Here is a 64224-nt window from a genome sequence, read left to right as displayed (position 1 = left end):
CCCAGAAACAGTTTTTACTTGCCCAGTATAATGTTTAATAAATATAGTTCCTAATATACCAATGAAACATGTTTGTTTTTTTAAATGTTTTTTGTAATTCAGTATTTTTTAAGTTAACAGGTTCCTGGTGTGTATATGCATGCATCAGATAATGAACTGAAGCCTACATTACTGTGTTAACATGCTTTTCATTCCTTCCTGCAGATTCTTTTCAAACTAAACTTTGCTTTAAACTGTTGTGTGCTTGGGAAAAATATAAATTGTAATGTTAAGAATCTAAAAAAAACTTGACAGGTTAAAAACTTAAAATAAATCACAAGACAGAAGTCAATGTCACAAATGAATAACTTTTATTTTAGAGTCACGGTATGGTTATACAAGATAATACTATTAATATAATGTGACTTTTCTAGAGAATCATTATACATAGTTATTTTATACAGGGTTTCCACAGTCTTACATAATTTCAGAATTCCTTGACTTTTAACTGACTGAGGATTAGTTTCCCTGACAAAATAAATGCAGCAACAAGACAATAATAATAAGGTCACCAATTTAACATGTTTAGCTCTATAACATTTAAATGCACCTCTCCAATGTCTAAGAGAAAAAAATTAATGAACATTTTTTAATGTATGACCTCACTGGCATCACTGTATAGAAGACTGCTATATGACTTTCTAGCTTTTTTGTCGTTTTGGTAACTACATCAAAATTACCGCTAGGTGGACAAAATCACGCCATCTGGCGGAAAATCATCCAGCTTTTTCAAATCACGCGCCTGTTTCAAATCACTCGAGAATGTGTACAAAACAGCAAAAATGGCGCCTGCAACGCTTCTGGGTCGTTCTCATCGAATGTCAGTGATTTTAAAGTAATTTTGAGTGATAAATAATTTTTTTTTTTTTTTTGCGATCATTGCACTTGCCCGGTGGGCAAATGCAATGAAATTTGTTCTCTCCCAACAATAAAAACTACTTGCCCCGGGAAATCGGCAGATGGTTAACATCGAGCCCTGTATGGTATGGTATGGTATAGTATAGTATAGTATAGTATAGTATAGTATAGTATAGTATAGTATAGTATAGTATAGTATAGTATAGTATAGTATAGTATAGTATAGTATAGTATAGTATAGTATAGTATTTTTATGATAAACACATGAAAGTAAAAATATATAATTAACAAAGGTAGGAAAAACATTCAAAACGGATTATCCTTTTTATTTGTATAGCATTGCTTGAAGGTTTGAAAATGGGTTCCTGACAAGAAGTCAATTCTGTTTTGGGGATGGAATGAAAAAATTCTGGAATGGCTGGAATAGATGACCATTGTGACCTCTGCCGTCTTTCAGCATGGATTCCTGCATCTCCAAATCAGGTCTTATGGCCCTGAAGTTTTCTCCTCCCTCATTGCTTTCATTCATTGTATGACATGTTTAAAAGTCCAGCGTTAGACCTCCAGAGGCTAGGCAGCTTCTGGACACAGACATACATTTTAAACCTGGCTGATTTCTCATGTGACGTGATCTTAAAAAGATTCTATCTCCAGCTGTGGTGTGGATTCCCTGTGCAATATGTTATATATGACTACCATGCACTCACACACACCACCACCTACATAGTGATTAGTGTATCTTATTACTGTGTCAATATCTGCCAACAACTGGCTCACAACTCAAGTCAAACTGTTCTAAAAGATATATGTTTTTAATATCCACAACCCTTGAGTTGTTGCTTATTTTGTTACATTTTGAACAACAAACTTTCTGCACTTAAAATGAAGGATACGTTTTTTTTTTAAGGGGTCATAGAATAATCATATAGGGTTCTTTGTGCTGGTCCTTAAAGGAATATTACACCCAAAACATGATTAGCCTTCATTTTCTACTCACCCCCATGCTGAACAACACTCTGGAGTACTTTTTTGATATCTCAAATGCATCTGGAGATCTGGGAGGCTTCTTGCTGTCTGCTGACATTCAAATAATGGAGGTCTATGGTGCCCGAGACAGAAAGGTCCATAAAAGTCCACAAAAAACGTGTCAATATTCCTCCATACTGCTTGTCCAATGTATTCCAAGTGTCCTGAGTGGGTAGCGTCCATAATTTACTCGAAACGAAGTCATTTAGAATGTTTTTAGAGCATAAACAGTAGTGTATAGGATTTCCTAAAAGCGCGTTCACGAGTCTACGGAAACCGCGGCAGACCAAACCAAACGGAAGTGCGCATTCAGCGTCTGCTCTGCCGATAATGCAAGCGTAGAAGAAGAAATGTGCTGTTTACCTGTGCAAAGAAAGAAACAACGAAAGAAAAATGTCTGATGACTTCAGTGTTGAGGAAGAGCATGAGTTCTTTGCCGAGCTGAATGCGCACTTTCTTTCCTTGGAAAGACTGAAAAATGTCCCCTTTCTCCATGCAGACTGGAACACTACATTTACGCCAGTGGTTCTGGCTCATTTTCAATAGAGGAACATCCTGCTTTGTAATTCTTGTAGAAATAAACCCAACTGTAGGATAAACAGCTAAACTGGTGTCTTACATCGGCCTCTATTCATGTTCTTGGGCCAGTGAACCAGTGGGCTGGTCTGTATGTCAATTTCGGGGAGGGACAAAAGAACAGGCCAGAACCAAATAAGGCAACATCCCTCAAGTCCGTCATTGGGGGCCCCTGTCCTGCAGGTTTTAGAGGTTTCTCTGCTTCAGCACAACTGATTCTGATGATTCAGTTCAGCAAAGGCCTTTTAATCAGCTGTCAATAAAAATCAGCTGTGCTGGAGAAGGGAAATCTCTAAAACCTGCAGGACAGCAGCCATCGAGGACTGACTTTGGGCGTGCCTGTTCTAAAGAATAGTAGGCACTAATGCTGCTTACCTTTAAGCGAATTTTAAGCACTCAGTTTCTAAATCAGCTTATTTGTAATCACCCTCACTGTAAGGTACTGTATTGATCTCAGTATAAACCCAGCTGTTTTGCCAAAAAAGCTCGGAGACCAAACAGCAAGACAGAAGAACAAAGCAGATAAGGCATGGAGGATGTCTAAAGGTTTAAAGCAGAGTTGGCAATAAAAAGATGCACCAAGCTCATCAGAAAACAAAAAAATCTCTTCACAAAAACAAACCCACCGATGTCCTACAAACTGATTTGTGTTAAACCAAGATTTAGTTGAGTGATGCGAATTGAAGCCCATATTTTACATCACAATCGCTGCTAATTTATTAGACAAAAAAAAAAATAATAATCCTCCAAAGCTTTAAGAATTGACAGACCACAGGTCTAAAAAACATCCCATATAGACTGCTTCCTGGTGAACCAGTCACCAACACAAGCCAAGAGGCGGACGTATGGCACGGCGGCCATGTTAGCTGACCATCTGTGGCTTCTGGCTCTTCAATCATCAGGTAATGAGGGGGTTTAAGGCCTGGAGCAGGTCAGGTTATGCACTTTATGGGTGAATGACGAAGCTTAACGGCTGCTCTGATGTTTTTACTGTTTCCAAGATGGAAGCCGTCCCTTTTGATCACTACAAGCTTCTGATTTCTAACCAGGTTTAAAATATTAATGTGTGTTTTGTTTGATGCTGAGTAATGAAGTGCCTTGAAAGGTTGTCTTCTCAGCTTCTTTTGGCTTTTGGTTGATTTTTGCAGCACATCAAACATATCGTCTCTCCTTCTACTGGAAAAGGGTTTAAATAACAGTTGTGTATATATTAATGTTTTGAATGGACAGACATACAATGTTTTTTTGTAATATTAAATCTCAGTTTATATATATACACCAGTAGGCTCACTTTAAAATTTCTGATTAAACACATAAATAACATTTGGTCACAACAGTGCAAGATTTGAAAAGAATGCTGTAGACACTGTTACACGTGTTGCTTATGAGGTAAAAAAATAAATAAATAAATATATATATATATATATATATATATATATATACACACACATTATTAAAGAAGAATTAATGTATTGAAGATCGCAAAATGTGGTTGCAGCTTTGTGAAAGAAAATCTTGGATTTACTGGAAAGACTTTTTTAAGGGGAAAATGTATATTTTTAAATGTGATTATTGTGGATAAATATGATCTCATTATTCATAATTATTTTTTCTGTTCTAATTTTCTAGAATAAAGCTTTATTCTGTGTGCTGTTATTAGTTTTTAGTAGTGAATTGCTCCTGTGGGTTCTAACCACAAATTTCCATGTGGTGTATGAGGTTTAAAATGAAAGGCCAAAACAGGAAGTGGGAAATAAAGTGGGAAAATTCCCAGGAAGTGGGAATTTGGGTTTTCATGAGCTGTATGCTAAAATCATCCGTAATAAGAAAATGAACGGCCTGAAATATTTCAGTTAGTGTTAAATTAATCAAAAATATATTAACGTTCAAGTTTTATTATTACAGTACATTATGTAAAATATTAAACTTTATCACAATATGGTAATATTTTGAGAAGGACATTTATTGTATATTCTCATCTTTTTTAAACTTTTTGTGTCAAACTGCTAGCTTCCATTTAATGGAAACCTGCACCTTTAATTATATTTCTCTTTTACTCCAATTTTATTGCTGCAGAGTAACCCAGTTACCTTGTTATATATATGTTCCTTTTTTATACAGTTAAGATTAATCTTTATTTATTAAACCATCCTCTTAAGGAGGAACTACTTTTTTGTAATTAATATATTTATTGCGCATTTATAACGTAAAAAGAAAAATGTTTTCAAGAAAATTTTGTTTTTGTTGCATGTCACTAAAAAAATTGTAATATCAGTAAAGTAGTAATTTTATGCCTCATTACACATAAAGTAAAATATCTCAAGCTGTAATTTCTTTCTGTTTTCGTGATTGTGGCCTGCAGACAGATAAAGCCAATGTTTAGTGTCAGGGAAAATGAAAATACTGTGAAAGTTGAGTATAGGCTGGTGTCTTGCGAATAAGCTGTTAAAGATTACTGTCGATGTCATATTTTTCTTTGTTCCGCAGCATCTGCATCCTGATTATTCTTAACAATTTTTTCTCAAATTTTGGATGAAAAACTCTCTGAATAGTTTTTCTAAAGAATTTCTGATTCTTTCCAGGAATAAACGAGCAATCAGTTTTTTTCCCTGTTTATTTTTCCATAATATTACTTTTTGGGAGAGATGGAAGTCATAGCATTAGCTGAACTACGATATGATTAGGGACGCTATATCTATTCTCAATTTTTTAAAACCATAATCATCCTCATGCTCCTTTTAATACTTTCCTTAGGATCATCAATTACAAAACCTAATGGGGCAAATTAGATAATTTGCCTATTAGAGCAGTTATCTATAGACGTCCATTGATTTCCTCTGGCTTGCTAAAGTATTCATACCTCTAGAGTTTTTCATCCAGCTTCACAGGGACCAAATGCCCCAACTTATTTTGCAATGTTACATTACACAGGAATAAGTACATTTTGCTAAATTAAGCTAAAATGCATTTTCAACCTGGAAGACCCTGATCACCTGGATGTGCTATGCTCAAAGTGCCAGCCAATCATCATCAGGTTGCACGCCCTCTGAAATTAATCCTCATCCAGAATCTCTGCTGCACCAGGTGAACTCTTACCCACCTCTGCCCCATCTCCTCACTCTCAGGCTATTCTAGGTCTGGGGGCCTGGGGGAAAAACTAATCATTTTCCTATACTATTAATAAGAGCTTATGTCAATTCACAGCATAAAGTCTTTGTTTGTTCATTTGTTTAGGATTGCTTTCGACTATTCTAGTTAAACAGTTCAACTGAAACATCATTAGATCAACTTTTTTATTTTCTTTAGTCCAACTGTTTTTAATGTTCTTTTTTGTTTCCACATTTTTATTTTATTTATTTTTTCCTACTTGCTTTGATTCTGTTTTATTTTCTTATAGTTTAATCATGTAAAGCACTTTGCATTGTCTTTGTACTGAATTGTGCTATGCAAATAAATTTGCCTTGCCTTGCCTTCTACCAGGGTCCAAAATAACTTTTGTTCTTCAGTCTTCAGTATTATTATGTATGTTGCCCAGTCTCCTGTCAAGACAGGCTTCAGTGGTGTAAGTTTTATAACTCAAAGAAATAAAATCAACAGATAAAGCTTTTACAGAGTTTGCAATGACCCAATATATCTTATTTTAATGCTGCAATCACAAATATTGTCATTTAAGTTTTATTAAATAGCATGTGGAAAATTATCTGCATACTTGAAAATTGCTAACAATTTTTCTTGTATATTTGATTACAAGAAAATTTCATTTAGATCTTTTTTTTAAGATTCTCTTCTAGATTCAAATCAGGGCTCAAACTGTTTTCAATACTTTAAATTACTTTCAGTCAGAGGAAACAACTAGAAATTACAAACACACTTGAAACTTCTTTATCAGGTAATAAGTGTTTTACATTCTTCATAATAAAAAAAGACTGAACACAATTACTTCCTAATTTTTGAATGCACTCCAGGCTCACTCCATTCTCCAGATCACAGTTTCACTGGTTATTTGTATTTTAATCACTTTCACTGCTTATTTATAACAATATCTGAGTCAGGTTATTATCAGGTAACTGTTATATTGTTATAATGTTTTGCAGAATCTTTTTAGGAGCTTTGAGTGTGAAAATTTATGGAGTGATTAGTTGTGTGTGCCAACATTTGCATTTTCTAGTGTTGTTTATGATGATGATCTGTCTTGTTTATCTTTCTATTTTGTTATTAGTTTTTTTTGTCTTTTTTTCCTTTTTATTTCTATATTTTTAGAACCCCCTTAAAAACAAGATAGTTTTGTCTCAAGGGCTTATCCTGTTAATTCAAATAGATAAATAAATGTGTAGGTTATATAAATACATTAAACACTAAACCACTTTTTCTTTTGGAGATTCATCAAAATCAGTGTTTGAACAACCTTCCTAGCTTAAGAGATAATTAGTTGCTAGCTTAGCTACTTAATTATTATATTGAAATGCTACCTCACATATATATTAAAATTGAATATACGAGTCTACGCACTCTACTCTTGGACATCCTGAACACATAAAAGCAGAATACATAGGGCGGGTTTTGGTAGATCTCCTAAAACAAGCAAAGAGCAGAGGTTATTGGTGGGGAGGATTCCTTTAAGACTCCTTGCAAAGCTAATGACATCATGAGACACTGAATGCATTTAACTAACTCAACACCAGACTTCAAAAGAGACGAGCCTGGAGCCAAGTTTTTTTTTTTTTCAAAGCCTACAATAGAGTTTCTGTTCTGATAAATGTCAAGTTCTTCTCTTACTACATAAGATGTTGATTTTTATCAGAAGTTGTAACCAAGCCATTATTAAAGACATACTTCACCATGCTTCTCCAGATGGACTTGACATGTGTTGCCGTGCTATATTTATCTGCTATATGTCCAGTTCTGGCTGCAGTCACCTGGCAGCAGTTAATTAAATCAGGATATGTCAAAGAAATATCAGAGAATGCTATGCTTGGTTATACAATCGCATTAGGTTGTGTTACATGGCCCAATTTAAACTCATGATTTCAATTAAAAAAGCCACCAGATGCAGCCAGCCTTTAGGATCTATACACAATATGCTCAGAGTTAATAGCATTTATTAATCATTAAAAAGATAATTTCGAAATCTTTAACCTACACCCCATATTCAGGTCAAATCTAAAGGTTTTGACTATGAATCTACTTTCTTGTAGAGCATGCAGCGTATGACGAGCTTTGGTGGAATCTGACAGTAGTGTTACAGCATCCTCCAGCGAGTGATCAGTTTAATCCTACACTGTTTCTAGTTGGTTTCTGGATGCTAAGACCAATTACATTTCCTTTAAAATCAATAACTTGGTTCTGGTTAATAACTTAGCTAAAGAAGAGTTAAGATTAGAGTGATTGTTGACCAGTCCAAAGAAAATGGGAAAAAAAAAAATATATATATATTTACTATATCAGAGGCTTCAAGTGTCAGGACTCCTGTCTGTGTGTTTGTGTTTCTGTGTTTGTCTCCCTTCCTCCACCAAGAGGCGCCTGGTTCTGGTCCCCCCCTTCTCACACACCTGCTGATGGTTTCCTCATTAACAGAGTGTTCTTAAAGGAATAGTACACCCAAAACATGATTAGCCTTCATTTTCTACTCACCCTCATGCTGAACAACACTCTGGAGTACTTTTTTGATATCTCAAATGCATCTGGAGATCTGGGAGGCTTCTTGCTGTCTGCTGACATTCAAATAATGGAGGTCTATGGTGACCGAGACAGAAAGGTCCATAAAAGTCCACAAAAAACGTGTCAATATTCCTCCATACTGCTCGTCCAATGTATTCCAAGTGTCCTGAGTGGGTAGCATCCAGAATTTACTCGAAACAAAGTCATTTAGAATGTTTTTAGAGCATAAACAGTAGTGTATAGGATTTCCTGAAAGCGCGCACACGCGCGCTCACGACGCTATGGAAGCCGGCAGACCAAACCAGCGCATTCAGCTCGGCAAAGAACTCATGCTCTTCCTCAACACTGAAGTCCTCAGACATTTTTCTTTCGTTGTTTCTTTCTTTGCACAGGTAAACAGCACATTTCTTCTTCTACGCTTGCATTATTGGAAGAGCAGACGCTGAATGCGCACTTTTGATCTGCCGGCTTCCGTAGCGTCGTGAGCGCGCGTGTGCGCGCTTTCAGGAAATGCTATACACTACTGTTTATGCTCTAAAAACATTCTAAATGACTTTGTTTCGAGTAAATTCTGGATGCTACCCACTCAGGACACTTGGAATACATTGGACGAGCAGTATGGAGGAATATTGACACGTTTTTTGTGGACTTTTATGGACCTTTCTGTCTCGGTCACCATAGACCTCCATTATTTGAATGTCAGCAGACAGCAAGAAGGCTCCCAGATCTCCAGATGCATTTGAGATATCAAAAAAGTACTCCAGAGTGTTGTTCAGCATGGGGGTGAGTAGAAAATGAAGGCTAATCATGTTTTGGGTGTACTATTCCTTTAAGCTGCTGACTGCCTCTACCTCGACACCAGAGTGTTTGCCAGTTTTGGGTACTCTAGCCAAGCTGAGATTTGCTGAGTCAAACTGAGTTCTTGTCAACCTGAGCTTTAACATTGTTTTTGTCTTTGCCTCTCGGCAGGAAGTCATCCTGCTAACTGGATTTTTCGGACCTTCTCTACCTGGAAGGATCAACTGAGCTTCAAACTGGGCTGGGGTTCAAACAGGAGGTTTGGATCCACTTTCCCCAAGAGATCGTTTGAGCTTCACACTGAGAAAGGGATTCATCTCCACTACGACCCGTTCATGTACCGCAGGAAATCTGAGTAGCAGTCAGTTTCTCTGTTCACCTACAAACAACCGCATTCTGGGTAAACCCTGTTCCTCCCTCCACTGAATCAGACAAACACGGGAACAACAGCATACAGACTGGAGTCAAAGATTCAACAACTTCTCTGGAAATGTGAGTCAGCAACCAGATCGACTTCTCCAAGTTCACGAATCAAATGTGTCTTCCCCTCACTTTTCAGTTCCGGTTCAGCAGTGATCAGAGCAACACTTCTCTCTGCATTATCTCTTCAATAAAACCTGTTAAACCTTTTCTCCTGGTGTCCCTGTTTGGTCTTCAGCATTTGGGTCTGAACTTTAGTAAAATCATGACATCAAGTGACTTTGCTATCATCAAGTTAATGAAACATTAGATTTCATTGTTTTATCTACAAAGAGCACACTGTTCTGGTATTACAGTTTTACTCTGGCTCACAATTTAATCAACTTTATACACCTAAAAAACAAAAAACATGTTTCTATTTTATGGCATAATTTGGTTTAATTGGTTCTTAGGTAGAGTTAGGAATGTCACTAATGAAAAATCACTTGTTAGTTATTAAATCCAAATAAATCCAGTTTATTCATATAGCGCCAATTCACAACACATCATCTCATCTCAAGGTATTTTACAATTCAAACAGATCATACAGTCATATTGATTCAAAGTTTTCTACCTAAGGAAAACCAGCTGATTGCATTGACTCATCGACTCAAAGGCAAACCCCTTACAGAAAGCATGCTTGTAGCGACAGTGGAGAGGAAAAACTCCCTTTTAACACAGTTACTGCACCATCAAAGAGACTAGTTCCTGTACTAGGCAAGATAATAATGCGCTTATTTTTTAATATATAATGTCAATGACCTTGGGTGACTCTCCCCCTATCTTAAGGCACTTTACAGTTTAACTCTATGATACCTGCATTTTGTTCATTAATACCCAACACAGTGCAGAACTCTGTCACCAGCATCTTCTGAACACAGAACAATGAATCAATGGGGTGAGTTTGAAATTTTATTTTATACTGTGGCTCTTCTTCTTTAATCACACTTGTATCTATAGAGATTTAAAATCCCAATATCACAATATAAATCTGAAATGAAAAGAAACAATAAAAATATGTTTTTTGTGTAAAAAGTTAAGGCGATTGCTGAGCCCTCCAGTTTATAGGTCAGCATTGGTAGCCCTCTCTATGAAGTAGCCCTTAAAGTTTTTAAAAAGTTGGTGACCCCTGCTTTAACTTAAACCATCTGTTTTACCATTTCCTTTTTTGAATACTAAATAGTTGAAATTTTTACCATATAAACGTGCATATTCACCCAACATAAACATGAAAATGTAGTTTTAGAAGAAAACAATCTATAAAAAATATGTATGTTCATAAAAACCTACCTTATGGCTCCTTTTTGTGACGTGCTCAACGGTCAGAGTTTTTGTCGCCGAAAACCTCCACACAGTAACTGTAATATGTCAGAAATAGGGAACAAATTGTAGCTTCCTTTCAGTAGTTTTAAGGAGTGGATTAACAAACAGTTGCACTATATTTTATAGTGAGGTAAATGTGTATAAAAAACTGGTTTGAGCATATTCACACTATTTTCATGAACGCATCTTTTGTGTCCCTTCATGTAGGATAAAATATGGCTTTAGGCAGCTCTTGTGATAGAGCACTCTCTGTTTCTGCAGATGGATAAACCTAGTTTATGTAGGACTTAGAAAGAAGTCCTCTAAGGCTCTATGGTAGACCTTGTGTCATCACAAGGCACTTCCTGTTTCATTTAAGGTCAAATCAGGAAAAAAAAAAATATAAAAACAGAGCTTCGTATTTTTGTATTACGCAATCATATATACGAATCGAATCTAGATAATAAAACTCTATCTTGAGAAAAAGCCATAAACAGAACAGTTACTCGGCCTCAATTTAAATAAAAAAAGTTATTCATTGAAAACAATAATTATGTCAAAGTGGAGTATGAAAAAGTTGCTGGTACAAGTTATTATGTGTTGAGAGTTAACTGAAAACACACATGTCACTGGGGTTTATCTGCTGACAGGCTTCCAAACAGGGAGGGGTGTGCACTGCAAAGTTGAGCCTGCCTTTGGAATAAGAAGCTGAGACCACTGGGAGGCAGAGACAGGGAATAGGGCTGGAAAAACACAACTCAACCCGGGGTCTTTCCTCTTCAGTCTCCTTTAAAGCATCAGAGAAGACCTGCTCTGCCATAATCATTATGAAGCCGGCAGTCAAGTTTTTGTGCTTCTTGCATTTGGCCTTTTTTAGTCTTGGACTGGACGCCCTCACATCAGCCAGCAGAAGCAAAGCCACTCACTCTGATGGTAAGTGACTTGGAGACATGTTTTTTCTTTTTATATTTATCTAGCATGTAATGAAATACAACTTATACTGTTGTTAAAAAAATCAATAAAACTGCATCTAAAATCACCATATCTGGTTTTGAACATGTCAACTGCTCTCAAACCAAAGGAAAATGTTAATTCTGATGCATAAAGATTAATGCAACTGATCTACATGAAACATCTCACACATTTCTAAAGTTGCAGATAAGAGCCCAAATCATACGTGTAAGTGTAATTCAATACATATGTTATTGTTACATATAAGGGAAAATAAATGTTGAAGCATTTCTAATGGACCCTGGTCACTATCTTGATCAGAGAATATAAAATAGCTGCATTTTAGTCTCCAAGGGAAATCTCTTAAAAAACTGTTTTCAAACTGGGCCGATATCTTCTTAAACAGACATAACAATAATGAATATACTGTTAAACCTCAATTTTTACTAAAAATCTGTCTTATGACTGGAAGTAATGTTATTTATTGGACTGGCAGAGCCAGAGTCCTGCTAGGAATCTGAAGGAGAGTCAGTGGAGGGAGCTAAAGGTTAGGGTGATGCCAAGGAGGCATTCCAGCCTCAAAGACCTGGAAAATTGTTCAAATCCAAAGAAGCATGTAGACATTTTAAAAAAAAAAGAGATGATTGTTGTGATGAAAATAGAAAATGTTTCTCCAGATTAAGGCAGGCATGAATGGCTTTCTTTTAATAAAACATAAATAAAACCAGGTGGTTGTTTTGTGTTGTTTTTTTCCCTAAATGTAATGATAATTATGTTATGATTTTTTTTTTGGGATACCAACACCATTTTATTTCAGACACAAACTTCTTAATTTAATCTAAATGTATTAGATGTAATCTAATTTGCCTGAGTGGAATGTACATATGGTACACTCAGCCATGGAGTCCATACGGATGGATGGATGGATGGATGGATGGATGGATGGATGGATGGATGGATGGATGGATGGATGGATGGATGGATGGATGGATGGATGGATGGATGGATGGATGGATGGATGGATGGATGGATGGATGGATGGATGGATAACCCAGTAACTGTGACATCTTGTCTATGGATGGATGTGGGACCTCCAAATCTTTAGTACAGCCAAAATAAGGCTACATTCCCCCATTACAGCTGTTTTATATAGCAGGTTAGACCCTCAATTAATGCTTTTTTAGTTTTTTAGAAATAACCAAAATCACCAAAAAACACTGTTTTTGGTGATTTTGGTTTTGCAAGTTAACATTACTGTTTCTAAGCTAAACCTTGCTTTATTATTTTTTCCCAACCATAAGTTTGACTCAAGTTCTTAGTTATGATTAAATATAAACTGTGAATTTATTCATGATGCAAACTTTATAAACATAGAATTTCTATTCTCTACTGGAACCCAACATTAATTTAGCTAAAAGTTGACAAAGCAAGCAGGATTTGTTTACCATATCTGCTAAAATAGCTAAAATCCAACAATTATTACATTGCATGCACAGGTGAATATGCTTGATTAATAATTGGCAAAGGTTCAGATGTGGGTAGATTAAAACTGTACTAGATTAAGGGTAGTAGTATTTATTGTATTTTTACTTTAGATAAAGTAAAAAGCATCCATCCAAGAAAGGACTAGACTAAGACTAAAAATGTATTTGGTAAAGGAAAAATCCTATTCATAAAATGTGAACATATTTTAAACATGATGAAAAGTTACATATCTTGTTTGCTATTTCTAGCATTTCATTAGACAAAAAAGAAGATAAACATAAAAACTCTAAACCAAAACTACTTCAGGTGGAAGAAATGCTTTTAAAGCTATTTTTGTTATACATGCAATATATGTAATCAATACTTACAGCGTGTTTTGCATATACTATAGGTTAGGATAAATTAAGTTACTTTCAGTACAAGATGCAGTTAACTGTTTACTGTATTTTCACTTGAGCTAAAAATGAAACATTAGGATCAGCAGGTAAACATATAAAGATTGAGTATAAAAAATAAGCCTCACATAAACATAAACTGTAGGTGTTTGTCTTTTGTATTCTTGTTTGAAACATGCTTGCTCTTCACTGAATGAAGTTACTCATTATAGGTAGAGTTGCTCAAAACGTTACTTAAGATTAGTGATGCTTTATTATACTTTTTACTCAGGTTAAAGGGGAAGGTGCAATGCTCTGAAACTACTCATAGAACATTTTTTTTAAGTTACACCGAAAAATATGACTTTTTGGTTCTGTAAATATTACCTTAGTTTTTATGTAAGATTTTGCAAATTGCCATGGAGTGCCCTTAATACAAAATGACAAATTTTGTTATAACCCCAGTCGGCTTCGGTTGATGGCCGCTCACACTGAGCCTGGTTCTGCTGGAGGTTTCTTCCTGTTAAAAGGGAGTTTTACCTCTCCACTGTTGCTACAAGCATGCTTAGTGTGAGGCATTGCTTTCGAGTCAGTGAGTCGATGCAATTTTGAATCGATGTGCAAACTTTGAATCAATTTGACTTAATGATTTGGTGAACTGTAAAGTGCCTTGAGATGACATGTGTTGTGAATTGGCGCTATATAAATAAACTGAATTGTATTGAATTATTGCATGTGTTAGAATGAATTTGTAAATATACACTATATTGCCAAAAGTATTTGCTCACCCATCCAAATTATTGGAATCAGGTGTTCCAATCACTTCCATGGCCACAGGTGTATAAATTCAAGCACCTAGGCATGCAGACTGTTTTTACAAACATTTGTGAAAGAATGGGTCGCTCTCAGGAGCTCAGTGAATTCCAGCGTGGAACTGTGATAGGATGCCACCTGTGCAACAAATCCAGTCGTGAAATTTCCTCGCTCCTAAATATTCCACAGTCAACTGTCAGCTGTATTATAAGAAAATGGAAGTGTTTGGGAACGACAGCAACTCAGCCACGAAGTGGTAGGCCACGTAAACTGACGGAGCGGGGTCAGCGGATGCTGACGCGCATAGTGCGAAGAGGTCGCCAACTTTCTGCAGAGTCAATCACTACAGACCTCCAAACTTCATGTGGCCTTCAGATTAGCTCAAGAACAGTGCGCAGAGAGCTTCATGGAATGGGTTTCCATGGTCGAGCAGCTGCATCCAAGCCATACATCACCAAGTGCAATGCAAAGCGTCGGATGCGGTGGTGTAAAGCACGCCGCCACTGGACTCTAGAGCAGTGGAGACGCGTTCTCTGGAGTGACGAATCGCGCTTCTCCATCTGGCAATCTGATGGACGGGTCTGGGTTTGGCGGTTGCCAGGAGAACGGTACTTGTCTGACTGCATTGTGCCAAGTGTAAAGTTTGGTGGAGGGGGGATTATGGTGTGGGGTTGTTTTTCAGGAGCTGGGCTTGGCCCCTTAGTTCCAGTGAAAGGAACTCTGAATGCTTCAGCATACCAAGACATTTTGGACAATTCCATGCTCCCAACTTTGTGGGAACAGTTTGGAGCTGGCCCCTTCCTCTTCCAACATGACTGTGCACCAGTGCACAAAGCAAGGTCCATAAAGACATGGATGACAGAGTCTGGTGTGGATGAACTTGACTGGCCTGCACAGAGTCCTGACCTCAACCCGATAGAACACCTTTGGGATGAATTAGAGCGGAGACTGAGAGCCAGGCCTTCTCGTCCAACATCAGTGTGCGACCTCACAAATGCGCTTCTGGAAGAATGGTCAAAAATTCCCATAAACACACTCCTAAACCTTGTGGACAGCCTTCCCAGAAGAGTTGAAGCTGTTCTAGCTGCAAAGGGTGGACCGACGTCATATTGAACCCTATGGATTAGGAACGGGATGTCACTTAAGCTCATATGTGAGTCAAGGCAGGTGAGCAAATACTTTTGGCAATATAGTGTATATCCATCAAAAGACAAGTCTATTTAATTCATCTTACCAAACAGTATTAAAAAAACAATTTAGATAAGTTCCCAACTTAACCAATACAAGTAAACTGTATTTAGATATAAGAAGTAAAGTTGGTCCCTCTTTATTTCCTTGCTTGACAATGTTAAGGTCGAAAATAGAAAATATTTAGTTTACAGCGCTAATGTCACATAGCAAGAAGGTTTTGGGCTCAATCCCCATCCCAGGGTCTTTCTGCATTTCATTTCATTTATTGTTTATTTGAAAGGGGACAGTGTACATTAATAAACATTAAAACAATGTAAATATACCCGAGTTAGCTAAGGAATGCTAATTTTCATCGGTAGTCCCCCAGCCAGATATTAAAAAGGCAACCTTAAAAATAAACACATGGAGTTTGAATGTGTGGGTTTTCTCTGGGTACTTCCTCCCATAGTCCAGAAACATTACTTTTTTTGGTTTATTGGCTTCTCCAGATTCTCCTCGTGTGTGCATAGTTGTGCTTGTAAAATTTACTTGCAAAGCAAAAGTACATAATTTGTTTGATAAGAGACATTTGGTTGAGAATTTACTTGAGTTTGTTTGTTAGATCAACTCTCTTTAGTAAGTCACATCAACTTGGATTATATTGAGTGAAAGTTACAAAGAATTTCTATATGGAAAAACTTATATAGAGTTTTCTAAATAAATGGTACTCCATATTATTTCAGTGTAGTTGCTACCCACCTCTGCAAATTTTAATCCTCCATTATTCTTTTTACAGTTTATATAAACAACAGGGCATGACGCAGACTAATTTTAAGGGAGGCATTATTCTTCAGTGGGAGCTAGTTGCTATTTTTTAAGACATGCATTTAACTAGCAGGTTAGACAGGAGCTCTGAGGTATACTCGCTGATTTTTATGGTTGCAGAAGTTTAGGGAAGAATGTGGTTTATGTTATGAATGAGACAGTTTTATGCACACCTTGATTTACGGACGTACGACACCATGGATTATTTTTATCTCAATCAAAGTAGTATGTGCAGATACTTTCTGTATTTATTCAACCAAAAAGAAAAGAGAAAAGGGGAGCCTCTGCTATCCGGCTTATATCAGCAAATCAGAATCAGAAAAGAATAAGGATCCTTGCGCTCCATATTGCCTCAGCATGGCTGGCACCCCCTCTGAAAAGCAGCAATAAAAGAACTTAAGGCCATACATGTTAAAAAGAGAGCAGCTTTCTTATATGTTTATAAAAACACTTTACAACCTTAAATGAAACCCTGGCGTTTTCAATGCAGCTCTTAACATACATAAATCAATATGACTGCACTATGAATGAGTCAGGCAAGCCCAGTTCCAGCCACCTGTCTGGAGCTGACCTTTTAAACACAAGCAAAGCATTTACCTTCTCTGTCTACACCCCTCAAGCAGATTGTGTGGTGAGAGTGATGCTTCAGTTTCAATCTCAACCATTCCTAAAGTGTTTGAGGTATTTTCTACTGAAGACGTAAAAGGTTAACTCTGTCTGAGGTGCTTTGATTTATTTCAGTGGCAAAATACAAGGTTTGCCTATTTTCACTTTGGAAAATTATGGTTTTAAAAGTTCTGACTTATTTCATCTCGGTCAGAAAATAAATGTTGAAGTTGTGATTAAATTTTGAAAATATTAAAAAGTCACAAATATTCACTGTGGAATCCGTATTTCACATGGCTAAGTGGAGATAATAATAATGAGGATGGCTTAAACATTGTAAATATTGACTTTAGGTAGATGTTAGGTTGTACAGTATACTGCTAGTGGTACTCTCTGAACCAGCATTTTTGAATCTAAATGTATTTTTTTGGATTTAATTTGGAAGAAAAACAATGAATAATTATTGAAATTTCTGCATCCACCACATTTAATCAGGTTCCCCTATAAATTGCAGTGCAAACTTGTCAGGGTCCACAATCCTCACTGGTCGTCACAATAAGCCCCCCATTTTGTTGTTTTAGAACAGAAATGTTAATTTCGTTTATTTCTATAGAAAAGTAAGAAAGCGATTAACAATGTTATATTTCATTCTAAAGATTGTACTAAAAGCTGATAAAGTACCATCCTCAATTATTGCGGTTAAAGTTTACTGAGATTTCTTTTGTTTTGCTTCTAAGTTGTTCTAATTCAATGCGGTTTAAGTTTTTTCTCTCTAGGACAGACTGGAATTTCATTTTATTCTTATGGAAGGATCTTTTAGTTTTCTCAAGTAGATGGCAGAGTTAAGATGCATGTCATTCTACATGATGGCTTTTATGTTATTCTTAATTTTTTGGAAAAGTACTGTGTGAATAGCATGTCTTTTTCTGACTAAAGTGGATTTTCAATAAATTCTACCTCCTCCAACCCCCCAAGTAAAGTAAAGTGACAAACAAAGACACTATTCATCTTGATTCTTTTTATGTAAAAAAGCAGTTGTCACTTTTCCTTTCCCATTAAATATGAAAAAGTATCAGACGTTTATCTAAGTACTTTTCTTATTAGTGAATTTTACCCATAATTAGTAATTAATTTGAGTTCTTCATACACTTCTGTTCTTATCTGAATTTATGTTTGGATTTTTTGATGGTAACATTTGAACATATAGTTATATAACACTTAGATGTTAACATGTTGGTTGGTTAGTTTACACATTTTTTCCTTAATTGAATTATTATGATGGTGTCTCATCAGGGTATCAAAGCCAGGGCAGAATGCCACCATTGTTTGCAAGGAGGAGACTCTATGAACAGCAGAAGATTGCTGTGCTGGTAAGTTGGAGTGTCATAGATTTTTAAAAAAGTGATTATTGGGCATATGAAACTTCTTTAATAATTCACAAATTCCCTTAAAATTCTAGGAAAAACCCAGGATTGTTTCACCTCAAATCGTCGTTCCTCGTCCCAGAGAGGTCCCAAACCCCATCCTCTCCAAGTGCTCCCAGCTCGGACAGAGCTGCGTGCCTCTGTGGGGCTGCTGCGGTCGTTGTGAAACCTGCCACTGCCGCTTCTTCAACGCAATCTGCTTCTGTCGGAAAGCCAAGTCCCAGTGTGGCAGAAAATTACCGAACAGCAGAAAGTCAAAAAAGAGACCCAACCCTAAAAAAACACTTGGCCTTTGAAAGAAATTCAACTGGAGGCATCAGCCTATGTGAACAGTCTAAATCAATTTATCCCTCTTGTAGAAGGAACCTGCTTAATTATAACCACTTTATGAACAAGTTTACATTTCTTAAAATATTTATAGGGCATCACCAGTAAAACAGCAGTTACATGTTATCCTTAATATTTGTAATACATTGTTATATTAGTTTAATGTCTGTGTTGGAAATGGTTCATTTATCGTAACGAGCGCTGTTAGTTAATTAGATGAATAAAAGACACTGCAAATTAATGTATTATAAAATAAATAAATGTGATTAATTCAGAGTGCTCATTCAATGCAGAAGAATTTTTTTATTTGGGCCTCTGAATGACCCGGGTATTGGGTGGCTGTTATGCATCTAAAGCTGTTTGCCAAAGGCCAACCCCAAAAGGAGAAGAAATGAATGGCACAATTAAAAAAGAATCAAGATGAGACTGTCAACCACAAAAAGGTGATATGTAATTATTGAAAAAAAAAAATTATTCTATCACCAAAACTGCTCCAGCTTGACGTATCATTTAAATGCAAAACATGTTGGGGGAAGTTATGCAGCTACAGCTGCTGGTATTACCGTAAGCACACTTAACCCAACCCATGCATTGCCGAATGTGGTAAACGACGGAGCAAAGCCACAACAGGAAGACTGATTAGCCATTCGCTAAAATTTTGTCTTTATTTGGGTACCATTAGCACAATAATGGGGAACCTGGACCTTCATCCTGTAAGGTACCTAATTTATCTTTGCTGCATATCTAATTGTAATCAACAAGTCACTGTACAGAACTTCATAGGCTATGTGGGAGCAGAGCTGCAAGGATTGCAGCCCTTGAGGAAAATTACCATAAATCCTCTAATATAGGCCTTTGTTTCACTCAGGTACATCTTGGTCCAGGCCATTATTGGAAGGAGGCCAAAATTAGAAGCAGGCCTCTATTTCTATTTGATCAGAAAAGACTACTAGTGGAATGAATAAAAACAACATTTTGTGTCTCTTTGAACCTATAAAATACTAGGTTCATTTATTGAAAACATACAGTTACCATAACGGTACAGTATACAGAACACTATTCAGACATCTTCTAGCAGATGCAATTTTTCTGCACGGCAATACAAAAAAAAGGCCAAACTGACTTGCGAAACAAAGTTTAAAAAAAAAAATGAATGGAAACTGTTCTGCCATCACAGCGAAATTTTATTTGAGGCAGGCTAAGTGGAAGTAGGCTAACACTATCTTATATTTCAAGGGAAATTCAGAACAACGAAGGCCAAAAAAATTCTGTCATTTTAACTCTGCCTGGTTACCACCAGACCTACCGATAAACAGGTTTGTCTTTCAGATCGGAACTATCACAAGTTGTTGAGGACTGCCCAGGAACATCGTTGGTTTTAATTATAGCCCCGGCCTGTATAAGAGTCTGCCCATTATTTACCTCCGCCGACAGCAAGACCGGCCGTATATAGAGACCCGGCCGCTAATGGAATATAGGCCAATATTAGAGGATTTACGGTATTCCCCATGACTGCTTAAGATTAAAATGTGATTAATTAGATTAATTGATTACAAAAACTGTAATCAATTACATTTTTTTACCACCTGACAGCCCTAATTGTAACCATTCTAAGTTGTTTCGAACACCATCAGTTCTTTATTGTTGTTTAAAGGGTTTTGACATATGCTTTTATTTGTATATGTACATTATTGCTAGAGATATGTTGTAATGTTCTAAAAAGGAGCTATATGGCTCAGGGTTCAATCTGAATTGGTTTTCTCACAAAATAAAAGAGAAAAATGTCCAAAAGATGCAAAAAGATGGTACTGAAACATGAACAAAACCAATATCTGAGTTTTTATATCCACCTCTTAACCCTTTTGTTGCCCAATAACAGCGTTATCGATACTTTACCTCGATCAAAGAGTGGGAACACTTTTTTGCATCCTTTAAATTGTTCTGCTGAGCTTTTACCTTCACATAAATGGTCCCATTGTCATGCAGCTGATCACCCAAGCGAAACAGACTGCATAGCTGGAAGGCTGCCCACCATAATAATTATCCCGCTATAATGTGGCTGTCACTTTTAAAAAGTACTGGTGATCTCATTCATCTGCTATTAAATGACTGACGCTCATCAGCCTTGAGAAAACAGCTCCTCATTTATGAGTAATAGAGGTAGCCTTATTTTACACCCCGCAGAAAACTTCCTCTACCATCCTGCAGAAAAACTACAAATAGCCAGGAAGAAATAATTAATCATTTCTATATTTTCAAATAGAAAGGAAAGAAGATAAGGTAAAACATTTCGGTTACATGCTGTCATCAGAAACCTTATCCAACATTATCAAAATGTAAACAAGGAGGCAAGCTTCGCTCACATCCTTTACGCTGTTGTCATAAAAAGGGATCATTTGGAAGACCTCAATCTGTTGTTGGAGTTTTCATTTTTCCTGTTCTTTCGTGTTTTAACCCCACAATAAATCAACTATAAAACCCTATTTCATTGAAGAAATTCCTGCATTGTGATCAGGGTGCTGTTCCCTCAAGGAGATTTACACATGGAGTTTGTTTTTGACGTTTGAAGATTATGTCCCATTAAAATTATGTAGAAAAATATTTTGTCTTTTATGTGCACATAGCAGTTTCTGTAGATTTCTGGCTCATTTTTTATCTCAATTTTCTGTAAAGCTTTTATATCTGGGAGTTTCTATCCCATTTCAGTTTCTCTATGATGATTAACAGCCTTTGGGATGTATTGTTTGGTAGAGAACAGATACAAAGTTTTATCTTAATCTTTTTTTCGTCCTATGACCTAACTAGTTTTTACACTGCAGAAATGTAAATCTAAATAAGAAATTTTTTCTTTGAATAAGTGCATTTTTTCTTAAATTTAGGAGACAATGGAAACAAGACAATTGACATACGTCTTATTCCAAATGGATATTATCTAATTATCTTATTTTAAGAGTAAAAATGCTCATTCCATTGGCAAAAAATCTTATTTACCTGCTCAATTAAGGCGAAATACACTTAATTTAAGATTTATTTTACTTATTTCCAGATCATTTTTGCAGTATACCATCAGTCTCGAACCCCTCACTTGAAGACTATTTAAAAAAACTTGTTTTGTTCTATGACTAACGAAGGTGGAAAACATAAAACTGAACAACTTTAATGTACCATGTTAGCTTTCCTGTTGTTTGATGACTCTTAATAAACTTACTGCTTGCTAATTTGCAATAATTTCTCAAAGGCAGGTACGAATTTACTCGTTTTTATACTAAGATGAAAGGCTGCAAATGTAGAGATGGCAAAAGAGCAAAGTGACTTGCTCCTGGCAAAATCTAGGTGTCTTGGCGGTAGCCCCATGGATAAATATCTGGTATGCCTCTGTCCAGTTTTCTCATAAGCAGCTCAATTTTTTTCTCCTAACTTTATTTACAAAAGGCTAATATTCGCCTTACAGAAACACATCCTGCTTGTTTTGGATAAGAGATTTCATTTCTTAGTTATGAGAGATAAAAACAGGAGAAAAACGGTGAATTTGACATTTTCTTCAATCACACATACTAATGATTTAGGAACTAATTTTATTGTAGTATCGCTTCTTGGATCATTCCAAAAAAAAGAAAATTAAAAACAATCCACTGGACTTTTTTTCAAGTGAAGAAGTTTCGCTTCCCATCCAAGAAGCTTTTTCAATTCAAAATGAAAAATCATTCACCTTAACTTTTGGTGCAAAATCAATATGATGCAGTAAGATGCAGGATGATGCAGGAGCTTAATATAAAAATATATATTTCACTTTCTCATATTCCTTTTTTTGTATGCTGTTTTTGAAGTAGAGTTCATATATAGAGGTAAATCTTAACACTAGAACAATGCAAGGTTGTCAACTCTAAACACAGAATGCAGATATTTTAACTATATAACACAAGGCAAGAACGAGGTATCGTCATGGAAATTATAAAAAAATATATATATATATGTATATATACCGTACACATGTATGTATATATATATATAAATATATATATATATATATATATATATATATATATATATATATATATATATATATATATATATATATATATATATATATATATATATATATATATATATACACACATGTATATATATATATGTATATATGTATATAGTATATACATATATATACATATATATATATATATATATATATATACACATGTATATATATATGTATATAGTATATACATATATATATATATATATATATATATATATATATATATATATATATATATATATATATATATATATATATATATATATATATATATATATATATATATATATATATATATATATACGATATATATATATATATATATATATATATATATATATATATATATATATATATATATATATATATATATATATATATACCGTATATATATATATATATTTATTTATTTTTTTTATTAAAAAACAGGTGTTAAAAATCATTAACTGTGTTTTAATGTATCTGTAGATACTGTATAATATAGACTTTTCAGCTGAGGTTTCATCAGTACTAACATTTAAGCAAAAAGTCCAGTGGATTGTTTTTAACTTTCTTTTTTGCATGCCCTCTAAAGTGTTTGGGATGCTCTAAATGTGCCCTTTTTTTTTCTTTTTGCCCCTGCCTATCAAAAAGTCTGTGCACATCAATGGAGCTGTCTAAGATAAGTTAGGATGCATAAACATGAATTCTAAAATGGATGTTATCAAAAACATGTTCTTAAACCCTTTGAGTGAGTATTGTCCGCTATCCTGGTGAAAAGTCTTTATTCAGGATTTCTTTCAATAAAAACCAGATCAAATCTTCCTTTTTTTTAATCTAAGATAAGAATCACATAGATACAGAAAAAGTTAAGCTTTAACACACCTTTTTTTTATCTGTGAACTCCTTATTTATTGACTTATTTCACCTGATCAAACCTAGATCTGACACTAACTGAACAGAATTTACTTTGGAAATGAATATTTCCATGTTCTAAAGTCAAAATATCTCATGTCATGATTGTTTTTACATCTATATTAGTAGATTAGATTACTTTTATTGCATTTAATACACTAGTATGTTTTAGATATTATTTACCACATAGCAATCTATGAAAGACATGAGTGCAGAGGGCTCCATGACTTAACATCCTGCAGCTCTGTTTTGTCCCTGAAGAACATGTGCAGAGAATTTTAATAGGTAGAAAATATGACAATGCCTGCCCAATACTAATACGAACCAGATGAAAAGCTGTTCCAAGAGTTATTACTTGCCTAAAGAAAGATAGAGGTGAATAATGACACAGCTGTAGATCCCACACTGATGAAGCCATATCATTTTCTACAGTCTTTTTTGGTACCTTGCCTTTTGTTCACAGTCCAGATGCTGCTGAGGATATAGTTTGTCTAGCTTTCCTGACATTGAATTATATACCCTCTAAAGTTTACACCACAAACAAACTGTAACTCAGTAAACCTCCAGCAGTAATATATCAATGTTTTTAATTCTTGTATATGAGGGCTTAACTGTTTTGTCTATGTTTTTTTGCTCTTTGAGGACATTTAATTCAAGCATACTTAATTAAAGTTTGAGTTATGTTCATTTTAATGTCTTTATTTCTACTGAATGGGGCTGTATTAATAGAATATTTAATATTTGGTCCCAAAGCCTCTCTTAAATCTGAAATACCAGATCATTGACAAAGGGAACCTGAAATCTTCTTTCAAGTTCATATTTAGTTGATCATTTTAGTATTTTGCCTTTTGTGGCAGGGCTAGGGTCTTATCTGTGTTATTACTTAGTTAAATCGGAAACAACCATTGTGAAAGGGAGTTTTTCCTCTCCACAGTCGCTACAGGCATGTTTAGTGTAATCAACTGTTTTTCCTTAGATAGAAAACTTTGAATCAATTTGACTGTATGATCTGGTGAATTGTAAAGGGCCTTGAGATGACATGTGTTGTGAACTGGTGCTATAGAAATAAGCCGATTAAATTGAATAGATATAAAGTCTTTTACAAAGGTGACCTGAACAAAAGCACTACTAAAAATGGCACATTTAACATTTACAATTTATGAAACATTGTGGTCATCTTTACATTAAATTAGAAGAAGTTAAGTAACATGTTCACTATGTAGTCAAATAAATACTCAGTCAAAACAATTTTCTTCTTGTTCAGGTTAAGAATTGCTTTAAAATTACTAAAACAAAGGAGTTTCCTTCAAATATTTCTCATTCTAGGCAGATGATCACAAGAAGACATTGGTGTCATACAGTAAACCTATACTAAAGGTTGTGTCAGTCTTGAACGAGCACTTTAAGAATCAAAGGAAGGAATAACTTTGTATTTCAAGGTAATAAGGGAATGAGAGAAGGTTGATCCCAGATTGGAAGCTGTATCACGTGTGGGAAATACATCGAACTACAACACGTTCACAAAAGTGCCGACAATATGCCTGGAAGAAAAAAAAAATCTGATATTTTATCACATCACAAATGATGCTAGAGACTATATATAAAAATTAATTCCAACTAAACACATATAAGGAGCTGTGTCAGAAAATACAACCATTCATCATCATATTGATCCATAATAGAAAAGAAAATAACATAAGAGGAAGACACCTTGTTCTTGTCTTGTCTTATATCTAAAATACCTGAATTCTGGAGCCAAGAGCCGGATTCAAATCCATTAATTGAGAAATACTGAAATGTCTTTTCCCTTAAATCAGCTTCATGAATGAAGAAATGTTGATTTTGCTTGAAAGTTGTTTGTTGTAAGTAAAATCTTAATAGAAATAAGATTTTAAAAAAATATATAATGATAGTATTCGAGGTTTGTGAAACATTTTAATACTGCTGTTGATTGTCTGAAGAGAATTTGAGCACTAAAAAAAGAACTAAAAAAAAAAGCTTAGCACTTCATGTTTTCATCCCCAAAGCATTCATATAAATTACATGTCAAGTGAAGAAAAAATATTAGAAACATAAAGATTTCCTAACACTGAAAAACCAAACATGGCTAAATCTAAAAGAAAAATCAGCGTCTCATTTTCAGTTTGTTTAGTATGAGAGCTAAAGAGGACTCATCAATCAAGAATAAAGTATTAAATTCAGACACTAAATCAATCTTCAAACCATGAAGGTTGGTAATAGTCGGAAAAATTCAGTCAATTTAGTCAAGATCTGATAAAACAACACAATTTATTTTTAGCCTTGAGATCTAATTTAGAATTGCTCAAATGTTGCAAAGTAATATGAAAGAATTGTTGGATCTTATTGAGGTGCCTGCTGGGGCAGGGATCCAATGGCATAAATCACACTGGATTCATCTTAGAAATTTAAACTGGTGTTTGATTTGTTGTCCCTGAACTAATCCTATAGTATCTCATTTTACAACAGAAGGAAGAGAGAAAATGCAGGAAATTAATTTCTATCGGGAAAAAAAACATCTGTCCTTTCAGACCGACACAAATGTATGGCTTACCGTAGATAACATGGGATCTACATATACAAACTCTTAAAGCTTAATGAAAAAGGGACGCACAGAGGTCCTTACTTTCTAGAACCACTGGAGATTTATTTTTTTTGCAATATGCAATATTTAGGTAAATCAGCTTGTAACTAAGCTTCAATAGGATACGCTCATTAAAAACCTCATGAGTGCCGACTGAATTTCAAAAACGTTTTTCAAGCATGTTTTTTCAAACAGGAAATTTTTCATTCGACCATACAATTGTAATCGGGAGGTTGTCTTGAGAGGCTCCTGTATACCATAGATCCTCAAAGCAGGACACATGAAGAGGCTGAAACTCGGCCCGATCCAAAAAAACCACTCACATGACTGGAAAATTGGCACAAAAAGGCAAAATCCTCTCCCAATCGATTTCTCCCCAAAGGCCTGTAGTTTTTCCCTATGGTATATTGTAAAGTCTCTTACAATATTGGTCTGTCGAAAGACCAGGCATTATTGGAGCGAAAGCTCCATGTTTAGTCTTATCTTAATATTGATTTTTGTTTGCAAGATCGTATCTTTAAGTTTAAGGCAACCTTTGAATCAAACGCAGATTAACTTTCCTGAGGTATAAATGGCTGAAGATTCTTTAAGGTTTGAATGATGGTTTCTGAACACTTTATGAAGTTTAGAAATCTAGCCTTTTCCTAGGGTTGGAACCCCAATGCTTTAATGAGTTTTTTTTTTTTTCCATTCTGTAAATAAGAAAATCTAGGACAAAATCTAACTGCTCAACATACCTACACTGCAAAAAATTGAAATCTAAATGAGTCATTTTTTCTTGCAATAAGTGCATTTTTTCTTAAATTGAGGAGGTAATTGAGACACTTTGCCAATGGAACAAGACAACTTACATTTAAAATAAGAAAACACAATTGCATTGTCTTATTTCGAGTGCATATTATCTAATTATCTTATTTTAAGACTAACAATACTCATTCCATTGGCAAATTATCTTATTTACCTACTCAAATTCATGGTAAATACACTTAATTTAAGAAATTTTTTCTCATTTTTAGATGTTTTTTGCAGTGTAAGACTCTCAATGCGTTAACTAATTTCCACACACACTGTATGAAACGATCTAGAAATAAAAAAAAATTTCATAAATTAAGTGTATTTACCCTTGATTTTAGTAGGTAAATGAAAGTGAAAAGTGAAAAGCCCTCTGGGAAACTCCTCCAACTCCCATTGTCATTGTGACACAGCACACACAAGTGTGGCACTGCACACCATGAAATTGCAAATGAGATAGTTTGCCAATGGAATCAGTATTTTTACTCTTAAAATAAGATAATTAGATAATAGTCACTTCAAATAAGACAATGCAATCGTGTTTTCTTATTTTAAATGTAAATTGTCTATTTCCATTGGCAAGATGTCTCTTTTATCTCCTCAATTCAAGAACAAATGCACTTATTTTAGGAAAAATTACTTATCAAGATTTTGATTTTTTGCAGTGTGGCCGCTCAATTGACATCCTTCCTAGAGATTCTTTTTTCCTTTTGGCTGCCTTTTTTAATATCTATGAACCTGAAATCAAAGCCATGAAAGATCAAATTCACTATCTGCTCAAATCATTCATCCCTCTTCATCTGTTCTTGGTGCTGTTTATTTTTCTTTTTTTCCTTAAAGACTGCATTGATTATGGAGTTTGAATCAAACAACAACTTTTCTCTGATCTCCAGTTTTAAATCTGTCTAGGAAGCCACCATCTTTACCATACCTGACTTTCACAATACCTACCATTAGGTATTTATGAATGTGTCAGGGGGTTAATGGAACACTGCTTTTTGTACTTAAACGGGACACTGAATATTTAGTCAAGCCTTTTGGGCAAACCAATGTACGTTGTATGTTGCTATGTTGACAACTGTTGCTGTGATTTGTTTTTCCGGGGACCTTTCTTTAACAAAAATTCATGGTTTACTAGATGATCCTTAGAGATCGGAAGTTTTGGACTCCAACATCTTTCTTCCAGGTTCACATCACATGAGTGACATATTTTGTCTTAGTCGTAGTTGGACGTATTTAGAGATCATCTGCTGCAAACACCACATAATATGAATAATACACATATTATACATAATATGATAATATGAATATTAGCATACCACTTTGCTTTATTTTGGACCAATTATCAAGTCATTAGAGAATAATAAAAATATTTAAATTGTTTGCTGACTTTATATGATGATGGTGCGGATGGCAATATGCAGCCTTTGATCTTATGTTTCTGAAATTGAGAGGTTATATGAAAATAAACTATTTAAAATATAAACAATGCTTTTCGATATCTGTGGCTCATTTGTTATAATTACATCATTTTATCTCTGCAAAGTAAATGCCGGTAAATATCCACCTAAATGAAAATAACCAATATCCAAAAGATTATTTCAAAAGAAATCTGCTCTGACAGTTTTATAGTACGATGTTATACTTCTGATTATATATACTAGTTAAAAGCTGGTTATATTTATACTAGTTAAAAGCTGTCAAGACTACATTTCTTATAAATAAATTCATATTGGCTAAATATTATCAATTCTGATGTTTTAGTTTAAAACTCAATTGTTTTAGTTTAAAGGTGCTATCTTCTTTTTTTTTTATTTACTACCTTATAAAACTGTCTTCACCCAGTAACAGTTATAACTATGTATACAGGCAATTATGTGAGAACAATTTCTATAGTTCTTAGAATTGCTACCTTTAGAGAAGAATCAAACTCATATCTGAAGAACAGCTGAAATGTTCAGTTTTGATTAGTCAGCAACCGAAACAAGACCATGTGGAAAATTCCAACTGTATCCTCTCCTCGCGAGAGGGATGGTTATACATGTGTTCGCAATCAGAACTGCAACAGGCTATTTCAGTTCTTTTCTAGGAAATTCTCAGAATCAACATTTGCTTAGGCAGCCAAAAGGGAGAGCAGTCGAGGCAGAAACGTCTCAGCTGATTCTCCCCGAGCTTCAATCAACTTTACTGTTTTTCTTACAGTTAGTAAGAAAAACAGATGGACAGAATGGCCTTACTTGTTTTTGTTCTGCATTCTCTGTAAAAGTTGTAGATCTTGGCCTAATTATGTCCCCTGTGGAGATATAACCAACTCTCAATGATCTTGTTTTTCTTTGCCCTTTCTTTTTTTTTTCCTGCATTGCTCAGGAAGGAACCTGAAGGTTTCATTCAACTTCTCCAAATGATAAAAATCACTGCCTCTAACTTATCCTTTTCACCGTTTGCAGACACATATTGGATTCCAGCCATTAATACATTTGACTGTTTAACTGTTACAGAGTAAATTTAAGCAGATACAGGCATATGTTAAAATGTACTATTTTGCTTAACAACGTCCACTCTAACCCCTATATAGAGCTCCATATTGAGTTACAGCATTTTATATGAGGGTCCGAATGTCTAGTGCAGAGGTCACACATTGGCGGACCCATCTGCTGGCTAATCAGGTCCCAACCTGATTTAAAACATTTATAAATTACCTCATGTTGTCCAACGACAGTGTCTAACTTCACTTCCGCTGCTTCTCTGGATAACGTGGTGAATGGTAAAGCCCTCTGGAACACCGGCACCAGGATACAAATTAGCTAATGAGCTGCTGTCAGTCTGGGTTGCTGCTGCTAGCCAATTTAGACACAGCAGGCGAACCTGTGGCAAGCCGGGCAATGGGAAAGAAGGAGCATATAGCCCACTTCTCTCATCAAGCCATAAAAAAGAAAGAACAAACGGTCAGTTCAGGTGTTTTATAAAATATGTGAATGAGTGAATTGTCTATACACTGCAAAAAAAAAAAAAAAGAAATCTAAATAAGTCTTTTTTTCTTAAATTAAGAGCATGTTTTCTTGAATTAAGGATTTAATTTAAATTTAATTTGCCAATGGAACAAGACAATTTACACTTAAAATAAGAAAAAACGAATGCATTGTCTTATTTGAAGTGCATAATATCTGGATACCTTATTTTAAGAGTGAAAGTATTAATTCCATTGGCAAATTATCTTATTCATCTGCTCAAATTAAGGGTAAATACCCTTAATTTAAGACATTTTTACTCATTTTGAGATCATTTTTCCAGTGTATGCCAAACTGAAAAATTCACAAAAACACCTTAGATCAGGGGTCTTCAACGTTTTCAAAGCCAAGGACCCCCAAACTGATTGCGAGATGGAGCGGGGACCCCCTAATTATATATATTGTATGAAATTGTGTTCTATCAAACTGGTCCTATAGTCACTCTATTACATATGGAGTCATGTAACAAAAGTAATTTCTCCCAGGGATTATTAAAGTATTTCTGAATCTGATTCCTGGTTGATGGGACAGGTGTTGTGAATGAAACGGTGCCCAGGTTTGAAGAGCTCCTGTGTGTCGCTGTATGTGTGCATTGATGACTGAAAGACATCTTCTGCTTTCATGTATCTGTTTACTACAGTGTGTTGAATTCATGTTAATGTGTATTTAAATACATTTTAATTAGTGCAAAAAATTGCAGGAGGGAATATAAAAAAAAGGAATCAACCAAGACTTTCGCGACCCCCATGCAGTACCTCTGCGGACCCCCTAGGGGTCGCGGATCCCCTGTTGAAGACCTCTGCCTTAGATTTTAAAATGGAAAAATTTTACTTTTTTTAAATTCAACGTATAACATGGATGCATAAACACCTAATTTAAATTCAGTGTTAAATGCTGTTTAAAGTAATTGATTATAATTAAAGATGTCTCTCGACCTTTACCTGTTGTTGATTTATACGGACCACGCTGATTTTTTTATTGGTTACCCCTGTTCTATGACTTTACTTCCAGATAGAGGAATCCAACCTGCACCATTCCTCTATAGGGATGAGTCCAAAATATGGTTAATGGTTGTAAAGTATGAGCTTATACATTGGGTCATTGGTTCGCTCATTTTAAGAAATGTTATCATGAGCTGTGCTTTTAAACCCTGCTGTTTTGTTGTACAGTTGGAGGTGTAGCTGAGAACAATGATGGAAAATATAATTCAGTGTTTGCCCACCTTAAGGAAAGGAACTGGGCTTAGAGTGTGTAAGATAGAAGGAGGAGACACGTCTGGTGATAAGAATACAAAGGAAACAGGGACATATGGCAGAATATAGCAGTTATCTGATCCAGGACTTGATTAGTCATGTGTTGTTATTTGCAGAAGTCAGGAAGGACTGGTTCATTTTTCATAATTTTCGTCTCTTCTGAGAGAGATTTGAGTTCATCAGCTGGGTCAGGTTTTACTAAGTTATCAGACACTATGTTAAATTGTTTGACTCGTTAGAAAAATACTCCCAGATGACAGTGTCAGGATCGTGGCACTGATAACTGGCTTAATTGCTCATTTCATTCACCTGTCTAATTCTTCCTGGTTTCTCATTACTGCCCAACTGATCCACCTGCTCCTGCCTCTATTTAAGCTGCTTTGACACAGCCATCAGTGCCTGATTATTATCGAGCCTTTGGTGTGAGAGTATTCTAGTGTAACTGATTTTGTTGTGATTGCCTGATCCTGACCCATTTTGCTTTTGGAGCTTTGAGCCCGCCTGTCCCTGTTCTGATCTGTTTGCCTGACCTACACTATATTGCCAAAAGTATTTGCTCACCCATCCAAATTATTGGAATCAGGTGTTCCAATCACTTCCATGGCCACAGGTGTATAAATTCAAGCACCTAGGCATGCAGACTGTTTTTACAAACATTTGTGAAAGAATGGGTCGCTCTCAGGAGCTCAGTGAATTCCAGCGTGGAACTGTGATAGGATGCCACCTGTGCAACAAATCCAGTCGTGAAATTTCCTCGCTCCTAAATATTCCACAGTCAACTGTCAGCTGTATTATAAGAAAATGGAAGTGTTTGGGAACGACAGCAACTCAGCCACGAAGAGGTAGGCCACGTAAACTGACGGAGCGGGGTCAGCGGATGCTGACGCGCATAGTGCGAAGAGGTCGCCAACTTTCTGCAGAGTCAATCACTACAGACCTCCAAACTTCATGTGGCCTTCAGATTAGCTCAAGAACAGTGCGCAGAGAGCTTCATGGAATGGGTTTCCATGGTCGAGCAGCTGCATCCAAGCCATACATCACCAAGTGCAATGCAAAGCGTCGGATGCGGAGGTGTAAAGCACGCCGCCACTGGACTCTAGAGCAGTGGAGACGCGTTCTCTGGAGTGACGAATCGCGCTTCTCCATCTGGCAATCTGATGGACGGGTCTGGGTTTGGCGGTTGCCAGGAGAACGGTACTTGTCTGACTGCATTGTGCCAAGTGTAAAGTTTGGTGGAGGGGGGATTATGGTGTGAGGTTGTTTTTCAGGAGCTGGGCTTGGCCCCTTAGTTCCAGTGAAAGGAACTCTGAATGCTTCAGCATACCAAGACATTTTGGACAATTCCATGCTCCCAACTTTGTGGGAACAGTTTGGAGCTGGCCCCTTCCTCTTCCAACATGACTGTGCACCAGTGCACAAAGCAAGGTCCATAAAGACATGGATGACAGAGTCTGGTGTGGATGAACTTGACTGGCCTGCACAGAGTCCTGACCTCAACCCGATAGAACACCTTTGGGATGAATTAGAGCGGAGACTGAGAGCCAGGCCTTCTCGTCCAACATCAGTGTGCGACCTCACAAATGCGCTTCTGGAAGAATGGTCAAAAATTCCCATAAACACACTCCTAAACCTTGTGGACAGCCTTCCCAGAAGAGTTGAAGCTGTTCTAGCTGCAAAGGGTGGACCGACGTCATATTGAACCCTATGGATTAGGAACGGGATGTCACTTAAGCTCATATGTGAGTCAAGGCAGGTGAGCAAATACTTTTGGCAATATAGTGTATCTTCTGACATCTGCTGGATTCTTCTTGTGGGCTAAATCTAGGTCTGCCTTCTGACTTCAACCTGGATTATCCTGCCTTCCTTCGTCTGCTCGGGTCTGATCTCCTGTCAGTTCTGCAGCCTTCTAGGCTTCAGTTTCTGGAACTCTCTGGCAGCGTCTGCAGTGTCTTGTCGACCAACAGGCTGGAATCATCCTTGTTCTCTGGGCATGGACTGCACTGCCAAACCTGGTTAGTGACTCACAGGTTCGTAATCGTCCTCCGTCAGATTATCGTGGTCACTAACCTGTGTTTCTCTCCTGTAGAGGTTCTTGCCTTAGATGCCCTAGTCGCTGATACACCAAATCTGCAGCCCGTCGTTTCAACACTTTTAAGTTATCCCACTGTCTGTCTTGCCCGAATACTGGGTCCCTCTGTTCTGAGTCACAGACAGGAGAAGTTTGAAAATGTGTATTAACAGTTATGAGTGATGATGAAGCAGGACCAGCTTTAAAATTATGATTCAGAAGACACAGTTTCCAAAGTAATGAAGGACACTGGTGAGCAAGGAAATGAGTAATGAAAATGTGAAAAGAGAAGGCTTTCTGATGAACATGATGATTTTTCTATAGAGAATTCAACCAGAGCTCTAGTGATTGTTCAGTGGATCCAAAGAACCCTGGTAAATGAAGGTAAGCAAGCAGGTGGAATGTAGTGATAGCCCTAGAAATGACCTCATTGTCTAGTCCAAATGTGGGTTTTTGTTGGAGAGTTATCAGTTCTGGTTTTGAGTTAAGTTTTGATATCGTGGATAGTAAAGTTTGTATAGAGTTTTGATAGTTTTAAGAAAGGTAGATAGGGAAGGGAAGAAAAGTTTGGAGATTGAGGAAAGTGAGGAGAGGATAGAGAATGTAGCCAGATAGGAAGAGAAGCAGAAATAGATTATCAAAAACTAATGAAAAACTTGTATTTCTAAATAAAAATAAATAAAATATCATATTTACAACCTCATTGCCCAAGTAGAAAAGAATATCCAGCGCTCTCTTCCAAATCCCACAAACATTTTCGTTGTCTGTCTCCAAAGGCCATGCCATTTTGTTAAAGTGACAGGGAAAGACACAGCCTACCATATATAAATGTACTTTTGTCAGAGCATTTATACACAGCTCATGTTTAAAAATATTTTATGATATGGTGAATAATGACCATCTCCGTGTGCCCTAAATTATAAGAATACATGCATATTATTGACTGTAATTATAAATTTGGCCACTAGGTGGATTGATGTGCAAATGTAAAACCCTTAATGAATGAAGCATAAAAAGGATTTTTAATGCCAACTGAACTTTTCCTTGAAATCATCTCTTGTTCCTTTAGGTAATCTTTGACAGACCTTATTTTATGTGGTTTGACTGCAAAATAAGACTTGATAATGATTTTATATCTTGTTTTTATTTTATCTTTGCATAGATGGATTTGTTTTATATATTGTTTATATTATTTTTCTATGTTCTCTTGTCTCTCTTCCGGAAAAGTTCTATCAAACCCAAAAACTGATTAGATAGATGAACTTCAACTTTGCTCAAGCTGTCAAATAAACCCTGACTTACTGATAAGGGAATGCAGGAAAAGAAAAAAAAAATCACAAACATTTTCTAGTTGTAAGAACCCTCATATTTGTTCTATCTTTCCTGCTCCTTGGATCCTAAGAGAGGTTGTGTTTGAAAAATATCAACCTAGTGTAAAAATGAATTCTATATATCGTGTTATGTGTGTTAAAATTCTCTTGTTTTCCTCCTTCAGATATAAGTTAATCTCCAAACCTTAGGGAATAGTATTTTTGTATGGCTTGATAAATGAGTTTAGAGTTATAGTAACTGGATCCCTTACTCCCAACCAATGCCAAGGCCTGCCTTTCAAAATAATAAGACCTTCTTTTCCATAAAGATCCTATGGAAGTGTGTTTGTATTTATTCAGATGCATTTGAAGAGTCTTAGCACTTATTTCATGGCTTTTCTCTCATTGCAACTACCAGTACAAAAGCACTTCCTGACCCCAGCTGACAGTATTTCCAGTTGCAAACTTTAAAACAACCCTGAGGGTCTGAGGAAGAGCTTCAAAAAGAGTTTTCTAAAAATTTGCTAATTTGGTTCATATTTTTTCCCATTGACAATACTACAGTAAATCAGAAAAAAATACCATCATATGTGGGGTTTCATAAAGTTATATTTTGGAAGCTGTTTTAACAATATACAGAACTTTTTTGTTTAGGATTTATTTATAGCATCACAAAAAACAGATCTTACTAAATGTGTGATAACTTTGATAACAGATAAATGAAAGTATTTTGAATTATGTATTCAGTTTGCTGTTAATAAATGCAGAAAAACAATATTAAACATTAAACAATATTAGTTGAGGTTATGTTGCACTAAGGTGTCACAACATGAACTGTTTGTAAAAGCAAGCATGGGTGTGAAATGGTGGAAAATTATGTATTTCAGTACAGATAAACACTGCTTTTTTTTCTGTTTTAAAAAGTATAAAAGTAGGGATCAGCATGTTGAGTCAGACTCAGTTAGGCCTAAAAAGTACCTCAATAACAATCTGAAAAAATACATGCCACATTTTTTTTATATATGTTTTACCTTGTGCTATTCTCCTTCCACAATATCAATACCTAGGAAAATATTCCATACTATATAAAGTAAGATACCATTTTCAATACCACTGGAACCAAAGAAATTAAAATGATTAAAGGGAAATTGGAAAAAGTCACCTTTTTCAATCTCACCATGTCAAATTATTGCACAACACGACCACAGATGCTAGTCAAATACATGTGAAAGTATGAAATTAACAAAAGTAATAATATGCAAACAACACCTGTTTTTGGTACTAATATCATTCCAGTATCGATATTTTTCTACAGCAACAAAATACATTGTATTTAGCTTTATTATAAAAGTACTATAATTTAACAGCTCAGCTTTTTTCTATAATGATAAGGCTAAATATAAATAGTAAAATCTCTTGGTGGTGCATCACCTTGGTTCATTGTCATCTGAAATGCCCCCCTAAAATTAAAGCAGCATTTTTATATTGAATTTAGACCTGCTAATTAACTGGAAAGACAGAATTATGAGATTAAAGTCAGAATTCTGAGATTAAAGTCAGAATTTTGAGATTAAAGACAGAATTCTGAGATTAAAGTCAGAATTTTGAGATTAAAGACAGAATTCTGAGATTAAATTCAGAATTCTGAGATTAAAGTCAGAATTCTGAGATTAAAGTCAGAATTTTGAGATTAAAGACAGAATTCTGAGATTAAAGTCAGAATTTTGAGAAAAAAAAGTCCGAATTCTGAGAATGAAGTCAGAATTCGGACTTTTTTCCAATATCAAAGGAATATGATATTTAAAATACATGTTAACTTCTTTTTTCATTGGCCATTATCCTCTTCCGTAACATCGCCCAGTTCTAACTTCAAAATAAACTAAAACTTTTGTTTTGAGGTAATAAAGTGCATTTTTTGGCGAGCTGCTAAGCCCAAACTAGCAATATAAATTAAATAACGCGTAATTTTTTTTTTTTTATGTATTGTTTGTAGCTGTCAGTATCCCACTGTGAGCACATTGACACAGCAGTATTTGGGGAGGCGCTGCCGACCCGCTGCTCCCAGAGATGGCAGTAGAGCCGTAACTGACTGCGGGGCCTGTGCGGTGACCAGCGGCCCTGACGTTACTGAACCACGGACTGCAGTAAAGCAGCGCAGAGCCGGGAAAAAAAGGTAAAACACACGGGTCCTTCAGGCCCTCTAAGGCATTTCAAATAACTCTTTTTCCACCGTTAAACATGTTTTATAGCAGTATGTCGACCCCGGCTGCATCTGGAGAACCGTTAACTTGGCTAAGTTTGCAAGGCTAGCATGCTAATAGCTACTGTCGTTCCAACATTAACTGCTAGATAACACCAAACGTGCCGAATTATCACTTAATAACCTATCATAATAATATACCCAGGGATTAAAAACTTGAATTATCCGTCTAATCATCCGTCATTAAAGAAGTGATAAAACCAATAAAGGCTGTGAATGAGGCTACTTTCTAGTAGCAGGAGCTAGCTAACAGACTTTAGCTTTCAGAGCAGATTATTTGCACTACATCGCGATAGATTAATAATCCCAAACAACCAGATATATTATTCCTATGTGATATGTACTGGAATTACACTTTGTTGGAGGAATTGTGGTTAAAACCTGGAAGATAAGATATACCTGTTAGTAAATGTGAGAAAAACATGTTCTGTGAAGTTTATCAGTTTAACCAGATTACTGTTTGCTGCTATGGTCTGTTTTTCCACACTGGGCTCTATCGTTATAAAGTAGGATTATTTACGCTTTGATCGTATATTAATCTTCACCCCAGATGTTTAATTTGTGAACTCTGTGTTGCTTCTAAACGTCTAAAGCTGCGAAGATTTGTTTGTGATTTGTGTTTACCTACAGATCCCATTACTTCAGACAAGTAAACACCTGCCTCACCAGCAGAGTTTTAACTATACGCTTCATTTTAGAGCCTTGCTTTTTTTTAAACACAAACAGAAATGATTCTCAGAATCTTATTCTGCAAAGTTCTGACCTGCATGTGTCAGTTTCAGCTCATTCTCTAAACCTACCTTTATTTTTGACAACTGAACAGTTCCTTGGTAAAACACAGATCTCTTAAAAACAGCCTGAAGTTACAGAGCTGTTTGCTGTAAAACTGAAAATCAAGTTATTATATAATTATATTCTCCAGGTTATAGAGCAGAAGTAAAAAAAATTAAGTCCCTCGAGTAAGATCCACCTTTTTGTTACCTTCTTTCATACACTTGAAAGTTTACAGTGGACTACATTGCATGTGTTTACAAAACTTTATCCATCATTATCCAACATGTTAAAAGATGCAGTAGGAGATATTTTCTGACGTATTTTTTTTTTACCATGTGGCATGAAAATCTCCCCACAGCCCCGTAGCAAGCAGTTAAATAGAAGGTCTCGAATGAAATGAAAGAAAATGGTCCCCGCTACAGTGAGAAATCAATTAATAACCTCAAACAATCACAAAACACGGTCTGTGGTCCACGATTGGTTCCTGACACGTCAATCATGGTTGTCTGCTTGTCCCTCCCCCCTGTGCACGTACCCTGCATGAACGAATCGACCCCCCGATGCTCGTGCAGGACGCCATGGCTCGAAGCTAGCCACTATTATGCTACATTCAAACCTAGAGCAGCAAAAATGTTTATGCTGCTTTATTTTTGATGCTTGTATAAGTTTGGTACTGATGCACGGCTGAAGCATCTTTGCTGCTCCGGCTGCGTGGTGGAAAAAGTGGGCCTGATGCGCGTTGAGTGAAGCTACCCTATCCTTTCTTTGCCGGTACTAATGGCAGCTATATTTGCTGTGATCAGTGGGTAAGAAATTAATTTGAATCTATTTTGAAGTGAGAAAGTCCACCTGAAAACATTGTCGGTGCAGTCAGTTCATCCAGATTACCATCCTGCCTTCAAATAATATTTCTGTCGGAGCCACTCAGACCCCCACATACCAGCGGTGCGTTATCACTAGGAATCCCGTTTAACAGCAGCCTCTGGCCCGGTTGCCTCCTCGTGGTTTGCCGCAGCGGCTGTAATCCAAACTGCGATGGCCAGGGTAATAAAAGCAAACATGTTTTGCCGGCAGATTTTGGCATTTTAAGTCAATTTAGGTGTTAAACTGTTTCAGAGGAGTGATCATAGCGCTCTGCTTCATCATTGCTGTCTGTCTTCCTGCTCCTGCTGCTCTAGACGCGCTGCGGGACCTTTTGCCTTGCCGTGATGCGTGTCAACCATTGCCATTGCATGTAAACTAGCTGCTTTTGCTGCATCTGCTGCTTTAGGTGTGAACGTAGCATTATGTTGTTGTTAGCTCGTGTCACAAGCACTCGGTCTCGGCTTGTTTCGTTCTCGATCTTGGAAACATCTGAACACCCTGACAGACACGTTCGTGTGTTTTGAAGTCGTGGTTTCGAGGGGTGGTCTGAAGGAAGAGGCATGGTTGTGTATTTTCAAAAAGTAAAGCTTGCTGGAACTGTTTTTCCAAGATCTCCTACAGCACCTTTAAGAAGAATCCGCTCTGATATACTGTTAAGTTTAATAGGTCACCAGGTAATTAAGCAGCAATTCTGAAATGTCAATCACTTTTGGGGGGCAAAATCATTGTTGTTTGTGGGAGAAAACTGTTGTTGCACATCTTTGCCGTTAGACAGGTTTTCAGTGTTATTTCAAAACAAAGACATTTGAGTTGATATTTCAATCAACCTTTAGTATTTTATACCATCTTGGTTACTAGTAAACGTCCCTTCATTGGCAAATTTCCAGGAGATAATAAGGACTCCCCTATCCTTCATGCACTGTGATTGGAAGGATTGGAAAAAACTTTGCTGTTATTTGTTTGGCTTCCTGTTTTCTCATGAGATCTTACTTTTCTGTTGTGGCCTCCTGAAGTCACTTTGTGGAAAACGCTGTTTCCTTTTTCTAACTTCAATTTAAACTACCCACTCATACTGAAAACCACTGAGTTGATTTCTGAAAGTACTGTCTTCCACACATAGGAGTGTTACCATTGGTGTTACCTGGCTGCGCTCTTTTAATAGGTTGATGATTGATCAGGGCGGGTAAAGGATGTCGTTGAATCGTGTTCGCCTATCTGCCAACTTCTCTTTGCATTTGTTTTACAATCCATCGAACGCATAAACCAGTTGCCGGTCTATCGCAGGGTACAACAGAGATGCACAGGAAAAACAAATACACTTTAAAAGACCATTTACATAGACCAGTTAACCTAGCAGTCAGGTTTTACTTTATGTTTTATTTTTTGGACTCTTGCAGGAAGCTTGAGTATCTCTAGGAATACAACAAACAAATGTTCAGATGGGGCTGCAACTAATGATCATTTTGTTAAGCGACTGATATGTATATTATTTGTTCAATTAATCGATTAACAATTGACTATTTATTATTATTTTGATACACATATTTTTTTTTATCTTAAATGCAAATTGTTAATTATTCTTTTTCAATTTTGGTATAATTACTGTTTTAAGTTGGCCACTCTGTCAGCTATAGGCATAATTTAGAGTCTATACTCTAGCTAATGATTAATCCATCACTAAATTAGTTGACGATTAGTTCAAAAATAAATAAATCTGATTAATTCTTGTCAGCCCCATATTTAGACTATTTATGAAATCATTAGATTTGTCTAAAAGTGGCATTATGGAGTTAAACGCAGGCATCAAATAAGAGATTACATTTGCCATTTTATTGATCAGCTCTGTTAGGCTTAATAATTGTAATCTACTTCTCTGTGTGTGTCTTCTGCGGTTTTCTACAGCATTCTGTTCTGCTGTTTGTTTTGGATTGTGGATTTCTGTTTTGCTGTCTTTTTGCCATGAAGCCTGGCCTGGCAGCTTGGGTTGTCATTAACCGGATGTGTCGCTGGCAACATTGGGAAGGAACTGCTCCCAGAACAATAGGGGGTTTTCAGGTGACGTCACACTCACGTGACTACTCAGCGCGTCCGCCATATTGGGTGGCAGCCTTAGGCAGTATTGACAGTGAAAAATGATGAAAACATGTTTAATTGTTGGTTGCACGGCCCGTGGAGGTGGAGATCAACGCTCTTTCTATCGCATACCAGCCGTAATCGTGAATCAATGTGAAAAAACAAAACAGCTATCTGAACAACGCCGTCACCTATGGCTGACACGGATATCCAGGTCCGATTTGGACGGTGTGAAGCTGGAATACGCCAGAGTCTGCAGTGCTCACTTTGTCACAGGTAATTAACTGTCAAGCATTTAAAACATGTAAGAATATATTAATAATAGGGCTTGGGCATCATGACGTATTACTTTCCGTGGCCGCAATGTTGACTGCCTCCGCCGCCGCTACTCAGACTACTGCCTATGACTACCGCGTACTGGACTCCCTCTCTCAGCCGTGTTTTAATTTGATTAATTTCACCTTAACTTGATTTCAACCAGCGGGAAAAGGCTCAAATATGTGAAAAACCCGGAGGGTTTAGGGAGGTTTGGCAGTTAACGTTACTAACCAAACCTTTGAAACACATAGCAGCTAGTTAAAAGTACATTACATGCCTGAGTGGTTGTTAGCACTAACGGTTAGCACTATTTGCTGGCTTTATGAGCTGCAGCTCCTGAACCCATCCATTTGTAAACTGCACATGAGACTCCAAGGACTTGTAGCTTTGGAACTGTTCGCGCACCGCCGGCCGTTAGCCACCTAGCATAGCGAGCCCTGCGTCGGATTGTTTACATTTTTACCATCTTATTAAAACTCACCCGTCCACGTATGATGGCGATTTCCTTCATGTACATCACTTCGACATCTCATACCCAACCAGATGTGAACTGGTTGTGAGCCTCTAGACCCTTGTACGCTCTCATTTCCTCAAGAGTGTTCAGAGGGTTTCCACTGAACACCAGGTAATGAACTATGTCACCGTGCTCTACATTTGGCCAATCATCTGGATTAGTGCTAAACAAGGCACCGTGGAGGGCATAGGGGTCCATATGGTCGATCACGGAACATTTCCTCAGATATGTTCCATGATCTGGTGGCTCTAGCGTGCTGGTGTACTTATCCATTCGTGACATGATATATATGATAAACGATAATATGCCACCCAAGATGGCGGACCGGAAGCTGGCCAGTGACGTCACTGAAAACCCCCTATTGTCTTTTTAGAAGAAACTTCTGCTTGAGAGCTTTGGAGTGTATGTGCTTGCAATATCTCTCATATACAATATGTAGGCCCTTGGAAAGGTTTAAGCCCTGAGGTTTAAGTCTTTTTCTTTACAGTAGTGTTCTGTAAAAGAAAGTGATGCAAACTTGCAACGATTTTACTTCATCTTGGTCCAGATAGACAAGACATGCTAAGTCAGAAGAAGGGAAAAGTTCAACAACAGCAAAGATATTTTGTGTTGCATCACAGAATTGACTTTGATTGTTCCACTTACTGTGGGCGTTGGGGTGACTTAGTGGTTTTACTGGTGGATTCCCTGCACTTCCCTTGGAATGCATCTGGGCTCTCTGAGCCACTTGGTGCTTTTCAGGCCTCCACTAGCTCCCTGTCAACACTGCACTTCCAAAGGTCAGTAGGTTTCCTGGCATTACGGGTTTCAGCCCGTTGCTCAGCCGATCACTTAAAGTGGCTGATCCAAAAACACAGCAGACGTTCATTAACAGTCTTTTACTGTTGCAGAAACGTTTAACCACAGTACCTATAGAGCTCACCGTCTGAACTCTTTTTGTTACAGCTAACGATATGATGTCTTACTTTGGCTATCGGCGAAACAAACAGAAATTGAATCAGCAGGATTTATGAAGGGCATTATTCTGAAGCAGCGCCCGGGTGCTCTGTCTGTTTGGTAAGCAGATCCTCCCGCACGGCACTGCAGCGATGACAGTAGGTCAGGAAAAATACAGTGACAGCCACACAGGGTTTTAATGAAGATTTAAAACACGTCTCTTCTACCTTGTTAATGTCTGGCATAAACGCTCTGGCTGGTGTGGGGATTTACAAATTAATAATTACATTTTGCATCGGCCTTAAGAAGGGAAATTCCTTGCAGAGGTATTCACATCCTTTACTCTCATTATGACTAACAGTATTTTAATAATGAAAATGCTGTTTTGTTGTTGTTGTTGCTTTTTGATCAATCTATTCACTGCTTTCCTCGGTTCAGCTTGACATGGTTTTCCAGAAGGGTTATAGCAAGGTTTTAGATAGCAAATCTTTAGCAATGTAAAGAAATGCATATTTTTTCTGTATAATTCCTTTCATAGAGTTGGTGTTTGGCTGAAATTAATGCCCAACTGATCTCCTGCACACACTTTTTCTGTGCTTGTCATGATCATTTCCATTTGGTGCATTGCTGCTGGTATTTCTAAATAAAATGACATGGAGAGATCAAGCTTCTTCAATGTGAAGTCATTTTTTAATTGCCCACTTTAAAACTAAAAGATCTGCTTGTTTTCATAGAGATTTGGTGATTTGCAGCTAAAGGAGTGCAGCAGAAAAGAAGCAGTCTCTAAAAAAGGAGCATTGTTGCAGCATATTAGTCCTACGAGACCATGGCTTGCTGAAACGGAGATGCCAAGTGTAAAAAGCCTTTTGCTCAGATTTAGAGAGGTCTTTACTCCCAAAGTTGGAGATCACATTCGAAGGTAGCTTGTTTACTTTGAAATCATCAGTTATACCGCTGTACCTTCAGGTTACAGAATCAGAGTGGAAAGATCTGCCTGGGCTACTATTATCAGCAAAACAAATATTTTAAATGTTTGCATCACTTTTAATCACTTTTCTGTTTCCTATGTTCATAAATTCTCTCTTAAATCCATGGTGCTTTAAAGAATAACCCCTCCTGCTCTGTTTTCCTCCATTCTTGCTAGCCTGTTGTTGTGGCTTTGGTGTTGAGATGTTGGTTACAAACTCCTCATTATTCTCTGCTGCTGTTGATACTGTCTTTTTCTAATTTGTTAAAGCTACAGTAGCCTTTCATTTTATTTAATTTTTTTCTAAATCCATTGTTTTCTGACCTGCTTTTCAGGTTGCACACTTTCCCCTGCATATGTGTTCATGATATTTGACATAACAGTTGAGGAATTTATTAGTTGGTTTAGTTTTAATGAAACACTTACACTTAAGGGCTGGTTATACACCTTTAGCAATGTCTCGCAGTGAGCTTGACGCAGTAATTTTTTATTTATGCTGAATATTGAAGCGTGGCCTGTGCTATACGCTGTGGGTCTACATACGGCCGAGGCGATCGAAGTGGGGGCGAGGGACATGGTGGCGAAAATGAACGAGGATCCAAGTGGAAAAAGGGTCCAAGCGTTCTCACGCACCTCAATCTTCCTGCTAGTCAAACTTCACGAGTTGTTTTCTGCAATTTCGGTCATAAAAAAACAAAACAGGCCGGCCTCCTGTCAGCTGTCTGTTATAATTTGGGAGAGGTGCAGCAGAACATCTGTGGAGGGGACAGGGACGTCTTTTTGTTCACTGCGACACCTCTGCAGAGGGCCTGGTTTCGAAGTATAAATCAGCCTTTACGGAAGGATTTCATTGGCCCTAATCCTCTTCCGTAAACAGTCACCTCAATCTTTGTTACATTATTGTTTTTAGACTGAGATGTCAGTGTGGTTTTTAAAGCCTCCGTCGGGCTCTTTTCCTTATTTTCGCAAGGTGCTGAAGTGTCCCGCAGGTAGGAGGAGTACAGCAGAGCAGCTGGGCTGTGTTTTGTCCTGCATGAGAGCAACTTGATCTCTGGGTCCCGCATTTTGGCTTTGCATGGAAGAAAAAAAGCCATCCATTTAGATACAGCCAAAGCTTCTAGTCATACCTGGGTTATTTTCTATTGTTATATCTTACCATGTTGGAGATGCTGAAGTCCTACAAACTGTGACTTTATGAGAAAATTAAAGCCTCTCAAATTTGTTAGATTTGTGTTTGAACTTACAAATTTTATAAAAAATCTGATATTCTTGCAGTCTTATTTTGTGTTTTTGTTTTTCTATAATGTTTCATTATCCTGATTTGACCTAGTTTAGACCAACATTGAAAAACAGTAATTTCTTACTAATAAAAACCTCCAGATCTGTCAGAAATCCTGTAAAAACCTTCTTGGAGGGACAGTGTAGGTGTTTGTGAAAGCTTGAAACAAACACAAAACGAAAGGTTTTGGTTTCTTCCAGCCAGACTTCAAGTATAAAGTTGACAGGATTGAGGATTTCTGTACACAGATATCTGTCCTTCCAATCTGTTAGGGTTGTGGAGCTTTTGCCACATCAGATGTTAACAAATCTAGGTGGCTTTTAGTGCTGTATTAAAGGAATAGTACACCCAAAACATGATTAGCCTTCATTTTCTACTCACCCCCATGCTGAACAAAACTCTGGAGTACTTTTTTGATATCTCAAATGCATCTGGAGATCTGGGAGGCTTCTTGCTGTCTGCTGACATTCAAAGAATGGAGGTCTATGGCGCCCGAGACAGAAAGGTCCACAAAAGTCCACAAAAACGTGTCAATATTCCTCCATACTGCTCGTCCAATGTAATCCAAGTGTCCTGAGTGGGTAGCATCCAGAATTTACTCGAAACGAAGTCATTTAGAATGTTTTTAGAGCATAAACAGTAGTGTATAGGATTTCCTAATAGCGCCCCCATGCGCGCTCACGATTCTACGGAAGCCGGCAGACCAAACCGGAAGGAAGTGCGCATTCAGCGTCTGCTCTTCCAATAATGCAAGCGTAGAAGAAGAAATGTGCTGTTTACCTGTGCAAAGAAAGAAACAACGAAAGAAAAATGTCTGAGGACTTCAGTGTTGAGGAAGAGCATGAGTTCTTTGCCGAGCTGAATGCGCTGGTTTGGTCTGCCGGCTTCCGTAGCGTCGTGAGCGCGCATGGGGGCGCTATTAGGAAATCCTATACACTACTGTTTATGCTCTAAAAACATTCTAAATGACTTCGTTTCGAGTAAATTATGGACGCTACCCACTCAGGACACTTGGATTACATTGGACGAGCAGTATGGAGGAATATTGACACGTTTTTGTGGACTTTTGTGGACCTTTCTGTCTCGGGCGCCATAGACCTCCATTATTTGAATGTCAGCAGACAGCAAGAAGCCTCCCAGATCTCCAGATGCATTTGAGATATCAAAAAAGTACTCCAGAGTGTTGTTCAGCATGGGGGTGAGTAGAAAATGAAGGCTAATCATGTTTTGGGTGTACTATTCCTTTAAAGTGTTAACCATTTGTACATCTTTGCAGTTAGGTAATTGTGACTTTTTATTAGATATTTTTCCTTCTAATAGATTTTTGTTTTTCACTTCAGTAGTACCAGATTAATATTGCGTGAAATGTGGAAGAAATTTGGCAATTATTCATCATGTTCCAGTTTTTATACATTCCAAAAATCCTGTTTTTTATTATTGTTTTTACAGTGGTCTGTGAACATTGTTCCCTTTGTATCTGAGTTTTCTGACCAAAATGGAGGGAGTTTAGACGTGTAAAGTAGGGCTGAAACAATTCTTTGGACTAATCGTGATTAGTCGATTATTGAAGTAATTGATCTATCATTAACTACCTGTCCTCAAGTTGAAAAGTTTTAGTTTCACTCGATATAATTCTGTAAAAAATTTTCTTTGGGGAACCTTTTGCTATGGGTTATTAATCGAAAAATGTATAAATGTTAGTTGCAACCCCAGTGTAAAGCAGGGCTGCTGCTGACAGATGTTTTAATTATCCATCAAAATATATAAATATATATGTATATATGTATATTTTTTGTATGAATTAGTTATAAAAACAAATGGTAAACAAATAGTAAAGGAGCATTCCTCTATAGATGTTAGTAATTTTAAAAAGTCACCGGGCTGCGTTTTGTTTCTTTTCTTTTTTTCCTTAAAAAACATATCGTAGGTTAGGGCCTCACTTTTATCAGTATTTAGAATAATGTAAGGAATTGCTTTTTGAATCAAAATGTACTTGTATATGAGCTATTTTTATTTCCCGAGAGTCTGCTTAGCTTTACAGCAGTAAAGGATAAATTCCAATGCTTATTCAGACAACAAAGACATTTCAGATGTGTACAGCTACACATGTGATGGACCACAGTCCTATAAATATGAGCCTGTTGCACTTAGAGAGCAGAGAGAGACCGGGGGGGAGAATAAACTCATCGCTGTATAGGAAAAGTAACTTTACCTATGATAGTCATAATGTTGCAGCTTGTCCTCAGAGGATCGTTTACTCCAGCAGCTTCCTACTACTTTTCTGAACTATACACTGAAAAAATTAAGTGTATTTACCCTTAATTTGAGTACGTAAATGAGGTAGTTTGCCAATGTAATGGGTATTTATACTCCTAAAATTAGATAATTTGATAACATCCACTTGAAATAAGACAATGCAATTGCGTTTTCTCGTTTTAAATGTAAATTATCTTGTTCCTAGGCAAAATGTCAGTTTTATCTCCTCAATCCAAGAACAAATGCACTTTAAGAAAAAAAAAATAAATACTCATCTAGATTTCGATTTTTCTCTAGTGTAGATATCATTCTAAGAGATTTTGCAGTGATCTGCTTTTAGAACTTGTAAACGGATCACAAAATTTTGGGTGGTATTTGGTGTGAAAAACTCCAGCTACTGTGCCGTCAGAGAGAATAGATAGAAAAATAAAATAAAACACACTAAATGTTACCAGCTGGTGGTTTTACGCAGTGAGCTGTTTTATTAGTTATTAGTACATATCTAAGAAATAAACATGATAAACTGATGTCACCCAAAGCTCTGGAAGCGCAAGAAATCATGATTTTTTCCAAAAATGAAATCTTCATAACCAGAATGTTTTGTTGAATTGATTTGATAATTTATCCCCGAGACTCCCCATGGTTCTGTGGTCTCGGGCCTTTTCTCAATATGTGTACTTGTGCGTTTTCATGTACTCGTGAAACATCATCATCCTCAGCCCTAGTACTTTTCCAATTCACAAGAACAGCAGACCGAGAACAGACAAAGTCCCCGGAGTACTTTGAACTGATGTTCAAAGTCCCCGGATGTTCTCGCCCCTCCCTCTTTACCCAGCATGCATCATAGCAGACTTGTCCATTCTTGAGATTGACAGCTGTCCCAGCATGCACTGCGGCAGCAGCAGCTTTCAATGGAGCGCTCCATTGAAAGTTAAAAGTTCTCTTTTCTATTGCTGTTGTTCAGTAAAAGCCTGTTTTAAGATATTTTGAGGCGAGAATATTATACTTTAAAGCATCAATATATGGTCCATTTACCAATTTAATGTGTAATTAAAAAACCGCAGCCCTCTCTTAGCATAGCCATGTGTGAAGTATTTCTGCCTCTGATGGCGAGTTTTTTGTTTTATTTGGCAAGATATTAGTTTGATTTGTGTTAATCTGACTGTGTTAATTATTATTCCCCCACTAAATGAAAAAAAGTAAGAATGTATTATTATCTAGAGACTATTAACAGGAGGTGAAATGCAGCTCCAGACGTGCCGGCGTGTGGTGACGTCACAAGTACGCTTCTGTTCTTATTGACCCATATTTATGCTGAGTGCTCCCGTTCTCCCAAAGTCCACACTTTCCTGTGTTCTTCTCCAGAACATACTTGGTGAGGACACGAGTGTGTACTCACGTTCTAGTGAATTCAGAAACTGCCTCTGTCTGAATAAGTCACACTGACTCACTTCACTGACCCCTGAGTAAGGGAGCCGCTGAGAGGACACAAACGTATACTTCTCTGACTGGTTACTTTTTCAGAAAAGGCCATGTTTTACAGCTTGTGAACAAATGCTTTTTAGGTGTCTGACCTGCCGATCTCCAATCAGAGCCATTCATTATGAAACGGGCCGGTTCTAATCTCTGGCTGATTGCGTCCTGATCCGGTGCCTCTCTGATCAAATGTGATCTTCTTTGTTACAGTGCAGCCATGGGACACAGAGTAGGCTGAACAGGACGGCCTAGCTAGACACATCTGTCGTAAGTATCAATGAGAACACACTCAGATCATTACACTGATATCACCTTGAAGCACCTTTGCATTGGAACAGTTTATATTCTAAGCTTCCTTATGATGTCAGTGAAGTTTTCCAGTTTAAAGTAATTTGTGGGTTCTCAGGAGTGAGCTGCTGATGTTGCCTGGTTTCTCTATGTAAGGCTTCCCACTGTGGCGAATGTCATGGCCACGGCCTCATCAAGAGCAGAGACTAGCCATAACCACAGACGCACATCCCAGCTCCATGCCATTGGTGAGTCAAAGCACGCTAGACATGAAATCCTGGCTGTAAACCATCTTTTCTGTTCTAACTTCTTCCTTAATGTCCTCCTCTCTAGTGTCATGTGCCAAACTCAAGAGAAAGAAGAGCGTTTTCGGCGCTGCCATTTATGTGGAGGTGACAGCAGAGGGAGAGACCCGGCGCACGACCAAATCTCACAGCTCCTCCAACCCAAAATGGGACGAGAGGCTCACTCTGTAAGGGGCTTCTGTTTACCCTCTGCTGTCCTGCTCACTGTTTGTGTTTTTCACCCTAATGTGATCCTTACGCGTCGTAAGGAATATTCTGCAGGATTCAGGCTCATTTATAGCTGCTTTTAGCGAAGCAGCTGATATTTCTCTTGTTTCCACCATAACTTCCTTTAAGCTCACCTAAGGCTTGTTTATATCGCTTATTGAACAAAACAAAGTTGCAATAACTTTACAGCTTTAGGGAATCGCAAGTAGTATTATATAAGAACCCTCCGGTTGCTCATCTGATCATTTGAAAAAATAAAAAAACTACAGGAGTTGTCTGAAAGCACACAGGCCTCTTTGTGCTGTCCCACAACCAGAGCCACCAGCACAAATGTTGCAGCTCTTTCTGAGCTGCAGCCAGAGACAAATCACTGCTAATAGTAAAGGTTTTAAACAGGGCAGCTAGGGCTGCAGTGTTAAGCACTCCTGTGTTTGCATCGTGCATGTTTTGCAAGGCACTGTGGGTCTTTCTCATGACTTTGAGGCTGTAATTTAAGATGTTTCTCTTTGGGCCGATGTGCTCGGTTCTAAAAACAATGGCTGCACTGTGTTGTGCTCGTTTTGTCCTTGTTAGAGCTCAACGAGTCGGCATTATGCCAGATATGAATCTTATCTCTTCTTGCTGTTTTTGTTTTTTTTCTTTTTTTAGGGGGTGGTAGGTAGATGGATTCTTTATAGTTGTTTTATTTGTAAGGTGTTATGGCATCACACTATCTTTATAGAACCTTCAACTGTTTAAATATTGTCTTAATAAGTCATAAATGACAGATGAAAGCATGTTTAATGTCTTTCCCTATGGGAAAGAAAAACCTCCATGCTTTATGTTTATTGCTTTCCTCCTTTTTAGCAATGAGACTTGGGCTTTCTAAGAAGTGTTTGTGTGTTCTTGATTTTCTTTTTAGGACTGTAACGCCACACACGCAGGTGAATTTCAAAGTATGGAGCCACCACACCCTGAAAGCAGACGCTCTGCTGGGCAAAGCAACGCTGGATCTCACTCAGGCACTGGAACAGCACGACAGAAAATGTAGGATTTTAAGACTCATGAGACGACGTAAACAGAAACATGACTGTGATAGATGTGCACTGGAAAAACGATCTAGAAATAAGTAAAAAGTGTATTTACCCTTAACTAAAGTAGGTAAATTAGATGATCTGCCAATGGAATTAGTGTTTTTACTCTTAAAATTAGATATTTAGACTTGAAATAAGACAATGCAGTTGTGTTTACTTATTTTAAGTGTAAATTATCTTGTTCCACTGGCAAAATGTCTCTTTTATCTCCTCAATTCAAGAACAAATGCACTTGCTTTAAGAAAAAATGACTTATCTAGATTAGCATTTTATTCCAGTATGTATGCTGCTTTCTGCCTCGTTTCTAAATACGATAGCAGATTAAGATTTACAAAGCAAGGTTAGACTTACTGGCATTGGAGACGCTAATTCTGATAGTTTTCTGCATAGATAAAGAATTATGAACAGTTAGGGCTTCAAGATATTAGTAGAACCTCCGGCGCGAGATAACTGCAGAGTATTGAGATATCACTTGCAATATATGAGTTAATGCTTAAAACACATCAGGAAAGTATTCAATGTGCTTTACTTTTCCATGTTTTGTTATGTTGTAGCCTTAATCCAAATTGTAAAGAGTTTAGCCATTCGTGTTAGGGAAAAATGGCTGCTTATGAAGTAATCGTTATATAAGAGTAAACAACTTTATATTAACTCATTAAACAATAACTTTCATCCATTGTATTATAAATTATTTAACATCCCTTATGCCAGCTCTAGCTTTGTGGAACCCTTTCTATTTTGTGGTTATATTGAAGGTGATAATGGAGATTAGTCAAATTTCCTTTCATTGTTGATAAAAGTGATCAACATGTGTAGCTGAATACCTTTGTTTGTAGAACATCGTCTGATTTGAAACCAAAATATCTCTAAATAAGATCAGTTTTTTTTTTTTAACCATGATTTCTTTGTCGCTAACATTTTTTGCATTAGTCTGAAGCTTAGCTGATTTTTCTTATTAAACTTGAGAGGTATTTTCTAAAAGTTGTTCAAACTTGTATGCCTTAAGGGCTGGTTATACTCCCCGCAGCAGTGTGTCGCAGTGAGCTTGTCGCAGGTATTTTAGATTTATGCCCAATATTGAAGCATGGTCGGCACTATGTTGTTCCACGCCACAACGCAAGACGGACAATCATGAACTAGCTATGGGTCTAGATACGGCCGAGGTGGTGAGGAAGTGGGAGCAAGTTTGTGCGACAACGGGGAGACATGAGGGCACAAAAGAGCGGGGATCCAGGTGGAGAAATGGTCCCAGCGTTCTCACGCACCTTGCTCTTCTAGTTGGTCCATCTTCACGAGTCGTTTTCCACAAGCCGGTAAGGAACCAAACAAGAAATACGCATAATGTAGAATAGATGTAGATTTGACCAATCAGAGGCCTCCTGTCTGCAGCACTTTCTGCGGTCACCTTCGAATTTTGGAGAGGTGCAGCAGAGTGTCTGCGGAAGGGGTGGGGGCACATTTGCATTCACTGCGACACAAATGCAGTATTCTGACTCGGCTAAGGCAAAACATGCCAAGCTGTGATTATTAGGTTTCGCCAAAGGATGCCTCTCTTGGTTTATGTCACTTATTCAAGACAGGTTTAACTAACCGGTTCACACAAGCAGACCTTGTACTCGATTAGAGCTCATTAAGTAAAAAGGGAGAAATGTTAACGCGCTCGACATTTCATTGATGGAAAGCCATGAGGAGTTCAAAAATGTGTTTGAAAAAAAGAAGGGAAATACTCTAAAAGGAGATGGCAGGTCAGTGCTGACGGATTAAATGTGTGAATTGTCACCCTTTTCACCTCAGATGAATCCAAAATAAATGTCATATCTAATTATTGTCAATTTAGACAATATTTCAGATGTGTTGGTGTTAGTCTTTTGATACAAAATTATAATTATTAGCGACAATTTATTCAAATGCTTCTTTCTTGTTTTAGTCCAGTTTTAGTCTGGAGAGTTTAGTCTTCGTTTTGGTCACATAAGCTGTTTTAAATTCACATTTAATCAGATTTTAGTCAGTAAGAATCTTGCTTTGACTAAAAAAGTGCTTAAAATTTTTAATATTAAAAATTTGCTGCAGGTTTAATTCCTTTAGTAGTAAATCAAAGGTGAGATACACACCTTGCAGGTATAAAAGCCTTATTCAAAACCATAAGCTCTGGTTTGACGCACTTTTTTTCTTTTTAAACAAATCAACAAAAAGATTCAGGCTCTTGAAATCTGTGCTGGAATTTCACATTTAAATAACTATCTTCATACCGTAGCCGCAAAAAACAAACTTAAAAAAAACAACAAATGTAACAAGACTGAGGGAGAAACCCTGAACAACTGTTACCTACTGGTAAAGAGGCATTTTATCTGTGAAACAGTGAGGCCATGATTGAAGATGTTCTATGGAAGAGCTGAGGTCAAATTAAAGGAGAAGTTCGGTTTTTTACACTTTAAGCCCATTTTCTGTAGTGTCCAGGATGAAATCGAATGATCGACACCAAAAGTTTGACAATTGCTCCTGTGTCTGCTTTTTGGCTCATTTAGAATCCCCCCCTGGCTGCTTTAGAATGGCTAGCATAGAGCATGTCCGATAATGTCCTTAAAACAACCTTAAACGTTCTTTTTTTAAAATATGCTACTCACCGGGTCGTCAGCGCTGTTCAATGACGTTCCAAAAAAAGTTTCGTGAAGAAAAAACATTCCTGTAGTGTTTTATTTAGCATTTTGTAAATCCCATTGAGTTCTGTAGGAATAGTCAATATTCCCCTGCCACCGGAAACGGAAATGGGGCCTGTTTACACAGTTGTAGTCTTTTCGCTTCACTCTGTGTACTCCGACGTCGAGAATCAAGAATCCACCTTTCGTATTCCATTTTCAGAGTTTTTTAAAGTGTTTAACAGAGACGTTAGCACCTCGACGTCGGAGTACACAGAGTGAAGCGAAAAGACTACAACTGTGTAAACAGGCCCCATTTCCGTTTCCGGTGGCAGCGGAATATTGACTATTCCTACAGAACTCAATGGGATTTACAAAATGCTAAATAAAACACTACAGGAACGTTTTTTCTTTACGAAACTTTTTTTGGAACGTCATTGAACAGCGCTGACGACCCGGTGAGTAGCATATTTTAAAAAAAGAATGTTTAAGGTTGTTTTAAGGACATTATCGGACATGCTCTATGGAAGCCATTCTAAAGCAGCCAGGGGTGGATTCTAAATGAGCCAAAAAGCAGAGACAGGAGCAATTGTCAAACTTTTGGTGTCGATCATTCGATTTCATCCTGGACACTACAGAAAATGGGCTTAAAGTGTAAAAAACCGAACTTCTCCTTTAAGACATTCAGGTAAATTATTCCTACTCTAGGAAATCGGTAACGTTTATCTAGTTGTGAAAATGAAAGACTAATTTCAATCCCAGACGAAATGGAGTGCTCCTTCCCATGAGTTCTGAGATGCTTGTATGCGGGTGAGGCTGTGTTTTTATGGGTTGATAATCGTCAGTTCGATTTCAAAAACCAGAACCAGTCTTCAGGATTCTTCCGAACCTCCTAATGAAAACACCACACCTGCTTTTAATAGTTTTCTCTCTCTGTCTTCTGGTAGCACACCTGAGTGTGAGCCCATGTGACTCGGCGCAAGTCTCTGATACATTTAGAAGCGTTTCCTCCAGCTTTGTCGGGTTTAGCATCTCGTTAGAGAAAACTGATAGCAGATGAGTGACAAAGTATGGGCAGAAACAGCTGATGATGAGATCTGCCAATACTTTGACAAGCTAATAGATTAATATTGGTTCTTGGGAGGGGTTCTCGGTTTGGATAATGTTACGGGAAACACTGCATGAATTGACACATAATCTAATATTCATTTGGAATAATTCTTGAGGTTCCATTTTGAATTTAAACAGGTTGGACATTCAGTGCTCAAAAAAAGATCTAGAAAAGAGTCAAAATGTCTTAAATTAAGAGTCTTTACCCTTAATTTGAGTAGGTAAATAAGATGATTTGCCAATGGAATGAGAGTTTTTACTCTTAGAATAAGGTAATTAGATAATAAACACTTGAAATAAGACAATGAAATATTTTTTTACTTATTTTAAATATAAATTGTCTTGTTTAATTGGCTAAGAGTCTCACTTACCTGCTCAATTAAAGAAGAAATGCACTTATTTTTTCCAGGGTGGTATGTCTTACTTAAAAACTTGTTTTACTTCAGGTAATTGAGGAATTACAATATCATAGTAGCGTGTTGCTAGAGTAAAAAAGGAGGGGGCAATGAAAAAGAAGGTAAAAATGTATATCATAAACCTTTGTTTAAGATCAGAGGTGCCCTCCTGTCTGCATATGATTCCTAAATTTAATCAATGGCATCTCCACCAGTCTAAAGAGTTATGGTAATCTGTTTTAGATGGCAGCAGAAGCTACATTGAACACATGTACCATCATAATCTCATTCTAAATGTATTTAGCTGTGTTGTTTTCTTTATTTTTTTATTTTTTTGCTACCTGTTTTCTCCATAGTGGAAAACGTGAAGGAGGTGTTGAAGCTGAACGGGGAGCAGAAGGGGGTTTCCATGCCTGTTGGCGAGCTGACTGTGTACCTTGATGGCCTGACTGTCTCTGATCAGGAGGAACTGGCACCGCTGACCAATGGCGGCACAGCAAACGGCACCAGTGAGCTCCCTACTTATGTTAGGGGTGTGTTATGTTACATTAAGTCAAGCATTCATCCTGCATGACATCTACAAAAACTAACAGATTTATTAGATAATCTGTAAATAACTTTAACTTAATCCCACGCTGCATATCCAGACTGAATTGATATTGAATATTTATCTGTTTTGCCAGAAGTCCAGCAGAATGGTGACGCCATTCATGAAAACGGGGACTCTTCTTCCTCTTCTTCAAGGGCTGCTAACAGGTAATCACCGTAAATGCATAAATCATAAGTAACTTGTGCTAGAATAGTGTATTAAACTTAAGTTTTCATAATGTTAAAAAGAGGAATTTATTCACTCATTCTTGGGGGTGGGGGGGTATTTATGTTGATGTCGGCAACAACCTCAGGCTGTCCTCTCTGTCAGGAAGGTGGGGGTTGATTGGATTGGATTTGAGTGCTGTTGTTCAAACAGGGAAACAAATTTGAGTCAGATGTTGTGATTGTTACGAGCCAAATCCCATCAAATCAGTTTCATCTTTTCATTTTTAGCTTTAAGGTAATGAAAAATGCCTGGTCCGTTTATTTTAGATAATATTTGATGCTGCAACATTTTGCCAACTACTTTGTGTGGGTGGCAAAGACCCTCCCTGCTTTGATTATTCACATAATATGGTGTTTGTTAAAGACAGTGCTTTGCAGAAACATCCATACCCCTTGAACCTAATGGCTTTATATTCTGTATTATTCCATTGATGACGAAGGCGATTAACTAAATCACTGATTGCCAAAGCCGGGGTTGTGACCCCGCTTGGGGTACTTGATCAACTAGCATGAGGTCTTTAGATCCACTACAGAAATTAATCAAAAAAAATAAACATTTACTCCTCTGGTTTCAACAGCAATTTACATCATCAGGGATTTTTTTTTTTTTTTTCAGATGTTATGTTATTGCTTGGCTAATATAAATAGCAATCCTTACCAAAGAGTTTAAGCCCATCTTCAGTTGGTGTTTATTAGCACCACTTTGTTGTATTTTCATGTGAAATTAGATTAAAATATATTGGAATTTTTTTCTTATTTTTTTCTTGTTTTCCTCCAAAGTACGATGTATAGTAATTTAAGCTTTAAACATGATATAATTCTGCTCCAAAAGTCCAATGGATGTAATAGTAGCTCAGCTGGAAAAAGGAAAATGGATCACAGGAAATGTTAAATAACTTTAAGAGCAAATTATCGTTTGAAAAGTGTTAAATCCTCCGATTGCCTTTTTTGTTTGCACAGAATTCATAATCTAGATTTAGAGAAACTTCAAACAATCCTTTGCATAAAAGATAACGAGTGGAAAATTGGTCGACATTGTTTGAGGGATCAAGAAACAGGGCGGAGTAAAGGGAGACAGGAAATGTGTTTTAGTACATTTTGTAAAGCACCAATAATTTAATGTGTGGCAAAAATAAAAGAATGACATCAACAAGAGAGAAAATTTGGGACAATAATGAGTTAAACTCTTTTATCAGCACTAAATATGAGTCAGGGGAAACCCTTTCAGTGATTAAACCAGTTTGCTATTTATGCTGTGCTTAAACAGATGGGAATAATGAGCAACTCTTCATTAGCTGCTTTTTACAAAGTTCCAGATGCAAAATAAAAAAAAAGAGTTGTTGTTATTAAAATACCAGTGAACTATCGCTTTGATGCTTGAATACAAAGAATCGTCCACCTTTAAAGCTAAATCTACATTAAAAAAGGAGCTGGGTGGTATAGTTTCTGATCTTCACTCATCGTTTTCCTCTTGAAGCACCATGAATGGAGCAGACCTGGGCCAGCGGTCCGGTTCCTGCTCAGCCTCCAGTGGTGCAGATGGTCAGGTGCCTTCCAGTTCCTGCAGCCCTCCTCTCCATCATGTCCCCAGCCTGACTAATGGAGATGCAACAGCCAACTCCACCCCAGTACACCAACCTCCAGACAGAGACCCAGACGCCAGAATGGGTGAGTTTACTCTATTATCAAACTGTAAAAACACATTTTTCACGCACCTTCATGTAGCAAAATCCATCTGTGAATATGTAGTTTAGTTATTTAGTAAATATGAGGATGCATGCTGCAAAAGGCAGGATAACCACCTCCAAGGACAGGAATGCGGATGTGATCAACCCATGGGATGCTGCATTTTTCTCTTCTCTTCTTCTATGCAAAAACCTATTCTGTTTCCAGTAGATTCGAGTTAATGTTCTTCATGGTTCATAGGGTTTTAATGAAGTGTAGAAGAAGAACAGTAGATTAATTTTCATTAAGTGAGGCCTGCAGTCTCTGCTGCTGTCAGCACCTTTGTCCAAACACCCAGGAGAGATATAAAGTAGAGGAAAGCAGAGTGCAGTATGCTGCAGAGCTGCTCTACGCTAAAGGGGATGAATGGACAGAAATGATTCCACTTAGGCTGGTTCTCAACAAAAACGCACAGCTCCTGATCATTGGGTGTCATTCCCATTTTTTTTTTTTTTTTTTTTTTTTTTTTTTTACATTGTGTTTCTAAACAGGTACGATTCACGATGTTCTTATTCTAAATCTTTTTGAAAGAAACCATGTGGAGGACCTCTATACTGCTACTGTTCTACCTCCACTTCATTAAAGCTGTGAACACAGTGAAGAGATGCAACCATTCTTTGTTCTCTACATCCAAGAAGAGTATTAGGAGAAAGATTTTCATGATTAAATATACGGCATGCTGGATTTCATTACTTAAAAGTAGAGCTGGGTATTTTCGCCAAAGTCCTGAATCGATTCGATTTTGATTCATTCAGTTCTAAAGCGGTTAATTTTGATTCGATCTGTTTTTACAATAATGAAAGTGGTTCAACTGTGTTTCAAAACACTCATGTATTTTATTTTTTCCTGTCATATTAAACACAAAGTGCAAACTTGTAAATCGGACAGTTTAAACTTGAGATGTCTCAAAAGTGCAAACTTGTTGGTGAAAAGTGAAAAGCGTCACTCGATCAAACAGGCATGCATGAGCTGCATTATCTCCACTGCACAAACCATATTTGCAGCGTATTCTGTAACAACTACAGGGTGTTTGCTGGTCAGCCCCCATTTGTTAATGTCTTCTATCAACCTATTGGCTATATTTGCAGCTGTGTGGCTTAAAGGAATAGTACACCCAAAACATGATTAACCTTCATTTTCTACTTACCCCCATGCTGAACAACACTCTGGAGTACTTTTTTGATATCTCAAATGCATCTGGAGATCTGGGAGGCTTCTTGCTGTCTGCTGACATTCAAATAATGGAGGTCTATGGTGCCCGAGACAGAAAGGTCCATAAAAGTCCACAAAAAACGTGTCAATATTCCTCCATACTGCTCGTCCAATGTATTCCAAGTGTCCTGAGTGGGTAGCATCCAGAATTTACTCGAAACAAAGTCATTTAGAATGTTTTTAGAGCATAAACAGTAGTGTATAGGATTTCCTGAAGGCGCGCACATGCGCGCTCACGACGCTACGGAAGCCGGCAGACCAAACCAGCGCATTCAGCTCGGCAAAGAACTCATGCTCTTCCTCAACACTGAAGTCCTCAGACATTTTTCTTTCGTTGTTTCTTTCTTTGCACAGGTAAACAGCACATTTCTTCTTCTACGCTTGCATTATTGGCAGAGCAGACGCTGAATGCGCACTTTCCTCTGGTTTGGTCTGCCGGCTTCCGTAGCGTCGTAAGCGCGCATGTGCGCGCTTTCAGGAAATCCTATACACTACTGTTTATGCTCTAAAAACATTCTAAATGACTTAGTTTCGAGTAAATTCTGGATGCTACCCACTCAGGACACTTGGAATACATTGGACGAGCAGTATGGAGGAATATTGACACGTTTTTTGTGGACTTTTATGGACCTGTCTGCCTCGGGCACCATAGACCTCCATTATTTGAATGTCAGCAGACAGCAAGAAGCCTCCCAGATCTCCAGATGCATTTGAGATATCAAAAAAGTACTCCAGAGTGTTGTTCAGCATGGGGGTGAGTAGAAAATGAAGGCTAATCATGTTTTGGGTGTACTATTCCTTTAAAGTATTTTGAGTGCATCTTTCCTGCTCATTTGAATGTGAACGTCACGCACGTCACAATAAAACCAATCGATCTCATTCCCTAGACATCAATTTAGCAAAAACGTAAAGGAATCTATTCAAAATGATTAAATAGATTTTTTTACCGTACTTAAAAGTATACAGGTGCTGGTCATAAAATTAGAATATCATGAAAAAGTAGATTGATTTCAGTAATTCCATTTAAAAAGTGAAACTTGTATATTATATTCATACATTACATACAAACTCATATATTTCAGATGGTTATTTTGTTTAATTTTGATGATTACAAATGACAACAAATGAAAATCTCAAATTCATCATATCAGAAAATTAGAATATTACTGAAGACCAATAAAAACAAAGGATTTATAGAAATGTTGGCCAACTGAAAAGTATGAACATGAAAAGTATGAGCATGTACAGCACTCAGTATTTAGTTGGGCCTCCTTTGGCCTGTATTACTGCAGCAATGCGGCGTGGCATGGAGTCGATCAGTCTGTGGCACTGCTCAGGTGTTATGATAGCCCAGGTTGCTCTAATAGTGGCTTTTAGCTCTTCTGAATTGTTGGGTCTGGTGTATTGCATCTTCTTCTTCACAATACCCCATAGATTTTCTATGGGGTTAAGGTCAGGAGAGTTTGCTGGCCAATTAAGAACAGGGATACCATGGTCCTTCAACCAGGTACTGGTAGCTTTGGCACTGTGTGCAGGTGCCAAGTCCTGTTGGAAAATGAAATCTGCATCTCCAAAAAGTTGGTCAGCTGCAGGAAGCATGAAGTGCTCTAAAACTTCCTGGTATGTGGCTGCGTTGACCCTGGACCTCAGAAAACACAATGGACCAACACCAGCAGATGACATGGCACCCCAAACCATCACTGACTGTGGAAACTTTACACTGGACTTCAAGCAACGTGGATGAAGTGCCTCTCTTCTTTTCCTCCAGACTCTGGGACCTTGATTTCCAAAGGAAATGCAAAATTTACTTTCATCAGAGAACATGACTTTGGACCACTCACCAGCAGTCCAGTCCTGTTTCTCTTTAGCCCAGGCAAGACGCTTCTGACGCTGTCTGTGGTTCAAGAGTGGCTTGACACAAGGAATGCGACAGCAGAAACCCATGTCTTTCATACGTCTGTGTGTGGTGGTTCTTGAAGCACTCACTCCAGCTGCAGTCCACTCTTTGTGAATCTCCCCTACATTTTTGAAGGGGTTTTGTTTCACAATCCTCTCCAGGGTGCGGTTATCTCTCTTGCTTGTACACTTTTTTCGACCACATCTTTTCCTTCCCTTCGCCTCTCTATTAATGTGCTTGGACACTGAGCTCTGTGAACAGCCAGCCTCTTTAGCGATGACCTTTTGTGTCTTGCCCTCCTTGTGCAAGGTGTCGATGGTCGTCTTTTGGACAACTGTCAAGTCAGCAGTCTTCCCCATGATTGTGTAGCCTATAGAACTAGACTGAAAGACCATTTAAAGGCTTTTGCAGGTGGTTTGAGTTAATTAGCTGATTAGAGTGTGGCACCAGGGGCCATCAATTTTGAACCTTTTCACAATATTCTAATTTTCTGATATGATGAATTTGAGATTTTCATTTGTTATTTGTAATCATCAAAATTAAACAAAATAAACATCTGAAATATATGAGTTTGTATGTAATGTATGAATATAATATACAAGTTTCACTTTTTAAATGGAATTACTGAAATCAATCTACTTTTTCATGATATTCTAATTTTATGACCAGCACCTGTAGTGGAGGATGTTCTTTTTCCGGGTGGATCTCTAAATAAGTGGTCCTCCTAATTGTCAATCATTCTGCTGATATGTTTACGTAAGGCCGTCCTACGTGCTCGTCCCCATTTTCACTTACCAGTGGTGAGTCGGACATAGTGGAAACATGGAAAATCTTCCTTTGGAAAGTAAGCTTGTATGAGCGATGCAAACAGCAACTTTTAAACAGAGCGTGCACGAGGAGAAATGGGCTCTCGCACACGTTTAATAGGGGTTCCCTCTCTGAAGCGGGTACAGGGTTGTGCATGTGCATTTTTTTGATGGAGAGGGCGAGTCTTTTCAAAAATATCCCCAAATTCCTCCACTATACGTTTAACATAGTTGTTTTTTTCATCCTTTTCTATAGCATTTTAATTCAATTCAGTTTGTTTATATATATTGCTAATTCACACTATCATCGTTCACACGTCATCTCAAGGCATTTTACAGAGACAAGTCAATATTTATCATAAAGATGAAATTTTTTTTTAATCAAAGTATTATCTCTTTTTATTCCTGATTGAGTTCAAACGGCTCCGCTTTAGTTTGTTTTGTTTTTTTCTTCTTCTCTCTGGATCATCTCCCACCGCTGGACTGATTCTTGCAGTTTTGGTTCATAAACGGTTATGATCCCAGACATAAATATTGGTGCTCTTAGTGCAGCCCTGTGTGGTTATAAAAATGCTGCCTACAAGACCGATTTTTGTTTAAAAAATCCCCAAACAGATTAGGAGAGACCCTGTCCTGCCCAGAATGCCTTGATCCAAACCTAAATACCGTCCATTTATCTCCAGTCTTTATTTCAGCTTCCCTGCTTCCCTCAAACGAGACAAACAAGAGTTGTGTTACATCTACTGTGTTCTTAAGGACATTTAGAGCTCTGCCTGTGACCAACTGTGAATTTGCTCTCCCAGAGTGTGAAATTCACTCTCTAAAAGATTCGCTTTGGGAGGATTTATACTTATGAGCTACACTGCCGCTCCAACATTTTCCTCAAAGCTTAGATTAATAAACCACGTGAATTTGTTGCCTCTTTCTGGATTGCTAGTTGTAAATTGTTATTTATCGTTGTTATTTAGCTCTCCGGTTCTGTTCTCCTCTGCTTCTCTTTTAGAATCATAACAGAAATACTTATTGGAAGAAAAAATCTTTTAAGCATGAACCTATCCTGAAAACTTAGTTACTTGTGCAGTTTATTTCCTCCCTGTCCTCTGGCTCTTGTTCTTTTGCAGCAGTAAAACAGGCTGTTTTTAGAGGCTCCATGGTGTCCTATTCACACTGTTACTGGTGTAACTTTAACAACTTGAGCTTCTTATTTCCTCCTGCCTCTTGTTTTTTTAGCAAGTTACTTTGCTTAACGCATTAATAGAATGTTTCTAGATATATTCTGTTTTGCTTAAAACTTTGTATGGTTGAGTTTGTTAGTATAAATTTTTTTTGATCTGTTGCTTTTTGTAAAAACACTAATTTTTCTGATCCATCTGCAGTGAATGGAAACTCCTCTGAGACTGTTCCCAGGCAATCTTCAGCATCTAGAAGGGAAGCACAGCCCTCTACAGGTGACAATGAAGAGAGCGCTCTAGATGCTTCCCTGCCAAATGCTGAACCATCCCCAACCGGCTCCTCCCGGCCTCCTCCAGCTTCCACACCTTCTCCAGCATCGTCTGTCGCTGCTAAACCTGCCGATGGCACCACTGCTGCTTCAACCACCTCAGCCTCTTCAACCCAGGGGGCTACCACCCTCACCGCATCCTCATCATCGTCCTCTTCCTCCCCTGCGCCAGGAGAAGCGAGTGCCTCAGGAGCTGGAGGCAGTAGCAGCAGCTCAACAACAACTGATGGGGTGAAGCCCAGGCAACAGGCCCCTAATGCTCCAGCATCAGATCCTCTTCCACCAGGGTAAAAATCCCATCTGGATGCTAAGATCGTATTCAGATCCGTGTGACATCACTGCTGCCAAGCAAACATGAATGACGCGTGTTCCATAACTAGATATAGTGAATTTTTTATTTTATTTTAAAGATAAGATATTCTATCACTTGCATTGAAAGCATTTTAAAGTCAACGCTTTGGTTTTATTGAAGCATTTTTGATCAAAATTTGGTATCTAAAGTTGGTCCAAAATAATCCAAAAAACAATCATTGGATTATATGGAAAATTATCTAAAATCTCAGAAGCACAGATTATTTCTGCTCCAGCTTTTCTGTCCTGCAGCGCTTGTATCCTGCACATGGTCACAACAGTAGCTAATAGCAAAGCATAACTTGGACACATTTCTACCGTTTTATTTGGTACAATCGTAGAATATTTTTATGTTGAAGCTCATAGTGGAAATGAAACGGTGAACCAAACTAACTGAATTCACTAACTTTTTCCAATAATTATATTACAAACGTGAAAATATGAATTTAAAGGGATAGTTCGGGATTTTTGACATGAATCTGTATGGCATCAGTGCGCGCCGTCCAGCTAGGAGCTAGGCGGAGCGAGACATGCATCTGGCTGTTGTTGAGCTCGCTGTCAGAATGACGGCGCGCACTGATACGAACAGAGAGAAAATAGGACCAAGTGATAACGACGTGTGACTTTTTCCACTACAATGTTTTTGGGATGCAAAAATATCGCTCTTTTGAACACATAATGTTTTGGGAAGAGAAACGTTTTATTTCGCTGGGTCTAGCAAACCTGTCGGACTACTTTCGGCTTGACCAAAGCTGGACGAGAACTCTGCTCACAGGATGCTGCCAGGGGTAAGTAAGTGTGATTGCATGACACTGGTGATGGGGATGCCATACAGATTCATGTCAAAAATCCCGAACTATCCCTTTAAGAGAAAAAAAAACATAGCATTGTTTTGTTATCTTTTGGCAAGGGTGCCGGATTGTTGCAGTATTCCAAGCAGTTACTCTATGATGCATAAAGCCAGAGAAAACTCAGGAACCTTTTTCAGTTTCTCTTTATACCAACAAAATTCTGTAAAATTTCTGAGGTTTAACCCATTAGCACCTCATTCATGATTTCCTGTTGATTGTAGAGCCGTTAGTTCGGAAAGGCTCGATGTGGAGAAAAGGCTAGCGATTTCAACAAGTCGCTTGGAAATGAGAAATTCGGGACATGGCTGCAGCCTGTGGACAGTAAAGATAAAATATTTTGTTGTGTTTTTATGTATATATATATATATATATATATATATATATATATATATATATATATATATATATATATATATATATATATACATATGACAGTCATGGGAACTTGTTTATGGCATTAAAATTACTTCTAATAGCATTGAAAGAGCATTAAAAAGTATTAAATTAGAGTTAATCTATGGTGCATAAAGCCAGAGGAAACTCGCACCTTTTTCAGCATCTCTTTAATACCACTAAAAAAATTCTGGGAAATTTCTGAGGTTTAACCCATTAGCACCTCATTCATGATTTCCTGTTTATCACAGAAAAAAAGGTTAGATTTTTCCCTTTAAATCAGTCGT

At 37.3% G+C, this 64224-nt stretch overlaps 2 protein-coding genes across 6 annotated transcripts; both read left to right on the top strand.

Moving 5' to 3' along the window:
• Positions 1-18229: 18229 nt before the first annotated feature.
• On the top strand, positions 18230-18983 carry LOC119771500 (agouti-related protein-like). The gene is made up of 2 exons (XM_038267531.1): positions 18230-18310; positions 18400-18983. Exons 1-2 carry the CDS (start codon positions 18254-18256, stop codon positions 18658-18660), a joined length of 318 nt encoding a protein of 105 aa, XP_038123459.1. The 5' UTR covers positions 18230-18253; the 3' UTR covers positions 18661-18983.
• Positions 18984-36668: 17685 nt separating this feature from the next.
• LOC119771499 (NEDD4-like E3 ubiquitin-protein ligase WWP1) lies at positions 36669-62659 on the top strand. Of its 5 annotated transcripts, none has more exons than XM_038267530.1 (9): positions 36669-36827; positions 48582-48638; positions 48816-48907; positions 48993-49131; positions 50073-50197; positions 54742-54894; positions 55072-55141; positions 56679-56869; positions 62218-62659. In XM_038267530.1, the coding sequence occupies exons 3-9, from the start codon at positions 48838-48840 to the stop codon at positions 62631-62633; spliced, it is 1164 nt and encodes a 387-aa protein (XP_038123458.1). In that variant the 5' UTR covers positions 36669-36827; positions 48582-48638; positions 48816-48837; the 3' UTR covers positions 62634-62659. The 5 variants fall into 5 exon arrangements, with proteins under 5 accessions (XP_038123458.1, XP_038123457.1, XP_038123456.1 ...); XM_038267529.1 differs by having other exon boundaries at positions 55069-55141; XM_038267528.1 differs by having other exon boundaries at positions 54742-54918.
• Positions 62660-64224: the final 1565 nt, after the last annotated feature.

The sequence above is a fragment of the Cyprinodon tularosa genome, unplaced genomic scaffold, assembly GCF_016077235.1.
Source record: "Cyprinodon tularosa strain WSP-4 unplaced genomic scaffold, ASM1607723v1 ctg675, whole genome shotgun sequence".
Classification (NCBI taxonomy): Eukaryota; Metazoa; Chordata; class Actinopteri; order Cyprinodontiformes; family Cyprinodontidae; genus Cyprinodon; species Cyprinodon tularosa.
This window is presented reverse-complemented; position numbering and strand designations above follow the sequence as displayed.

What these genes read in the sequence shown, in the direction of transcription:
- LOC119771500 (XM_038267531.1), top strand. Translation starts at nt 18,254, where the DNA reads ATGCCACCATTGTTTGCAAGGAGGAGACTCTATGAACAGCAGAAGATT. An exon ending in AGCAGAAGATTGCTGTGCTG is followed by an intron (nt 18,311 to 18,399) that starts GTAAGTTGGAGT and finishes TTAAAATTCTAG; the next exon opens with GAAAAACCCAGGATTGTTTC.
- LOC119771499 (XM_038267526.1), top strand. Translation starts at nt 48,838, where the DNA reads ATGGCCACGGCCTCATCAAGAGCAGAGACTAGCCATAACCACAGACGC. An exon ending in TGGGACGAGAGGCTCACTCT is followed by an intron (nt 49,132 to 50,072) that starts GTAAGGGGCTTC and finishes TTTTCTTTTTAG; the next exon opens with GACTGTAACGCCACACACGC. An exon ending in GGAACAGCACGACAGAAAAT is followed by an intron (nt 50,198 to 54,741) that starts GTAGGATTTTAA and finishes TTTTCTCCATAG; the next exon opens with TGGAAAACGTGAAGGAGGTG.